Source organism: Cryptomeria japonica, chromosome 2, assembly GCF_030272615.1.
Source record: "Cryptomeria japonica chromosome 2, Sugi_1.0, whole genome shotgun sequence".
Classification (NCBI taxonomy): Eukaryota; Viridiplantae; Streptophyta; class Pinopsida; order Cupressales; family Cupressaceae; genus Cryptomeria; species Cryptomeria japonica.
The window spans coordinates 414763080-414835168 of record NC_081406.1 but is presented as its reverse complement, the minus strand read 5'-3'; the positions used below and the strand labels follow the sequence as shown (position 1 = coordinate 414835168).

Here is a 72089-nt window from a genome sequence, read left to right as displayed (position 1 = left end):
ATGGTATTTTCATTGAAGTTTGTCCTATTAAAAAGCTGTTGATCTACCATGTTCTGGAAGCTATTCTGTAACACCTGCAAATCTTCCATCAATTTCACATCTAGGAAAAGAGCAATGAGTTGTCCTTGGAGTTTGGTACACACTTGATCACATGAAAGCATGAGCTTTTCTAACTCTAATGAAACTTGATCTATGATCACTAGTTTCCAGTTAATGCTTTCTATCCATATTTCTAGATAATCTTTTTCATTATTAGGCAGGATTTTCTCAGTTGCAAGGGTGTCCATTCCAATTTCTATCATTTGTTTGAAATCATTCACAATTTCCTTCCAAGCAATTTCCTCTTTCTTGCATTCTTCAAGTCTTTCTCAATAGTATTTTTCTTTATTAAGGCCTCATCATGGATAGATTTTGCTTGGACTAGGAAATCACATGCAAGAGTTTTGACCTTTTCCACCCAACTTTCAATTACGTTTCCATAGGCTTGTTATTTTTGAAGATTATCCATAACATTCCTTTCAATTACTCCTTCTGGTGTCAATATAATTGGCTGGCGATCTACACTTAGTGGCATAGTGGAGGTATCAACTATAGATCTCAAGTAAGAAGACAAAGTGTGCACTTGTTGTTTCAATTGATCCTTGGATTGCTTATCCTTTTCACTTCTCTCCACCATTCTGGCTGCCATCACATTAAAGTTATGAATATCAGAATCATGAGAAGAAGCTCCCATATCAATCTTTGTCACAACAAAGTCTGCAGAGGTGGCCTCATTTGTATCTTTCTCAGATATGGGTTGAGCAATCTCTAAGCACATATTCCTTGAATTTGGATCAGTCTTTATTCTTGAGGATACTTTGAGTTTCTTCAATTTTTCAGCTCTTCCAAAGAGATCAGATATGCTACTAAATTCAAGTACCACCAACTTTTCTACCTTCCTCTTCTTCAATAGACTTTGTTCTAACCATGGGAAAGAAGAATTTTCTGTAGACTCTTGGATGATTTCTTGTCTTGCTACCATTGTTGTTGTCACCTCTCTGATTTCTTCAAATTGATCGCTTGGATTGTTTGGAAATGATGAATCCATGACTAAAGTATTTTGATGTGCTTCTTGTCGTAGGGATTCAATAGGAACTGAGGGAGATATGGAATGCATTCCATCATCAAATCTTGTGTCATCCAGAATTTCCACTGGAACTTGATCCTTTACTTGACTTGCAATAGAATTTTCTTCTATGTCTTTTGCTCTGGATTTCTTCCTCTTTTGTCGAGGTTCATCACCACATGTGTTTCTGAAGATTGTTCCCCCTTGGAGGGCCTTCATCTCCATCACTTCCTTGAGTATTCTGGTAAGAAGGAGTATCCCTAGCTGGAGTATGGGAAGAATGCAGTGACGTAGAGCTCTCAAGCTGACTTCCTTTCCTTCTTGGAGTTTCCTTTGTTAGTCTGGTAGCAGTCATTTGAGTAATCTTCTTCTTAATCCAGGCTTCAGAATTCTTGATTACAAAACTCATTCTTTCTCTGACATCTCTCACTTTTGGATCTGCCCAATTCAAATTGGGAAGTGGCTGGGACTGGACTTGCTCAAAATAGATAGGATGAATCAAATTAGATCCATCATCTTCAATGCCTTCTATGGTCCGATCCATCTTGAAATCATTCATTTGTTTCATAGTCAACCTTGTCCAATCTCTTTTTCTAACCTCGAACTCATCTTCACAATCCTCCCAAAAGTCTTCAAGATTAGGAAAATGAAAATAGCCAGGACCTAACTTTAAGCTATTCTTGACATAATCCTTACTATCAAAAGGAAACCTCATCTGATATGGATACAAGTTGACCTTGGATAAAGCTTTTTCTGTCTCATCTACTCTTGAACTTGACTCACATCTATAGTGCCAGAGACAAATGGGAAAGGCTACCCCTTTATTCTTCATCAATGCCATACATGTCTCCATACATATTAATTTATCTTTTCCATTCATTGCAACTGGAGTTGTAAAAACACATAAGCTAATGGCATGCATGGTCTATCGACATTCTTAAAAAGAAAACATATTACTTTGAATGGTCGTTAAGAGGTAGTTATAAAAACTAACTTTGTGTCACAATACTCCTATCATGGAGCGCATGCCGAGTAGCCTTTTCCAACTACGAGCTATCTTCACAACTTACGTGTGTCGGCTTGTTTATTCATTTCACCAACATGCTGATACATTTAACCAAGCGATGAGATGATTATATTTGCTTGAAAGTTTCTAAAGCCTTTTCAACAAATCCATTATCTATATATGCTGTGATGAGATCGTATTTTTTTCTAATACATCACGCTGAATATTTCACATGTCTCAGCTATGCTTCCACATTTTTCATGCATGTCAACTAGCACATTTCCAACTATAATATCTGACATAAATATTCCTCCCATCGATATGGTTTGGTGGATGTTTACAACCTACTCCAAAGCTCCCATATTCGGTGCAAACACAAAAGAATCGCAGAGCCTGGCACTATTCGTGCAATTCCATTCACTTGAAAATGAATACCTCTACACCCGCCAAGTGCATTTTCTTGAAACTGAATAATGCCTTCACACCGAATCTATTTTCTGCATTTACTTAGTGTAACTGTGGAAAACAATTCCAAAGGTGGTGGTATCTGGCATCAACCTGTCACTTTGATTTGTTTCCAAGTTTCTAAAGCCTTTTTAACAAATCGAATTTTCCTATATCCTGCAATCACTGATCCCATATTGGCAATGGCGTGCTGAATGCTGGAGGAATCTGTGTGGAATTAAGCACTATACACTCCAATAGCATTTGCTTGCTAGCTTTAAGTTTCTTTTCAACAAATCCTTTTTGTGCATATCTATACTTGTTTATTTCATTCCTAGAGATGGCATCTTCTTGAGGCGTTGGATCATGCAATTCGGGTGCACTCCTAATGATTCTATATTTTGCATGCATGTCTTCCATAACCGCAGAGATTTGGTGGGATTCGGTTTTGCAACTAACAAACGATGTTAGCATAGAGTTTCTTCGTATTTCTTGCCTTTCCCATTCAAGAACTTCAAATGTATTTTTAATAAGTTAGTTATAATAACTAACTTACATATCGGCTGCTTATTTTCTATCACAAACATGCTGATTTCTAACAACTCCTCCTCACTCGGTGGATGAATGATCACCCGCAAGTCCATCGAAATCTTATTCATTTTTCACAACTTTCCACTATACGAGATTCTTTCATGGATATCCATAACCTTTGCCGAATCACCCATTCCAACACTAGTAGAGAAGATGACAAATAATGGCGCAGTCGACTTTATGCGGGACATATCTGAAGTTAGTAATGATAACTAACTCTTCCAATCGGCTTCTTGACGAACTCTCAAAACAAGTGTAAGTGTGCATCGGTGTTTTTTTTATACTCTGTAAAGTTGGCGAACTTGCCAATATTACATCATCTACCGCTCGCATCTTCACTTCATCGGTAACTTCGGGAAGATGAACAAACAAAAGTGTTTATCTTTTCTTTGCCAAACCATTGTGTATTGTGCCTTCGGTAATTTTAACAAGTTTTCCAACTTGTGAAAGCACACAAACTTGTCGATGATATCAATAAAATATCTATTTACTCATCTTGAGAATGCATTGGAGTCTTTCAAAATTGAAACAATTCATCGACAAGTGAAGAGCTAAGTGAGTGAATCGGTCTTAAATACTTCAGAAACTTTGTGAAATAAGAAAAAAAAAATATATATCATTTTGATATGCCACTTCATAAAAGCTTCATCTTCGGTGATTTATTAAAATGTAACAACTCATCAAAAATGCCTCAATATTGAATACCTTGGCATCTTTGAAAACTTGGCCACATTATGAAAAATCTCACCAGGAAGGAACATTGACAAAAAAATTTAAATTTTGACAAGTTTGAAATTAGGGCTAACAACTGGCTCTGACTGGGGACAAGGATCGCAAGAGATGAAGGATGAATCCAGGATTCCTGGTTCACAGAATAGTACACTATCCATTGGGAAAGAAGCATGAGGCATGAAAGGATAAAGCATGCAAAGGACCAACTAGATGCAAAAACTAGGAGGGAAGAAAACCACACAACAAACCAAAATTGGGACAAAGACAAACGCCTATCTAACTTATGTACATAGACGAAGGCGAATCCGCCCTACTGATTATAAAGTTTCAAATGTTGCCTGCTGTAAGGAAGGGATAAGTATGTTCCATCCATATAGGCCAAGAAGAATGATTTTTCTCCACAAACTTGTCTGATCTGAAAAGGCCCTCTCCAAAGCGAGTCAAATTTACCATGCATTCCTTTCGGCTCTCTTCATTTATCCCATAATAGGACAAGATCACCAACTTGGAAAGACCTTTCCCTTGCTTTTCGGTCAAACAGTTCTTTCACTTGCATTTGATGTTCTCTGATTCTATGCACCACTGTTTCTCTCTATTCTTCCATCTTGGTTAAGTACAATATTCATTTTTCCAATGCATCTTTAAACTCCTGATTTTCAACTACTTCTTGCAACTTAAGAAAAACTAACTCCAATGGAATAGGTAATCTAGCTTCCGCACCAAAAACTAATTCGAATGGAGACATCTTGATAGCCTGCTTCTTCGTAGTAGATCAGCCCACAGTGCTTCATATAGATACTTATGCCACGTTCTCTAATTTTTATCGACTAACTTGCGGAGAATAGTGATGATATTCTTATTGCTCGATTCAGCTTGACCATTTCCCCAAGGATAATAGTCAGATGCATGTGAAAGTATAACTCCATATTTGTAACAAAAAGCCGATATTTCATAAGAGGAGAAATTGGTAGCATTATCGGTGACGATTTTCTGTGGAACTCCATATCTTACAAGAATGTTTTGTTTGATGAAGTCACAAACTACTTCTGATGATGTTTGTCTAACTAGAGCTGCTTCAACCCATTTGGTGAAATAGTCAGTGGCTACCAAGATGTGTGTATGACCCACACTGGAATGAGGATGAATTGGACCAATGAAATCTAGTCCCCACTGCTGAAATGGTTCTTCAATAATCACAGGTTTCAAAGGTAGGGCGGCAAGTTGTACTCTTCCCTTAAATTGTTGACATGAGTCACATCTCTTTACCCACTCATCCACATCTTTGAACATTCCAGGCCAATAATAGCAATTTCTTAATATTTTGAAGGCCGTTATTGAGGAAGAAAAATGTCCTCCACAGGCTTCATTATGAAATAACTGAAGGAGCTTCTTTCTTTGTTCTTTGTCTACACACCTGAGAAATGTGCCATCTATTCCTTTTTTATAAAGAACATCACCCCAAATAATATATTTAGCAGCTTTTAACTTGATAGTCCATTTCTCCCTAGGGGTGAGATGAGCAAGACATTCTCCGTATGTGAGAAAATGTGCTATGTTAGAAAACCACTCATCCGTGGTGCTGACAAATAAAACCAAAGGTAATTCAGACTCTTGAGCAACATTCCCATTAGAATTATTCTCAGCTATTAGCTTACACAACCCATGCCCGCGAACAAGCTTGGTTGGTTTGATATCGATATCATACTCTTGAACCTTTGCAATCCAAGAGGCTCGCTTGCTCATACCAATTTCTTGTTGTGTGAGTATGGTCTTCACTGCAGTATCTGGAACATACACTATAGAATGAGAATTTAGAACATAAAAGCAAAATTGCTTCATAGCCTTGACCACTGCATAAGCTTGCTTTTCAACTAGAGAATACTTCAATTCATGCTTTTTTAGTTGAATACTCATAAAAGGAATTGGTGCTTCAATGTTTTCATTATGATGTTGGGTCAATATTGCGGATAATGTAGTGTCAGAAGCATAACAATATACATTGAAATCTTTGGAGAAATTTGGATAAACCAATGTAGGTGCATCCGCAATGGCTGACTTGATCTGATTGAAAGCCCTTTTTCCTTCATCTGACCACTTAAATGTGGCATCACCTCTCATCATCTCAACAATGGACTTTGTAATGTTTGAGAAATCTGGAATGAACTTTCTTATAAAATTAATCTGGCTAAAGAAAGAGCAAACACTAAGCTTACTAGATGGTAACGGTAACTGCTGAATGGCTTTGACTCACTCTGGATCAATATGAATACCTTCTTTCAAAACAATGTGACCTAATAATTTCCCTTCTGTCACTCCAAAAATGGATTTCTTTGGATTCAATGAAATACCTTGTTGCCTGCAACATTGTAGCACACACTCCAAATGATAAGCATGTTCTTCTCGCTTCTTGGAAAAGATGGTTAAATCATCTAGATATACAACAATAATTTTATTTCTTAAGTCACCAAAAGAAAGATCCATTGCACGTTGAAAGGTGGCACCAGCATTAATCAAACCGAAAGGCATACGGTTATAGGCAAAGGTTCCCCATGGAGTAGTGAAAGCTATCTTATGTTGATCATCTTGTTCTACACCGATTTGATTATATCCAAAAAAACCATCAAGCATCGACATCATCTCAGAACCAGAGACAGTTTGAAGGAGATGGTCCATTACTGGTAAGGGATAGTTTTCTTTAAGAGATGCTTGATTGAGATTGCGAAAATCAACACAAATTCTTATCTCGCCATTCTTCTTTCTGACAGGCACTATATTTGCAACCCATGTGGAATGATGGATTGGGTAAATGATTTTAGCCTTTAACATTTTATCTACTTCTGCAAAGATTGCATCTGCTATCTTTGGATTGAATTGCCTTTGTTTTTGCCTGAATGGGGGTGAATCAGGCTTAAGAGAAATATGATGCTTAAATTCACCATTCATAAACACTTTGAGATCATCATAACACCATGTGAATACATCAATATAGCTATTCAACAAATCAATGATGATTTTTCTTTCCTTGTGGGACAAGCATTTTCCAATTAAAACAATCTTGGGATCATTTTCAAAACCAATATTTACTTTTTCTGTATCTGGAGAACTTGAGGGCTTCTTTTCATCATTCTTTACAAACTGATCATTCTTATCAAAGAGACTCTCAAGAGTGACTAATCCCTTAGGAATAGTATTTCCCTTTAGTTGCAAAATCTCTGATTCTTTATCTTCTTCTTTTATATTTTGTTGGCTTGTCAAAGAATGATTACCATCAAAAGACAAATTTGAGAAAGTTCTGGTGCCCTCCAAAAATGAGATGATATGCTTATCATCATCAAAAACTTGCCAAATTTGATTATTATCTGGCACACTAGGTCGGTAGATCATTTCCACTATATACACTTCTTTTTCAAACTCAGCATGAGGAAGTAACAAGGAGGCTGAAACAGCAAGAGAATCTGCCTTTGTATTTTGTTCTTAGTCTGGTATTGACTCTTGACCTGGTTGACAACTAATTCAGCGTCTCCCATAACTTGTAACTTCTTGATTCCTTTTTCTTTGGCAAATTCCAAACCTAGAAGAAGAGCTTCATATTCTGCCGTATTATTGGTAGTATCAAATGCGAGCTTGTAGGCTTTAGGAAACTTTTCCCCTTGAGGAGATATCAACACAACTCCTGCTCCTCAACCGGAAGAAGATGAGCTTCCATCAAATTGCATTACCCAAAGTTCTACGGATATGTCAGGAGCCAGAATTTCAGGAACATTCTCCTTCTTTGATGACATCATATATGTACTTGGACTAGTCTCAACATATAATATTTCAGCTCTTGGATCATCAGATTTGAGAACTGTGTATTTGGCTTTGGGTTCTGGGTCCAATCTAACTTTCTTGTTGCCAAGAGGTATCAAGGCATGTGACCAATCTAATTGAATTTCTCAACCCAAATCTTTAAAAAAACTACGGCTTAAGAGCATACCATAGCTAGCTGGAATATTGGCAACCAAGATGTTAAGTTTCAACTTCTTTTGAGGGTGAGTAGCTAAAGCAACTTGAGCATCCTTAATTTGTCCGACCAAGGGTACTTGCTTTGATTCCATTAAGAACACTTTACTAGTAGGTTTATTTAAAGATAGGCCTAGTGCATGAGCAACTTTGGAGGGCATTACGTTATCAGATGCACCAGAATCTATAATACAGTTACTCAACTTACAACCTGCAATGTACAAGGAAATATAGAAAGGATCTGGCTTATTAGAAAAGGAAGTGGCAACAAGAGATGATTCCTTTGAAATGAACCCCTCTTGCTCATCCTCATCAAAATTCTCTCCCGATTCTTGATGTACGTCTGAGTGAGGTTGCTTGTTATCCTTTTTGATACAATGCACCAATTTATCCAATTGTTGTGGATTCTTCTTAAGATACTCAAATTGAGAAATTTGCACCTTAGTCTTTTTACAATATTCAATGAAATCAAAAGAATCTTCAAAAGAGGAATCACCATGTTCAACTTCTTTTTCAGCTTTTCTTGATGATCCTAATTCTTCTTTACTTTGTTTCCTGGAAAGAATTTGCTTAGGAACCTCATCCACCTCTTTATCTTTTGTAGCTAACTTAGCTTTCTCCACGAGCTTCTGGCACCAATTCTTTGTAAACACATTACATGAAAGATTAATTATGTCACTATCTTTCTCGTTTTCCTCACCAGACTCATATTCTAAAAAGTTGACTGTAGGTGGACCAAACTATTGATTAGTTTCATCTTTAACATATTCTTCAATCATTTCACTGGTCTGGTTCATCTGCATAAACCTAGTCATCTCGGGACATGAGGCTCCATCATGGTCTGTTGTGAGATGAAAATCACACATTGCAACATTTTGACGATTACTTGTAGATGGATGCTCAATCGCCAACCTTGGTGTTGGAGTTGGTAGCTTTGGTTGCCGGTTTTGTTGATATGGAATATAATTCCTTCTAGGAATATCTTGATACACAGATGGTGGATTCTGTGGTAATTGCTTCTTCAACTGAAGTAAATCATTAGCTATCTTTTGAATCATTGGATCGGTAGGTGGAGGATTGGCTTGTTGAATTTTTCCTTTCTGTAATTCTTTATTCCACTTTCCAGCACTCAGTAGGTCATCTTCAACTTCAATGGCTAACCTTTGTGCTGCAGCGAGATCAGCTACTCGTCCTCTTCTTATTTGGAAACTAATGTTAGGAGGTTGTGCATTAATGAAGAAACATTTTTTATTTTCCTCCGTAGGCCTCTTATCAGCTGCTAATTTATTGACTATTTTGTTGAAACGAGCCACAAATTCTCTCATAGGTTCATGCACTTCTTTCTTCATTTGGGTTAATTGAGCAAGAAGTAAATGACCATCATCTACAGTTTTAAATCTTTCTTCAAATTTTTGTAACAGAGTCGCCCAATTGGTAATGGAACCAGATGGTAACTGATTAAACCATTCAGCTGCGGCATCAATTAAAGTTTCAACAAAAAGTCGTACAGAAACATCCTCATACTGAATCCTGAGGATCGCGCATGCAGTAAAGAAAGCACTAATATGATCTTCTACGGTGACTTTTCCATCTCCTGAGAACTTCGGAAGATGCTTCCTTGAACCTGTTGGCAAATCATGCAATTGATTTCCTAAAGCTAGAGGGCCTATGGCAGCACCCGATGGAACTGGTTGTGGATGAGCCATGATTGGTTGTGTAAAGTTAATAACAAGAGGAGGAAGTAAAGTTAAGGCTTGGAAAAATGAGGAATGAGCACTTGCTTTCTTTGGCGAAGAAGGTCTACTGGTAGACTTAACTTTCTTTTTATAAGTGGTAGAAGGTGTGGAAAAATCAACCTTGTATAGTTCAGCAAAATCAGGGTCAATGATACCCTTGCTTCTATCACCTCTAGTATATCTTTTGCTTGCCAGCGTGCTTTCTAATTACCTTGCTTGTACTGGTCTTGCGTACATCAAATATTTTGTCTTTTTCACCTAGGAAGCACAAAAAATTTCTTAATGACAATAAGTTCTTGTCTAGGATGTACTCTCCTAAGAAAGTAATAATTCAACTTCTTCCACCAACACTTGATGCACTTGTTAGTACTCTGGATCAATTTGTCATACTCTAGGTTGTCTTTGATTTGGTTGCTGATTTAATGCAATCAAAAACACACGGGGAAATCTTTCCACTATTCTTTCACGGACCACCACTGGATTCTGAGCTTGTCTTTCTTCTTCTGTCAATATAGCACTTACTCTTTGATATTCAGCCCTACTTCTTCAATTCCTCCAAGATAAAGTATCCAATTGCGAAAGTATATCTTCTTGCTCTGCATGAATCCAGTCAAGATTCGGTTGTAGCACAGGGAAGAGTTTCTCATGCGGAAGAACCATCTTGTTTCATGACAGGCAAGTAAAAACAATATCAAAGTGACCGTCTTCTTGTTTCGATTTCGAATCCCCAGCAGAGTCGCCAAAAATTTGTTGGTAAACGGATTTGTTGCTTTAAGAAACTTTCTTGAAAAACTCTGTTTTGCCCTCTAATTAGCAACAAAGTGTTCACAACAGTTGAAGAATCACAAAGAAATGGTAATTCTTCTCTGCATTTGAGAGGGGCAGCTCCCTCGTATAATGGGGGTATTTGGATTTTTCAAAAATTTAAAGAACGAACAATAAAGAAAGATTGAACGCCATATAAGGTATGAATCTAGATTAAAATAAATTTCATATAATCAAGTTTGAGATACCACAACTTGAAATAAACATCTTCACATTCAATGTTAAAGGGAAAGCATTAGGTAATCATCAATTAAACATAAGAACATTGATAATAACCCATGAGAATAAGTTGAACACACATCCAAATTCATCTCTATTGCTTAATTGCTTGAATAATACTATCCAAGTCTCTCATACAAAGCTTGTGAAAAAGTGGAATCCCCACATTGAATAATAATGAGGTATATATAGGTGAAGTGGTAACCACCTAAGGTAACTACCCTAACCACCTTTATAACTACTTTATAACTTCCTCAACTACTTGAAATAACTTCCTCAACTTTGGGAAAAATAACTACTTAGAATAACTACCCAAAATGAGAACTTAGGATAACTACCTCATATGAAAAGAGCCAAGATTATCTTTTATTACAATACAGAAATAGAGATGAGACAAAGGAAACTCGATCATGAGAGTTATTTACAAAGAAAGACAAAAACATGATGCGACTAACACAACAAAAATGAAGACTAGATACAAAATGCAACTCTGCACTTATTCTAAGCTAAGTCCTTGCATTGTCGATGAGGCTGTTTCTTCTGTAGGCACATTATGTTGTCCGGGTCCTTTGTCTCTGAAGATTCTAAAAAGTCGGATGGCTGAAGTGACAAATTTTCCTTTGGGAATTAGGATGTTGGCTATCCTCATTTTCCATGTCTTCAAGTTTCTATGAATGCCACTTAGTTCTGTCACCATGCTGAGTATCTAAGACATAGATATTCTCAAGGAAGAGTAAATATCAATCAATTTTTCCATGGTATTTTCATTAAAGTTTGTCCTATTAAAAAGCTGCTGATCTACCATGTCCTGGAAGCTATTCTGTAACACCTACAAATCTTCCATCAATGTCACATCTGGGAAAAGAGCAGTGAGTTGTCCTTGGAGTTTGGTACACACTTGATCACATGAAAGCATGAGCTTTTCTAACTCTGATGAAACTTGATCTATGATCACTAGTTTCTAGTTAATGCTTTCTATCCATATTTCTAGATAATCTTTTTCATTATTAGGCAGGATTTTCTTAGTTGCAAGGGTGTCCATTCCAATTTCTATTATTTGGTTGAAATCATTCACAATTTCCTTCCAAGTTGTTTCCTCTTTCTTGACATTCTTCAAGTCTTTCTCAATAGTATTTTTCTTTATTAAGGCCTCATCATGGATAGATTTTGCTTGGACTAGGAAATCACATGCAAGAGTTTTGACCTTTTCCACCCAACTTTCAATTACCTTTCCATAGGCTTGGTATTTTTGAAGATTATCCATAACATTGCTTTTAGTTACTCCTTCTGGTGTCAATATAATTGGCTGGGGATCTACACTTAGTGGCATAGTGGAGGTATCAACTACAGATCTCAAGTAAGAAGACAAAGTGTGCACTTGTAGTTTCAATTGATCCTTGGATTGCTTATCCTTTTCACTTCTCTCCACCATTCTGGCTGCCATCACATTAAAGTTCTGAATATCAGACTCATGATAAGAAGGTCCCATATCAATCTTTGTCACAACAAAGTCCGCAGAGGTGACCTCATTTGTATCTCTCTCAGATATGGGTTGAGCAATCTCTAAGCACATATTCCTTGAATTTGGATCAGTCTTTATTCTTGAGGATACTTTGAGTTTCTTCAGTTTTTCAGCTCTTCCAAAGAGATCAGATATGCTACTAAATTCAAGTACCACCAACTTTTCTACCTTCCTCTTCTTCAATAGACTTTGTTCTAACCATGGGAAAGAAGAATTTTCTGTAGACTCTTGGATGATTTCTTGTCTTGCTACCATTGTTGTTGTCACCTCTCTGATTTCTTCAAATTGATCACTTGGATTGTTTGGAAATGATGAATCCATGACTAAAGTATTTTGATGTGCTTCTTGTCGTAGGGATTCAATAGGAACTAAGGGAGATATGGAATGCATCACATCATCAAATCTTGTGTCATCCAGAATTTCCACTGGAACTTGATCCTTTACTTGACTTGCAATAGAATTTTCTTCTATGTCTTTTGCTCTAGATTTCTTCCTCTTTTGTCAAGGTTCATCACCACATGTGTTCTGAAGATTGTTCCTCCTTGGAGGGTCTTCATCTCCATCACTTCCTTGAGTATTCTGGTAAGAAGGAGTATCCCTAGCTGGAGTATGGGATGAATGCAGTGACATAGAGCTCTCAAGCTGACTTCCTTTCCTTCTTGGAGTTTCCTTTGTTGGTCTAGTAGCAGTCATTTGAGTAATCTTCTTCTTAATCCAGGCTTCAGAATTCTTGATTACAAAACTCATTCTTTCTCTGACATCTCTCACTTCTGGATCTGCCCAATTCAAATTGGGAAGTGGCTGGGACTAGACTTGCTCAAAATAGATAGGATGAATCAAATTAGATCCATCATCTTCAATGCCTTCTATGGTCCGATCCATCTTGAAATCATTCATTTGCTTCAAAGTCAACCTTTTCCAATCTCTTTTTCTAACCTCAAACTCATCTTCACAATCCTCCCAAAAGTCTTCAAGATTAGGAAAATGAAAATAGCCAGGACCTAACTTTAAGCTATTCTTGACATAATCCTTACTATCAAAAGGAAACCTCATCTGATATGGATACAAGTTGACCTTGGATAAAGCTTTTTCTGTCTCATCTGCTCTTGAACTTGACTCACATCTATAGTGCCCGAGACAAATGGGAAAGGCTACCCCTTTATTCTTCATCGATGCCATACATGTCTCCATACATATTAATTTATCTTTTCCATTCATTGCAACTAGAGTTGTAAAAACATATAAGCTGATGGCATGCATGGTCTATCGACATTCTTAAAAAGAAAACATATTACTTTGAATGATCGTTAAGAGGTAGTTATAAAAACTAACTTTGTGCCACAATACTCCTATCATGGAGCGCATGCCAAGTAGCCTTTTCCAACTACGAGCTATCTTCACAACTTACGTGTGTCGGCTTGTTTATTCATTTCACCAACATGCTGATACATTTAACCAAGCGATGAGATGGTTATATTTGCTTGAAAGTTTCTAAAGCCTTTTCAACAAATCCATTATCTATATATGCTGTGATGAGATCGTATTTTTTTTAATACATCATGCTGAATATTTCACATGTCTCGGCTATGCTTCCACATTTTTCATGCATGTTGACTAGCACATTTCCAACTATAATATCTGACATAAATCTTCCTCCCATCGATATGGTTTGGTGGATGTTTACAACCTACTCCAAAGCTCCCATATTCAGTGCAGACACAAAAGAATCGCAGAGCCTGGCACTATTCGTGCAATTCCATTCACTTGAAAATGAATACCTCTACACCCGCCAAGCGCATTTTCTTGAAACTGAATAATGCCTTCACACCGAATCTATTTTCTGCATTTACTTAGTGTGACTATGGAAAACAATTCCAAAGGTGGTGGTATCTGGCATCAACCTGTCACTTGGATTTGTTTCCAAGTTTCTAAAGCCTTTTTAACAAATCGAATTTTCCTATATCTTGCAATCACTGATCCCATATTGGCAATGGCGTGCTGAATGCTGGAGGAATCTCTGTGGAATTAAGCGCTATACACTCCAATAGCATTTTCTTGCTAGCTTTAAGTCTCTTTTCAACAAATCCTCTTTGTGCATATCTATACTTGTTTTATTTCATTCCTAGAGACGACATCTTCTTGAGGCATTGGATCATGCAATTCGGGTGCACTCCTGATGATTCTATATTTTGCATGCATGTCTTCCATAACCGCAGAGATTTGGTGGGATTCGGTTTTGCAACTAACAAACAATGTTAGCATAGAGTTTCTTCGTATTTCTTTCCTTTCCCATTCAAGAACTTCAAATGCATTTTTAATAAGTTAGTTACAATAACTAACTTACATATCGGCTGCTTATTTTCTATCACAAACATGTTGATTTCTAACAACTCCTCCTCACTCGGTGGATGAATGATCACCCGCAAGTCCATCGAAATCTTATTCAATTTTCACAACTTTCCACTATACGAGATTCTTTCATGGATATCCATAACCTTTGCCGAATCACCCATTCCAACACTAGCAGAGAAGATAACAAATAATGGCGCAATCGACTTTATGCGGGACATATCTAAAGTTAGTAATGATAACTAACTCTTCCAATCGGCTTCTTGAAGAACTCTCAAAACAAGTGTAAGTGTGCATCGGTGTTTTTTTAATACTCTGTAAAGTTGGCGAACTTGCCAATATTACATCATCTACCGCTCGCATCTTCACTTCATCGGTAACTTCGGGAAGATGAACAAACAAAAGTGTTTATCTTGTCTTTGCCAAACCATTGTGTATTGTGCCTTTGGTAATTTTAACAAGTTTTCCAACTTGTGGAAGCACACAAACTTGTCGATGATATCAATAAAATATCTATTTACTCATCTTGAGAATGCATTGGATTCTTTCAAAATTGAAACAATTCATCGACAAGTGAAGAGCTAAGTGAGTGAATCGGTCTTAAATACTTCAGAAACTTTGTGAAATGAGAAAAAAAACAAATATATCATTTTGATATGCCACTTCATAAAAGCTTCATCTTCGGTGATTTATTAAAATGTAACAACTCATCGAAAATGCCTCAATATTGAATACCTTGGCATCTTTGAAAACTTGGCCACATTATGAAAAATCACACCAGGAAGGAACATTGACAAAAAATTTTAAATTTTGACAAGTTTGAAATTAGGGCTAACAACTGGCTCTAACTGGGGACAAGGATCGCAAGAGACGAAGGATGAATCCAGGATCTCTGGTTCGCAGACTAGTACACTATCCATTGGGAAAGAAGCATGAGGAATGAAAGGATAAAGCATGCAAAGGACCAACTAGATGCAAAAACTAGGAGGGAAGAAAACCACACAACAAACCAAAATTGGGACAAAGACAAACGCTTATCTAACTTATGTACATAGACGAAGGTGAATCCACCCTACTGATTGTAAAGTTTCAAATGTTGCCCGCTGTAAGGAAGGGATAAGTATGTTCCATCCATATAGGCCAAGAAGAATGAGTTTTCACCACAAACTTGTTTGATCTGAAAAGGCCCCCTCCAAAGCGAGTCAAATTTACCATGCATTCCTTTCGGCTCTCTTCGTTTATCCCATAATAGGACAAGATCGCCAACTTGGAAAGACCTTTCCCTTGCTTTTTGGTCAAACAGTTCTTTCACTCGCATTTGATGTTCTCTGATTCTATCCACCACTGTTTCTCTCTGTTCTTCCATCTTGGTTAAGTACAATATTCGTTTTTCCAATGCATCTTTAAACTCCTGATTTTCAACTACTTCTGGCAACTTAAGCGAAACTAACTCCAATGGAATAGGTAATCTAGCTTCCGCACCAAAAACGAATTCGAATGGAGACATCTTGATAGCCCGCTTATTCATAGTACGATCAGCCCACAGTGCTTCATATAGATACTTATGCCACGTTCTCTGATTTTTATCGACTAACTTGCGGAGAATAGTGATGATATTCTTATTGCTCGCTTTAGCCTGACCATTTCCCTGAGGATAATAGTTAGATGCATGTGAAAGTATAACTCCATACTTGTAATAGAAAGCCAATATTTCATAAGAGGAGAAATTGGTAGCATTATCGGTGACGATTTTCTATGGAACTCCATATCTTACAAGAATGTTTTGTTTGATGAAGTCACAAACTACTTATGATGTTGTGTGTCTAACTAGAGCTGCTTCAACCCATTTGGTGAAATAGTCAGTGGCTACCAAGATGTGTGTATGACCCGCACTGGAATGAGGATGAATTGGACCAATGAAATCTAGTCCCCACTGCTGAAATGGTTCTTCAATAATCACAGGTTTCAAAGGTAGGGCAGCAAGTTGTACTCTTCCCTTAAATTGTTGACATGAGTCGCATCTCTTTACCCACTTGTCCGCATCTTTGAACATTCCAGGCCAATAATAGCAATTTCTTAATATTTTGAAGGCCGTTATTGAGGAAGAAAAATGTCCTCCACAGGCTTCATTATGAAAGAACTGAAGGAGCTTCTTTCTTTGTTCTTTGTCTACACACCTGAGAAATGTGCCATCTATTCCTTTTTTATAAAGAACATCACCCCAAATAATATATTTAGCAGCTTTTAACTTGATAGTCTGTTTCTCCCTAGGGGTGAGGTGAGCAGGACATTCTCCGTATGTGAGAAAATGTGCTAAGTTAGAAAACCACTCATCCGTGGTGCTGACAAATAAAACCAAAGGTAATTCAGACTCTTGAGCAACATTCCCATTAGAATTATTCTCAGCTATTAGCTTACACAACCCATGCCTGCAAACAAGCTTGGTTGGTTTGATATCGATATCATACTCTTGAACCTTTGCAATCCAAGAGGCTCGCTTGCTCATACCAATTTCTTGTTGTGTGAGTATGGTCTTCACTGCAGTATCTGGAACATACACTATAGAATGAGAATTTAGAACATAAAAGCGAAATTGCTTCATAGCCTTGACCAGTGCATAAGCTTGCTTTTCAACTAGAGAATACTTCAATTTATGCTTTTTCAGTGGAATACTCATAAAATAAATTGGTGCTTTAATGTTTTCATTATGATGTTGGGTCAATATTGCGGATAATGTAGTGTCAGAAGCATAACAATATACATTGAAATCTTTGGAGAAATATGCTCTTAAGCCGTAGTTTTTGTAAAGATTTGGGTGGAGAAATTCAATTAGATTGGTCACATGCCTTGATACCTCTTGGCAACAAGAAAGTTTTGGTCACATACGGAGAATGTAGTGTCAGAAGCATAACAATAACAACTCATCGAAAATGCCTCAATATTGAATACCTTGGCATCTTTGAAAACTTGCCCACATTATGAAAAATCTCACCAGGAAGGAACATTGACACAAAATTTTAAATTTTGACAAGTTTGAAATTAGGGCTAACACAACTAGACCTTCAAATAAAGCTAATTCCTCAAAGGATAAAAATGGAGCATGGGGAAGTTCTTCCATTCCAGCTAATTCACAAAGATCAAACCTGGGGGTGGGTCAACACCAAAATATTTCCAAAGGCGGTGATGATGGAGAAGATCCAGAAAAAGGGAAGGATCTTGCGAAGGCATGTGAAGTTGGTACTGTTATTAAGAAAAAGAGATCGAAAATAAAAGGAAAAATAGTGAATCTTGTCCAGGAGCTTGAAGAGGAGTTGGAAAGTGTTTCACCTCAACACCCTCCCAATATTGAAAGTCAGCAAATTCTTTCCTCCTCACCATCTATCATTATTTCATCTCCTCAACATGGTGATTTTGTTATTCATGAAGAAGCTGAATTGAATGATGCTGAAATCCAATCTCCATATCTCCAAATAATTTAACATCTTTAACCTCTGCATATGTGAGCAATCAAGAATCGTTTCTATCATCTTCATCATTTTGGTTACAACAAAGTTTGCAGAATAAGAAGAGGAATGTTCAGCTGGTAACTCCTAGTTTTGATGCAGTTACAAATGTACTTCATAGGACAGCCAAACCCAAGAAAACTAAAGTTGCATCCAGATTGGGAATTAATCCATCATCGGGAAATTTGTGTGTTGAAGTAGCTCAACCCATTGTTGAAAAAGTTGTAAGTGAAGCTAGTGAGGCAGATTTTAACATGACACGGGTGGATCTAGGTCCTACAACTCACGAAGGAGCTGTTCATAATTTTCAAATTTCAACGGCTATTTTTGTTGACAAAGGAAGTAAGGATAAGGAAACAAAGGATCAACTAAAGCAACAAATTCAGGTTCTTTCATCCTACATCAAATCTATTGTGGATTCTTCAGATACACAATTGGAGTCAGCCTCAACCTCAATATTAGTGCATATCGGAAGAATTATTGAGAAGAAGGTGATGGAAGATATACACAAATGCAAGAAATAGAGTAGGATGTTAGAAGAGTGGATTAATCAAATGAAGTCTGAAACACAATATTTTATTGAGAAGGCCAGGATGTTCACATAAAGTTGCATGCATAGGAACAAGAGATTGCAGCAGAATTGAAGAATGCTAAAGAACAAGAAATGTCTTGGCAAGATACTTTGAAGGAATTCTAGAAGATAGCAAAAGCAGATATGAATGTACTCATTGTTGAGAAGGTCTTCTCTTATAAAGAAGAAAATCAATCGAATACATGGTGCAAAAGTATAAGTTGGAAATTGGAGAATATTAAGCAATGCTTGGATGAGTATCAAAAACTCTTGATAGCTTATGAACAAACAAAGATGAAGATAATAGAAGATACAATGAATATCATTGGTGATGTATCAGTAAAAGATAAATTTCAGCAAATGGACAATCAACTGCTCTTAAGCAATTTTCATGACAAAATTAATATTGGATTAGCAGATGCACACATGTTAGATGCAAATAGAATGAAAAGACTCAGTGTTGTTTCAGTTGCCTTAGATGTTTGTGACATGCCCTCATATTATTAGGATTTGGTTAACATTCAGGATAACCAAGCAACTGCTAAACTAAAAATGGATAATGTGATCATTCCTAGGTACAAGTTCATGGTGGATGCGCTCAAAGCATCCAAGTCATTCAAGGCCAAAACACCAATTCAACAAAAACAAATAATCAGCTAGCATGCTTTCTGGGATATCGAAAAGTAACGCCATGTTCACATCTTTGTATATTTTATTTTGTTATGTGTTGCTTGGTTAGTTTCGAGTTTATGTTTGGTTTCATTGTATAAGTTGTAATTTTCCATCTCATAGAGTCAAGGTTAATAGGTTGACTTTTTCTATGCATAAATATGCTAGTTATTAACTCATTGTAATTCGCATAGAAATGTGTTAGTTTTTAACTCAGGATCAAAGTTGGTTATGAGGTAGTTATTTTGAGAGGCTATAAATATTAGAAAGATAGATGGAAGGAGGACTTTTTGGATTTTATGATTTTGGGGACAACTAAATTTTTTGAATTGTATTGTTTTATCATTTTTTAATACAAGGCAGATTGGGAGTGCTCCTATGATTGTTAAGTGTTTATTTGTTTGGTGTTATGTGATTATCGTGTGATATTGAAATAACAAGCTTGCAAATTACTTTCCCAGTTTCATGAAGACAATGGTCATGTAACCTTGTAGATTTCATTGGTATCTCTGAAATATATAAGAGTTGTGCAAACTTAATGTTCTATTTCACTCTCCTCTCATGCGTAGTCTAGAGTTGATAGTGATATTTCTAAAAGCCAGTGTAATCTAAATGACAATCATATGTTTGTTGCGTAGATTTTCTTAAACTCCATTCATAGTTATTGTTCATTTTCTTTTCAAAGTTGAATATACGTGAAAATACAAATACCCCTATCATACGAGGGAGCTGCCCCTCTCAAACGTAGAGGAAGATCGTGTTTCCACGAATGATCTATCCAACTATTGGGAACTTTTTGTCACTCTTCCATTGGGCACATAGTAGAATATTTTGAAGTGACAAATCTGTTTACTAACAAAATCATATCCTTCAATTGAAAACTAACAAGCTGCCCAACGGTTTGGTAACCCTTGAATCAATCTTTAATATAAATGATCATGTCAAAAAGGAAAAAGGCATCTTGTTTGTGAAGGAGGAACACTGTGAGCCTATTGAAATCTTCAAGGACAAGTTGTTAAAAATTAGCAAGGTATGTACCCCTCAAGAACAACATGCTTTTATATTGCTTTGTCAAGAATTCAGTGATATTTTTGCATGGAAGTATAAAGACTTAAAAGGATTTGATCCTCACTTATCCTAGCAAACTATAGAGCTAGTAGAGAATGCAAAACCAGTGAGGCAGAAGCAAAGGCATCTAAACCCCAAGCTAGAACATCTGATGAAAACATAATTGAATAAGTTGTTTGAAGGAAACATCATATTTCCCATAAAACACACATCCTAGGTCTCCAATCTAGTTCCTGTTAGGAAGAAGAATGGTGAACTCATGCATTGTATCGATTTTAGAGACTTAAACAGAGCCTCCCTAAAAGACCATTACCTGCTGCCCTCAATGGAGCAAATTTTGCAGGTTGTTTTAGGTTCAGAAAGGTTCTCACTGCTTGATGGTTATTCAAGATATAACCAAATTCTGGTTAAAGAGGAAGATCAGTACAAAACAACATTTACCACCAAGTGAGGTACAATGGCTTACAACAAAATGCCCTTTGGATTGTCCAATGCAAGGGCAACATTCCGGAGAGCAATGCAAATGGTATTTCAAGGTCTGGTTAACAATTTTATTTTGGTTTATTTGGATGATGTTACTATATTTTCTAAGAAAGCTAATGACCATCTTGATCATCTCAGATAGGTATTTGAAAGATACAGAGAGTGTGAAATATCATTGAATCCCAAAAAGAGTATTTTGCAGTCCATGAAGGAAACACTAGTAGAAATATGGAAAATAAATGACCAGGTGACTAAAACTTTTAGTCACGACAAGTAAAAATAACTAAATTATAGTCATTTTTTGTAACACAACTATAAATGAGTAAATCAATGACTAATTTGGTCATCAAGTAAGAAAATAAAACTAAATAATTAGTCACACAAATAAAAAATAACTAATTTGATCATCGGATAAAATACACAACTAAAAACCAAATTTATGCTTGAACAACAGTTATATATGTATATATGTATATATATGTATATATGTACATACATATATATGGGCGTGTGCACAAAGATGGTGGTCAGAAAAGTGGACAACACCCAAAAAAAACTTGGAAAAACAGGCAGCGCGTACGCGGTTTTAAAATTTCAAATTTTCACGTACGCGCTTAGGTTTGTTCTTCTTGAGCCTAGAAAAGGTAGCGTGTACGTGCTACTTTTAGGAAACTGAGCGCGTACGCACTACGCCTAGGAAAATTAGCGGGTATGCACTAATAATCCAAATAAAACCGCGTACGCGGTGCCTGGTAAAAAATGTTTTTAAAAAAAACTGAGTCTCATTTACCCGTAAAGTGCATTTTTTTACTTTTTTTTTTTCCCATTTTCTAAACTAAACCATGAACGGGGTGCTAAGTTTGTCCTCCAAGCTATGGATCAAGGTTAGTTTTTGTTTATTTTTGTCTTTCTTTCTGGTTTATGCAATTTGTTTTACATTTTGAATTTAATTTCATTAATTTTGATTAGGTTTTTTCATTTTTTGTTTCAAAAACCAACTTCTTCTAATCCAGAACAAGAACAACCAAATGCACCTCTTGAAAACCCACAAGAGCAACCAAATGCACCTCCTGAAAACACACAAGAACAACCCCCAATTCCTCCTTTTGACCGCACAGCCGAAACACATGAAGAATTAATTAATCAATTAGGACAAAATACATCTAAAATCAATAGACTGATTGTAAAATTGAAAACTTTTGAACTTGACCATCATCAATCCCTCGCCACTAGCCTAGAAATATTAGCTAGTGGTGCCATAGTTGTTTCCACATAAATTACCAAATAGGGAAGCTTTAGGGATAGGTGTCGTCAATTCTATGCCAATGGGCTATCATACGATGGAGTTAAAAACAAAAATATTTCTAAACAACAAATATGTGCCCTTTTTGTTGACCCCAAAACTGGTCAGTCATTACCTCCTAATGCAAAGAGGTTTCCCATACATTGGTGTACCAATGTGCAGATAAAGAATCTTTTTTGGCAGAGGTGGTGGATGGTCTTTGATGATCCACCTTGTAATAATTATGAGGTGCCATTATATTTTTTGAGAAAAATATATTGTGAGTTTGTGCTCAATGTGCACCCAAATTATTGTGACATGAGAGAGTTTCATGGTAGAGGTGGTGGCTCTGCCCAAGATAGACCTATAGCCCATAGGCGATTAGCCACGGAGAGTCATCACCCCCTCGCACCCAAACACAAGGTGCATCAGGTTGTCCCATTAGAGCTGAAAGAGTCGATGAAGCTACATACTCTTCAAGTGGCCACAACATTGACTGGTGCCATCATCCAGCATAGGACATCATTAGCACACCCTATTGTATTGGATGATGAGCCATTAGAGGGTGACAGAGAGCCCATCGAGCATATGTGTGTCAGTTGCTCAGGGATATGCTCTGGGATAGATGGTGCAGCCAGTGCAGATGGATACTCATATCATCTATGCATGATTTGTGGTTGTAGATGTCAGGCTCACACGATTGAGGATGTCGCACTGACAGATGAGTTGATGGACATGGTGTTTGCCCATGAGCCACAAACACAGGTGTGTTAATTTGAATTCATAATATTTTATTTATCAGTCACTTTAATTTTGTAATTACATAAATGAATTTTCATTTATACATCGATTTAAATTGAGACAAATAATATGCATTTTAGGAAGCAACAGCGGTATCTCATACACCTCCCCCAGTTACCACAGCTGCAACTTCGACGCCTGAGGTATAAATTTTGTAACATGTTAAAATAGAATAGTACACTTTGAATTCAAAAAAATACTAGATATACTAACTATCTTTAATGCTTGGTCTAGTTTCTAGTTTGTAGGTGTTGACAGGGGACGAAATGTCCCAAATTGATGACATTACACTCTCAGCAATCGATTTTGGCCTACAAGGCTATACGGTATGATATTTTGTACAACTATTTTTATGTATTGTTTTGATGGAATATGCAAGTTATTTAATTTTAGATTTTTAAAATTATGTTTAATTTATTATCTGTACTAATATCTCATGTTAATTTTGTGTTTTTAGGGTACCACCTCCGCGTCTAGGGCTTTTCCTAAGAAAAAGAATTCCTTGAAGATGCCAAAACATGTGAAGAAGGTAATTGAACACATTTTTAGTTGTACAATTGTTTGAAAATGTTGAAATCAAGTATTAGTTGGGGTTTGTAGATTGATTAGTGTTTTTTTGTCTATTTTACATGTACAGTGACCATTGAACTTTGTGGATATGTTGAATGCACCTGATTCGCCCATGGATAAAGAGAGGGCGGAGGTATGTATCTCTACTTTATTTTCTTGATTTCATGATTATATGCATGCGTACATGTGAACTTGTGATATATTATAATCTTATAATTTTTTCATACAGGAAATATCCATACCTATTTCGTCAATGGCGAACCCTCCTCCTTGCACTGGAGAAGCATCTCAGGATCTGGTACACTTTTGTTTGATATGTAAAATTAATTGTTTTCAACCTTCAATACTTATCATCATATTAATTGTATTTAATCTTTGTACATTTTTTGTGTAGGTAATAGCGTTAGTTTCTACATCGATGGTGAGCCATCCTCAGTCCATTGGAGAAGCATCTCAGGCACAGGTACGTCATTGTTCTCTATATTATAGCTTTTAAGTGTTTTTGATATATTTATGTTAGTACATTGTATTAATTGTACATTTAATCTACAATAGACTCCTTCACGGTACAGCCATAACGTGGATCAATTTAAGTATGTCTTCAAGAAAACTCCTAAGAGTGACAAGGAGAGGAGAGCGAAGACATTAGCTCCTAGATCAGCCGATGAGGTAATCTACATTTCAATTGCAAAGGAATTAAAGTTAAATGCATAGTTATGATGTTAATTGTGAACTATTTTCTATAAAAGAATTCTAACTTGGCTTTTGAATTGTGGTTTTGCAGCCATCTACAAAGCCGCGTACTGCACCGAAGAGGCTTAATTTTGATGATCCACCACAAGTTTAGGATCATATAGTGTTAGTTTTGGTCATAAAATGACCAATACATGTAGATATATTCTACATTTTTATTGTATATCGATTTGGACATGGCATATGCCACATTTTTGTAATACTTGTATTGACTTGGCAGACATGCCTTTTTTTATATATATAAATATCGATATTCGATCCAATAAATGTGTAATGAGTTCATTATTTTGTATTCATTGTATTTTGTGGTTGTCCTTTTATAAATTTAAATGAATATCTGCATATGTAATCAACAATATGAATATAAACAACAAAAATATATGATATAAAGCATTGCAATCATGGAATATGATTTGATAAAATTTCTAAAATGTTGAATTAACCCTACAAAAATCCTTGTATTCTATTCATTATTGTGTATTCGCTGTATTTGGTGGCTGCCCTTTTATAAATTTAAATGAATATTTGCATATGTTATTAACAATATGAATATAAACAACAAAAATTGACAATATGAATTTAAACAACAATGTCTTTGGTGCGAGAGCACCCTCACGCTCGCAATGGTCAAATTTTGTTCCTCGTGTGCACAAACCAATGTCACGAGTGCATCTGGGTGGGCAGGTTTATGCTAGGCATGCCCATGTCGTGTATCCCAAAGCACCAGAACATCAAGAGTCATACCCTACCGGTGCAATCTCTCAAGTGCCTTGAGTCCAAAAAATTGTTAAAATTTGATGAACTATTTCTTCCAATCCATGACACATACGGTCAATCTATATGATCCTATGGGGTCGTGTGAGGCTCCTCTACAATGGCCTATCTTGGTTTTCGACGACTCGGAGCCATTTTCAATTAGTAGCATTTTTTCGCCTGCTCAAAAAATCGTCAGTTACTTGCAAGGAAAAGTTGCAAGATTGGCTAGAATTGATTCTATTCCTCGTGCGCACAAACCAATGTTGCGAGTGCATCTAGGTGGGCAGTTTTATGCTAGGCATGCCCTGTCGTGCATCCCAAAGCACCAGAACATCGAGAGTCATACCCTACCGGTGTGATCTCTCAAGTGCCTTGAGTCCAAAAAATTGTCAAAATTTGACAGACTATTTCTTCCAATCCACAACACATACGGTTGATTTGTTTGATCCTGTGGGGTCACATGAGGCTCCTCTACAATGGCCTATCTCATTTTTTGATGACTTGGAGTCATTTTCAATTAGTAGCATTTTTTCGCCTGCTCAAAAATCCGTCAGTTGCTTGAAAGGAAAAGTTGCAAGATTGGCTAGAATTGATTCTGTTCCTCATGTGCACAAATAGATGTGGTGAGCACATCTAGGTGGGTAGGTTTACGCTAATGCCCCTATCATGCATCCCAAAGCACCAGAACGTCGAGAGTCATACCCTACCGGTGCGATCTCTCAAGTGCCTTGAGTCCAAAAAATTGTCAAAATTTGACGGACTATTTCTTCCAATCCACGACACATATAGTCAATCTATTTGATCTCATGGGGTCATGTGAGGCTCCTCTACAATGGCCTATCTCATTTTTTGATGACTCGGAGCCATTTTCAATTAGTAGCATTTTTTCGCCTGCTCAAAAAACCGTCAGTTGCTTGCAAGGAAAAGTTGCAAGATTGGCTAGAATTGATTTTGTTCCTCGTGTGCATAAACTGACGTCGCGAGCGCATCCGGGTGGGCATGTTTATGCTAGGCATGCCCTTGTCATGCATCCCAAAGCACCAGAACATCGAGAGTCATACCCTATCGGTGCGATCTCTCAAGTGCCCTAAGTCCAAAAAATTGTCAAAATTTGACAGACTGTTTCTTCCAATCCATGACACATATGGTTGATCTGTTTGATCTTGTGGGGTCGCGTGAGGCTCCTCTACAATAGCCTATCTCATTTTTCGATGACTCGGAGCCATTTTCAATTAGTAGCATTTTTTCGCCTACTCAAAAAACCATCAGTTGCTTGCAAGGAAAAGTTGCAAGATTGGATAGAATTGATTATGTTGCTTGTGTGCACAAACCGACATCGTGAGTGCATCTGGGTGGGCAGGTTTACGCTAGGCATGCCCCTGTCGTGCATCACAAAGCACCAGAACATCGAGAGTCATACTCTACTGACGCAATGTAGAAGTTGCTTGACAACTTTTTTGACAATTTTTTTGACAACAATGACAATTTTTGCTCAAATTGTATCTAGTCTCAATCTATGACCCCTATGACCCGATAATGACTCAAATAATTATCCATGATTATACAAAAATCAAGAATGCTCATGATTGACCAGGGACACGTCACATATACTCAAAACATAGTCACAAAACATTGTCACATATTATTCAAAAATTTGCCTCTAAATATGGTCAAATCAGCTCTTGGCTATTTGATTATACAAAAAATTGTCTTACAAATAATCTCATGGGCTTTTATACAAAATTTGGCATTACAATATATGCGATTCAGCTCATCGCCATTTTAATATACAAATCATCTCATAGGCTTTTATACAAAATTGGCATTACAATATGTGTGATTCAGCTCATCGCCATTTTAATATACAAAATTTGGCATGTACATATGTACAAATTAGCTTGTTGCCACTTAAATATACAAAATTATGCCCCTAAACATGTAAAAATCAGCTCATGGGCATTTATATATACAAAAAATGAATATAGAACAATTCGTCGATGATTTATACAAAATTCTCAAAATCATTCTACTCTAAACCATAGAATCAATCAAGTGAGCCTTCAGGATAGGCTCTAACCCGTATTATGTCAAGTATTGCCTTGTGGTCAAATTCATGAACTTTCCATAAAATCTTATTATGAGGTCTACCACGATACTTCATCAAATGAATATTTGTTGCAACAACAAAGTTAGAGAAATGAAGAATATGTCTGTGTGTTTCAAAGTCCTCGAACAACCAAACATCGAAATTCTTGATAGGGTATCTCCGAAGCCATGTTCCTATCATGACAACAGACCCTATTGAGTACTCAATACCCTCTCCATCAATGATTGTGGTTGTCAATTTTCTTTTAGGCTCAACACAACGACACAAATAGTAATCTGTTCCTTCTTCATTGTTCTCTTCTGCAACAACTGCATACACATGACCTACATTTTATAAAGTGTTAATTAATACCAAAAATAAAGTATGATGTACAACAAAATGAACCAAAAAGAATACTTGCAAAAAAATTAACTCAAAAAATCACTTGAATCCACTAGGTCGGATACATGGTCAAAATCCACTGATGTCTCCATCTGGCTCAATTGTAGTGCTTTGGGAATTTGATATGAATCAATGGGAACCAACGGTCTACAAGACCATTTGTCAACCCACTCTTCTGATTCACATTCTTCCCACAAACAATACATGCATGAAGAGAAAAAACATACCATCTGTCTCGTATAAATTACCAGTGAACTTGAATTTGAACTCATTAATGAGTGCATGTCACTTGATCCTGCAATTGTACAACAATCTAGATAGTTTTCAATGTTAGATTCAGTAATTAACCAAAAATATCTACGAACCAATGACGTACCTGGATTACCTGGGCCCATCGTAGACTTACACCATCGCACAATTATTTCTGCATCTACCAACTCAGCACCACCTTCGTACTTCAATTCTTCCCTAGCTAGGGCTCTTTTCACACATGCTCCTACACCATCGTGCTCTCCCTTACCATGTCCAGCCTCAATGAAATTCCAAAAATGTTGTACACCGCTTGTCACATGCATCCTTGTCAGCCAATAAAACATCCTTGCATTCTTAAATTATGCGGTGCAATTATCTGACCATATTAAGTGTCGGTTGTATCATATGTTCCTTTCCCTTAAACTATCATAGAAAACTTTAAAGCATCCTTGTACAAACTCCGATGAATGAGTACGATCATCACTTATGTAGAAGTGATACTCTCTTACAACCTTTCTATCATCCTCTATGCTATCATCTGCATGCATGAATGCTATGTGTACAAAAATAGAAACTTGTGTAGAGTGATAATACATGGATTGCACTTCATTTTGAGGTTGTAGTGTATAATTTTCAGTGAAATCAACGATAGAGACAATGGTGCCAAGAAGAAATGTGTCCTTACACAACTTGAATTGCTCATCTAACCATCGAGCTCTATGTGTATGCATTATGTACTCATAAACTAGTTTCTCTTGAAACATTTTCATAAATTGAGCTACACATATATCATTTTTCACTAGCTCACATCTCTTCAAATCTTTTCCATCTTTAACTCCATATGTGTATGTCTTGTATTTTCCGAAAGAAACTAGTTTTGTACCAATTTCATGTGTGCTCTCCAAATGTATGCATCTTGGTAAATGTTGCAAACCACCACATATAGCACAAGAACCTTCCAAACAAGGCATCTTATAATAAATGCAACCATCATGTCTATTACATAACACACTTGAAATAAATTCTCTTGCCGACTTAGGAGGTGTTTGTCTATTACATTCCTGCAAAACATCGTTAGTGTGCAAAGTAGAACAAATATGACGAAAAATATCATAATGCATGGAAAATTCAATATGCATCCTATAACAACACGTGGTGCGTACATGATTAATCTTAATATAAAAAGGTTTTGCCATTTCAAAAAATCTTTGAGAAATTTTTATTTGAGGAAACTTTTGAAGGAATCTTTCATAAAATTTAGTTTGAATCATATCCAAATAGTGTTTTGCATGTGGCTCACAATTTTTAGACCCAATTCACCTTCTAACAACATCTCTTTGGTTGGGCGATACTCTTGTGTTGTCATGCCAAAAAATTTCAATTAATGTTTTTAGTGCATCTACAACAACCTTGTCTTTGCATGGTAGTCTACCCGAGAATGCCCAAAGAGAATTATTGTTAGGTTCCTCTATTTGTTCTCGCCTCTTTAATGCTTTACTTAATGTTGTTCTACTAACGTTTAATGACTTACTTGTTTTGCTTATCAAACAATCTTTTTTTATTTTCTTGCTCATTATGGTTGATGTAATGACACGTAGAGTAGCATTAGAATATTTACTATGTGATTTTGAACCAATAGATTGATATACATCAAATAGATTTCTGACAATAGTTCTTTCATTGTTACTTTCAGGTGATCTTAGGCCTAGAATTTTCATTGTCTCTCTAAAATTCAAATTTTTAATCATTTGAACAATTAATTGACATCTTGCGGTTTGATTCAAGTTTTTAAAATAGTTTTTCCATATTCTTTTAACCATTCTCCTAAAAGTTCGTTCATTCATTTTATTGGGCATTGACTTCAATATATTCTCATCAATGTCAATTAGATACTTTGGCTTCCTACGAATGATTCTAGGAGGTGTTAACATTGATGCATTATGTACATTCAATTCATCAAGTAGAGAAGGTGTAATATGTTCATCATTTAATTGATTATTCAATGCGGTATCTTCTTCAATTGCATTAGGTTCAAATGGTAAATTATTAAATGTTTCTTCTTCAATTGCATTAGGTTCAAACGGTAAATTATCAAATGTTTCTTCTTCAATTGCATTAGGTGCATTATATTCGTTTGGTAAATCGAATTGAGATGTTGAGGTTGACATACCTTCTTCTTACATTGTTCTTATGTCACACAATTTCTTCATACGTTGCCTTTGTCTTTCCTTTTGAGCCTCTCGTTGTTCCATCGTTCCTCGCTTGTTTTTTCCCATGGTTGAGATCGGTTGACCTAAATAGAATTATATTACATATATATGTAAAGAAAAGTTCAAAAATAAATAAATAACCACAAGTATGCATCTTATCACTATTTTTTGGAATCAAACTATTAAATAATCACAATTTAATCATTTGAAACCATGCAAAAACAAAAAATTCACTTACTTTAATGTATACAACAGTGATAGAAGTGCAGACACAGTTCCAATGGAGCCTTCAACGACCTCAAAAACTTCTTTCGAGGCCATTGAGGCTCTTGGGTAACTAAAACTATGTCTATAAACCACGTACACACTACATTGATAACCGCATATGCGCTGTTAGACCATAAAATGTTGGCAAGCCAAACGGTATTCTTTTCTCCCATTCTGGGCTGATAAGTAGCGCGTACGCACTACTAAGCCTAAAAATGTTATCCCAGGGTATCGAATAATAGGAATAGTACCCTGTACGCGCTTATGAGTAATAAGTACCGCGTACGTGCTACTAAGCCTTAAAAAAGTTATGGAAGGGGTATGGAGGAAGGGAGAGGGAGAGAGGGAGAGAAGAGGGGGGGAAGGGAGAGAGAGGGAGAGGAGAGGGGAGAGGGAGAGGAGAGGGAGAGAGGGAGAGAACATGGGGGGAAGGGAGAGGTAGAGGGAGGGAGAGAAGAGGGGGGAGGGAAGGGAGAGAGAGGGAGAGAACATGGGGGGAAGGGAGAGGTAGAGGGAGGGAGAGAAGAGGGGGGAGGGAAGGGAGAGAGAGGGAGAGGGGAGAGGGAGAGAGGTATGCGTATATATTTAATGTGTGTGCATATAAATATATATGCACGCATATTAAAAAAATTACATTTAAACTATCTCAAATAAATTTAAACTTTAAATAATTTCTCTCCACCAAGTTGTTTTTAAGTTACAACAAGTTATGGGTACCTAGCATCATTTCCCCACCATGATGCTGATCATAATTAATTATTTTAATCCCCATTAAAAAATCTTCTAGCGACACCCCTAATGGGTTGTGTAAAGAATCCCATCCATTAGATTGTTTTAATTTCTATCATTGGATCTTAGGGCTTCAATAGAAAACCCTATCTATTATTGATGGAAAAAAAAAAATTTCTAATCCTATTCTCTCATTTAGACATTTTGTCAAGCTCTCTAACCTTAGCTTCCTCCATGGAAGCCATTGTTGCAAGTTTCTTGAGGGTTCTTTGGCTTCATCAAATAAGCTATGGAGATCAAAGGTTTCACCCAATGAGTTCTTGTATTTTTTTACTAAAATTGGTATTATTTTCTTTTGAGATTTTCTTTCATTTCCTTCTTATTTTCTCAGGTAAAACCCTAGATATGATGTAACTTTTCTCTTAGATTGTTTGTAGATTTTCAAGTGTAGGCTGGGAAGGAGTGGCAGCCATATGCATTTTGTCAGGGTTCAAAATCTCCATTTTATCTATTTGTTGCTTTGGGTTTGCAGAATTTTTTTCTTTCAAATATATATTATGATTTATTTTTTATAGATGTTTAGCCCAATGTAGCCAAATTGATATGATCATCAAGGCATCAATTCATGCCTTTATCAGTTCTGCATATTCAATAATTGGTGTTTAGAAATTTTTTAAATTTTTTAGAGTTGTCTTTATTAGTGCTGCATCAATTTGTTTTTGGTACAATTCAAATTTGTGGAGCTTGGTTTGATACTGATCGGGCATCTATTTTGTGAGACTATGACCTCTATTGTATATTACACTCCATTTTTAGATCTACATTGTTTTGGAGCCGATATATATTTTGGTGATTGTGTCCTTTATTTGGCAGCGATAGCTGATGCACTATGAAGTTTCGGTGTCCATTGATCTTCTCCCATTTTTTGGATGGCTCGTGTAGGCCTTATCTCTATTTTGGCAACTGTGTTTGAAGATTGGCCATAATTTTTTATGGGCTATATTGTCTTTGACAAATTTTTCTTCCCGTGGCCAGATCTCATTTTTTCTGTAGTGATTGATTCTCGAGTTTGTGGGTTAATTATTGGTTCTCATAGATCAGGATTCTCACGATCATCTTCTTTTATAATCAACATCATCATTGGAAATAATTTCTATTAGTAGTTGGTTTCCTTATGAGCAGGGCTCGTATTCTTCAATCCATTACTTTGTTCATAACGGTGCAGATATTCACTGTTTGAGTCCTCTCTCAATGCGATTCTCCATCATGTTTGGCATAATCTCTGTCGTGTTTTTCACTGTCTATGATTAGAATTTTTTCTTTGGTTTTTTGTGATCTCTTTCCACATTGGCTTTGGTTCGTAGTGTTGGCATTGTGCTTAGCATTTGATTGGTTCTCAACAATTGGAGGCATTGTGAGAGTTGCGGTTTCATTCTACTCTTGCCCTTATTTGTGAAGCATCAAGCCATTTTTATGGGTTGTTTCTTGTCTCCTTATTAGTTGGGCACTACTTTATTTGTCATTATTCACATATGCTTGGTCAGGTTTCTTAGTTTTATTAATCTCTTTGGATCATCGGTGGTCTTCATTTCTATAAGGTTTCATTCAGCCTATTCGCATGAAGAAAAGTTTTAATGCATCAAATTGGTGGTATTTATTGGTAAGATTTATTGCTAGTTTGGTCAGTGCACGATACATCCACCACTTGGGCGATCACTTCATCTATCTGATTTGTTCAAACTTTCCTGCACTTGTTCTCCAAATCAGTCAGCTTTAGCACTATCTTATTAATGGTAGATTGATGATATTTTGGCTTGGTCGGGACCTCTTCTTACCTGCTAATACATGGAGGCTATCGATTTTTTCTCTCTACTATATTGTTCCTTTTTACGACCTGAAAGGAAGTAATTTGGTGTTTGCACATAGGTTAATAGTTTGGTCCAATTGTTAGCACATATTTTTACAAAATATTTTGTGTTGTATATGGATGCCTTTTTCCTATCATATGAGCATTTACTACTGGTTTGCATGTCCAAGAACCTTATTAGTACGGGAAACGTTCCCTAAGGATTAGCTGTTTCAGGAGTGTCAAGTGTGTATCAGACCCTGTGGATAGCTGGGATCACTATTATTCATGGTGGATGGCTCATTTGTTCAAAACTCCAAAATTTCAATTATCGGCATAAGTAGTTTCGATGAAACAACATTGGCAAGAAAAAGAAGGATTATCGACATGACATTTACTGATAAATCAGAGGGCAGACTCATTGAAGCACTTAAATGATATTCAACACAATGCGCACTCTTAGGAAAGTCATACCATCAGGATAGCTTGTTTCAATGAGGTAGAAGGAGGGTGTTTTTTATCGGCATGCATCAACTTATCGGGAAAGTGTAAAAACTATTATACCAATAACCGATGACTGAAGGGAACTGAAGACGGGTCCATTAAAGAAAAAGACCGTATCGGGACAATGCAGAAACAGTTAGGCCGATCCCCGATGACATGGAGAATCGGAAGGCGGAACCATCGGTGTTTCCTATACCGATAAAGCAGACTTGGAGGTATAAAGCATAAAAGTGCATCGAAGTAACATTGGGACTTCAGGAGGAATAGAAAAAGGCTATTCCAGCCCCTGATGAAGATAAAAGCACCTACGGGGATATCGGTATCAATTATACCGACAAAGTAACAAAGATTGAGGACTCATTGGGATATCGGGAGGAGGAGTTTTATGCTATGCTGAATTCCGATAAGATTGTTACGGTGGATGGTGAATTGCAAGGAGGACAACTCGAGGAGCATAACTGAAGAACATAGAAGTGCGTCAGAAGAGGGAAAGTCTTTATCCCACATTGTTTGTGGGATGGGCTCTTTTAACGTTTAATTCCAAAGCGACCCGTATGATAACTGTCAAAAGACACAAGGCTTTTGGTGTGAAGAAGGCTGAAGCAAGTGGACCCCACGTGTGCACGTATCTCGAGGAAACCAAAGTTTTACAATAGACTGGTGAGGATGGAGGCTAAAGATCGAGTTAGTTTGACTAATTGGATGGTGATCGTAGAGGATCTGATGACCATCACTATACCACAAGATAGAGATGCATGCTGGTTTAAACCCACAACTTGGCGACTAAGCACGTGCGGAAAAGGGGAGGTTAACGAGCACGCAAGTTTGAGGTGGATCAACAGCCATTGCTATACCGCAAGATGAAGTTGCACAACCTATATCCCCCATGACATAGCGACTGCCAAGGTGGCAGATGAGGTGTTGTCCCGGTAGATCTGCAAGCGAATCAAGATGTGCCACGTGGTGGAGCACAAAAGAAGAACCCAGGTCCAGTGGTGGATGAAATGGCAAGATAGATGGTGTCCAGTAGCAGTTGAGGTGGATCTGTGGGTGAACCAAAGAGTGACACGCGACATAGATGGATAAAGAAAAGAGAGAGTCACTCTGGCAAGGTTAAGGGGCGAGCAGGTTGAAAGAGATCCAACGTTAGTCGCTATACCGCAACGGGAAAATTCTCGTCAGTTACGCATCACGACTTGGTGACTAACCACTAGCGGCAGGCGGTAGAATGAGGCGGTTAAGGCAAACGGTTGAAGTGAAATAGCCCGATGGTGCTGAGCTTATCGAACAAACTTAGGCTGTGATGGATCTCAAAAGAGACTCACTGAAAGCAGCGGTTTCATTGACATGAAGTTCATCGAAGAAATTAGCAACGGTCCTATCGAAAATAAAAGGTGTCGGTGAAACTGCAGAATCGATAAGACCCGCAAGCAGTTCGCCAAAGGAGGAAGTTTGGCCGAAAGATAAAGGGTGATGCACCAGCGAACTAGAAGAAGATACATGGCACGAATGGATGCGCAACAAAGGAAAAAATTAAAGTTAAATGTATAGTCTAGACTATAGGGTGAAATACGGCCGGAATACCGATTCCTAAATTTCATAAAAGGGAAGTATATTACTTGCTTTACGTTATTATTTGAACACGCATTAAAACTAAAATTTATTTATATTTGAATGAATGCCTTGAATATATATTTTAGGGTAAGGTATTATTTTATATGAACGGATGCTATGTTTGCGAAATATTGTTAAAGGGAAATGTTTTGGTTTTAATGAATTATTTTAAACAAGTATTTTCAAACTAAAATCTAAAGTGGAATACGTTTTTCAAGGAATCTGATTGGCTTATCTTTGTGTATAGAAAATAATGAGAAGATAATGAATACTTGCTGAGGAATTTTATCGAGGTGGAGAATAGAAGACACATTATTAAAGCATCATTTAGTAGTTTTAGGGTTTTCATTTGTAGTTATTTATTAAACCAAAGGGTGTGTCCTTTGGAAGAAAATTGTATGTAACTCCCTTCTGTGTATGAAAGGGTGTGTCCTTTCGTATATGTCTTTTGATTCACATACTTATAGGGAGTCGTTTTTTACATAAAAAGGGGGAGGGTCATAAGAACAACATAATGCTATAGGGATTGAATATAATTTTGTATCAGAGAAGTCTATAGGAAGAAGATGTATCATTTTGTGCAAGCAATCTGTAATGAAGTATTTACAAGTGCAGCTTATGTATGCAATTATTCCCTGAAGATTAATATACAAGGTTCACTATCTCTTTTTCCAAATATTGTGTACACTTTTGTGTTGATGAGTTATCTTTGTCCTCTTGATAAATCTATTTATAGATTGTCTATGATGTGAATCACATGTCGTTGTATTAATTGAAAGATTGAGTTCTTATTGTTTGTGTAACACATACTAAACCTTCATAGTTGATAAGAAATTGTCTCTTGAGTTGATAAGATATTCTGTCCACAAAGTGTCATATATATCCTTGGATAGAGGCATTGGTCTGTTATTGATCTTTTAAGGTTTTGATTTGTATGCATTCAAGGTCCTTGACAGAGAAACGTTCTTCCCAAATCCTATATGAACTGATCTATGTAGATTTTATTTAAGTCCTAAAATAAATTTTATTTTTAAAATACATTCACAATCATAATCATTTTCATGTCTTTTCAAAAGCATTCACTTAAAGCACATAATAAAGCATAGTTGCAGAACAATAATTTGCCAGTTGTGTAAACTTGCTAAAAGGTTTAAATCCACTATAAATAACCTCTTTTGTGCTTAAGAGGAAGAGGCACAGCCACCTAGGTTCAGTGGAGCCTAAAGTGCAGAGGGATTTGGTTTTTGACCATCCATGTTCGTTGGCCAAGGCTAATTGGACTACTTGAGGATTTGGCAAGTCTTTTGGTTTTCCAATCTGTGGGTTTGGGCACCAACACCAATCATCATTATTCTTGCAGAAGTCCAATGGTATTGGCAGATGCGATATCAATTATGGCACCTTGAGGTCGGTTGACTGATGGTAGAACATATGATGGTGTGGTGCATTCATCATTGATCGAATAACTCTATTCGTAAGTTTTTTCAACTTGCACATCCTTTGGTAATTTGGCACCTTTATTTTTCCAATCAATCTACATAAAAGAGATTTATCTGTAAAAAATAAAAAATAAAAATATATATATATATATATTATTATATATATATAAATATACATATCAATTGACATCAATTAAATCTTCAAAAAATAAAATTAAAATTAAAAATTAAAAATATATATTATTATATATATATAAATATACATATCAATTCATAGTAATTAATGATTGCAATGGCTAAATAAATGACTACCATGACTAAATAAATGACCAGTTAACAAAAATCAATGACTAAATCAATGACCAAATTGATCAATCAAAACAACCAATAAATGACTAAAATAGTTTATTCATAAATTTGTTTGCGTTATAAATGACTGACAATAAACTAATAATGGTAACGTGACCAAGATTAGTCTTTTATATGCAATTTTTTGTAGTTTTTATAGTCATATATTGTTGTTTTTCTACTAGTGAAAGTTGTTACGATGTATTGTTTGAAGACATGGAATTGCAATTGATCCTGAAAGAATTACAATGATACTTGCACTACCATTACCTGCACACAAGAAGGGACTTCAAAGTTTTATAGGTAGCATTAACTTAATCAGAAGGTTTATTCCTAATATTGCAACATTAATGCAACCACTCACATCAATGCTCAAGAAGAACATACCGTTTCAGGGGACTACAGAAGGTAATAAAAGCTTTGAAGAGATAAAAGAGGAAGTTTCAGCAGCCCTTACTCTCATTAACCCAAATTTTGAGAAAGATTTTATTCTATATTCTTTTGGGAGTGAGAACACCATTTCAACAATGTTGTGCCATGATGAAGGCTTAAAACAACCTATTGCTTTCTTTACTCAGATTTTTCTTGATTATGAGACTAGGTACTCTTTTGTACAGAAGCATGTTTTAGCTATGATAAGAAGCCTTAAGAAATTTAGGCATATACTTTCTAACAATAAAATTCAATTGATGGTTGCTCATCCAACAGTTAAGGAGTTTCTTCTTAGCAAGGACATACAATGACAAAATAGCAATTTGGATTACTAAAGCAATGGAATATGACATTTCCATCAAGGTTACAAAGCTAGTTAGGGGCAAAGGTTTGTGTGAACAACTTGGTGGAAGTGCAGAAAATAGCAAGGAAGAGGAACAACAAGCTGAAACATTGCTTAGAAATGATGAACAAACTACTGTCCCAGTTGTAGCATCAACTTGGAATCAATAGATTGCTTATTATTTACAAACAAGTGACTGTCTGAAAGGATTGGATAGGTCAAAAAGAAGGTATTTCAGGCTACAAGCCATTCCATATGCATTAATTGTTGGTGTTTTATTCAAAAAAATTTACAATAATGTTTTATTAAGATGCATAGAACCAGAACATATTGATAGAGTTCTACAAGAATTTCATGAAGGACCTTCAGAAGGTTACTTTGTAGCTAGAACAACAACCCTAAAAATTATGAGAGCTAGTTATTATTGGCCAGATTTGTTTAAGGATGCTAACTCTTGGGTGAGAAAGTGTGAAAAATGTTCATTGTTTGCAGGCAAATAAAGGCTTGCAACCTTGCCTTTACAACCATTTCATGTTGAACAACCCTTTGCAAAATAGGGGCTTCATTTTATAAGACCTATTAATCCACCTTTTAGTGAAGGTCACAAGTTGATTCTTAAGCAATTGATTATTTCACAAAGTGGACAGAAGCAGTAGCATTGAGAGAAGAAAATGAAACTATTGTCCTAAACTTCTATCAAGACTTGGTATCCAGGTTTGGTAGCATAGACTCAATTATTTCTGATAATGCTTTATATTTTGTTGGTCTAAGAGTTTCAAATTGGTCAGTTAAGCACAACATTTATTTGAATACTTCGTCCAATTATTACCCTCGGGGTATTGGACAAGATGAATCAACTAATAAGAATTTTATTAATATCATCAATAAGACCATTGTTGAGAACCAGAGAACTTGGCATGAAAAGCTAAAGTTAGCCCTTTGGGCTGACAAAATTATACCAAAAAGATCAACATGTAACTCACCATATGTTTTAACTTATGGAAAATAAGTTAAGTTACCTATTTCAATTGAATTGACAACTCTAAGTTACATTAAAGAGCTTGAGTTACTTGAGGAGAAACCAATGCAAATTAGGCTTGCTCAGCTCATGGAGTTAGAAGAAAATTAAAAAGAAGCATATGAGAAGTTGCAAATCCATCAGGATCAGATGAAAAGAACCTTTGATAGAAAGGCAGTACCACGTTTATTCAATGAGGGAGATCTTATTTTTAAGTGGGATGAACTAAAAAATAGGCCTGGTAGACATACCAAGTTTGATCCCATGTGGGATGGCCCATATATTATCACAAAATGCAAGCAGAATAATGCATTCCAACTTGCAAAGTTAGATGGAGAGGTGTTGCCAATCCCTATTAATGGGATTCACCATAAACAATGCTATTGAGTATCATGAATCTTGCATATGTACATAGTAGATTAGTGTTTTTCAATAGTTTTCCAGCTTTGAATAAGTTCTTTCAGCACAATGCATCTTTAGATTTCAATTTTTTTTTGTTTTTAGATGTTTAATTTTTAGAATTCAACAAGTTTCATTTCAATAAGTGCTCCTGGCACATCGTTGTTTTCTAGTTTTCAAGTTTCAGTTTTGTTGTTCAATAAGTGTGGATGCAGAGTTTTTAGGCCTAGCCATAAGCATAGCCAAATTAGTATGCTTTCATTTTTTGTTTTATTTGTGTTTCAATGCTAAACTACAATTTTCAAAAATAATGAAGAGGGCAGATTTGACTCAATGCCTAATGGATATGTTAGGATACTGGTTTCTATTTGTTAAGCATGCAAACACCCCTAAGATGTCACCAAAAATATTACCAAATTTTTCCTACAGCTAAATTTGGTGGCCTATTAAGGCCTTACAGATTGCAAATGAAGAAATATACACAAAAAAATTTCATTGAAATCTTCATTTTGCACATTATGATTTCAGAATGAAAGTTTATTTCATTATGCAAGTATTTTTCAAAAAATAACAATAAAAGATTGCCTAAAATAGCTTTTGTATTACAAACAATGTGTAAGGTTACCTGCACAAGTCATGGGTGTGACTGATAAATGAAACAGGTAGAATGATAAAAATATGTATAAATAGAATGAGAGAGAGATAAAGATTTGTCATTGCTTTTGGATGACGAACCGTTGGTTAGTTGAAGTTGCATCTTCATTTCATCATACTCCTAGTGCTCCTATGATACCTATAAAGGGTGAAGAATAGATGTGTTAGAGCTCGAGATCTCTATTTCTCTAACAATCTACTCATAAACATATATCAGACTACAAATGTGAAGAAAATCATATCAGATCAAGCTAGAGAATTAGAGAGATCAAAGTGACAAATCATCATAAGCTTCATGAGCTCCTTATTTTTCCTAACTTGTTTGTTCACTGTGAAGGTATTGGACAAATTTCTATTTCATGAATATCAAGTATGTGGGGAGAAATGGGCTCCCACAAGGGTTGAGCTCAACATACAAGTCATCACTCACAGGGTGACACTAATTAGTTGTTAAACATGGAATACAACAATCTCCATAGTCCCATATTGTCACTCAATGACAATATAAATTGCCATCCAATGGCAGTATATACAACAATGAACATGATTACATTCAATGAAAAACAACTAACTAGAGCCATCACATGAATGAGATAGGAAAAGAGAAGCATTATCTTTTAAATTTTTATGATTAGTGGATAGTTAAACAATCACACCATTGCTTGAGAGTAAGAATTAAATGCTCACCAAAAAAGCTTAAGAAAGAAGCCACCATAATAAGAATCGATCCAAGTAAGAAGATACAGTGGCAGACTAGAAGATAGGCATTCATCATGATGAAAGTATGCACTAGACTGTCATAGCATAGTTACAATTATGGTGCATACACAAAGAAGGAATAGCTAGCCTATGATTGATAATGTATATACTATCATAATTCATCAATGAAGACCAGACTTTAGCATAGCAATAAACATCCATTATTGCAATCAAAATGGTCACAAATCATATTGAAGAACATAACATTTTTTGATGAAGAAGACAATACATTCAAGAGAGCACTTACAATCAGAGCAGTGATAGCAAAGGATATAGTTTGAACAAGATAATTTGCAGCATCATAGAGAAAAAAGAATCAAACAAAGGACCTTTCTATAGACCATGAAACCTCTAGAGAAGCCACAACAAGGTATTCAGGAAGCCAAAAGCTAGTCATAGATAACAGAGATCACTGTGAAGGTCATCACTATAATGATCAATCATATAATAATGGTCGTGGATTCAATAGGGTGCCTTGATGTATTCAAAGAGAGTCTTCAAGACATGCCTTGTCATGATACAAGGACAACATAAAGTGTTGGAACCAGGGATCACTGAGAGGGGGGTTGAACTAGTGATCTACTGGTAACAAACTTTCAAACTTAACTTTAAACCACCGGAAAGCAATACTTGAAATTGAAATGTAGAAACATAATACAAACAAACACAAGATCATAACACTGGTATTTTTACGTGGAAACCCAAATGGGAAAAACCATGGTGGGATTTGAACCCACAATATTATTCCACCATGGCCAGTAGCAAAACAATATTACAAAATGGGAATGCACAGGCATTCAGGCACACTGCCTAGAGCTCACTACTCAATTACAATAACCCAGAAGGCTACAAACCTCTAGGAAATCTTACTAACTTATAAGATAATTATAGTGATGAATTACAATGTATGAACTCTGACATAGCATCTACTATGCCTGGATGAATTCCGGTTAAGTGCTAAATACACTAACTGGAGCACCTTCTTTGTTCTTCTGTATTTTGCCCTATTCTCTTTCTTAGTAAGCTACTGGATCAAGAATTCACACGTGAAACTGCTCCAAAATGGATTCTCGATCACCTCTCACTTACATACATTCACACCATCTACTAAAAATATCACAAACATCAAACTTATATACCGTCAACCACAAAATAGATCATTTACCATGTCAGCCTAAAGGTGTAATGTGTAGTCACATGTCAGCTTGACTGGATCCAAAAAGATAAGTGCAGATCACCAAAACAATAATATAATGATGTGTCTAAGTTGGCTCAATCATCCCAAACATGCTTCAACATACCACAATCACTAGAAAGCTTCCAGACCCAAAAATACTTTGTTCTTCCTGAAATATCGGTTAATCAGCTACCGGTTAACACCTGCTTCCGAATAAGGAGAATTATGACCAATGGATCAGATCTCTATTAAGAGTTGCCATCAATGACAACCCTAAACCAATAATTAGCCATCGCAAACCATCAGAGACCACCGGATGAGTGTCAATTTCCAACAATCTCCCCCTTTGGCATTGATGGCAACACTCGTGAAAAATGGCTAAGTGTTGAGCATTGTACACCAATTCAAAAGAATCAAAAGAATTTCTAAGGCTTCCCCTTAAACAAAGAATTCCACTCTCCAATACTGTACATTTTTCATCATTCCTCTCCCCCTTTGATAGAACTGTCAAAGATGGGGTGTTGTCCAAAACTTATATATAGAGATATTCACCAAAGATTTACAAGTACTTGAAGAGGTCAGTATAAACAGTCTTTAAAAATAATAGGTGAGTATCCCACCCACTCTTCAAGTTATCCAAAATTGTGATAAATGCACTAAATATAGTAGCATGAATTTCTAATTCCCTTAGGTTAGATGGCATAGGTCGGGCCATTTCCTTCATACAATCTGCCTTGTTACTCAACATGATGTCCAACTGGGGGGTAATTAGGTTCCGGATTTCACTTTTTTTCTCAAAATTCTGTCCTTATTCACATGGAGACTTGAGATCTGATCATTTAAAGCTATAATATGCCCTTCAATACTTTTGGTTAAAGTTATATTCAGATCAAAGTAATGAGAAGTACCAACAAGCTTGCCCTGGCAAACACCTATCTGTTTATCTATATCTATAGTGAATTTAGAAAAAATTAGGCAAGATTGTACAATTTACCACCTTCTGACCATGTGTCAGAAATAATCCACAATCTCTTATTTACTCTCTATTTGTCATCCTCAATCATCTTCCAAAATTTTTGAATTCTAACATCCTTAAATTTATTCAAAACTTTTTGTGTAGCGGTCTTTTCCAAAGAATCAAAATTGGTATTTAAACTATTAATTAATTACAATATTTTACCAGAGAGGCTATTATTGGAATCTATCTGTACATTTGTAGCCACCTTCTGCAATACATCAATTGACATCAAAATTATCATTTTATCTTCAAAATTTGACTTCACCAAATCTTGATGGCCTAGGATTGCACAACAGCTGCGAGCATAAGCTTCTCTGCAAGAGTCATCTTTCCAAGATTAACAGAACCATCAAGATTAATAGGGATCTGAGGCAGGATCCCTATAACCAGAGGAGTGAAAATTGTTAGATTGGCTATACCTTTACCTTTATCAACCTCAGCAACCTTGACCTCTGCATTCTCAACATCCTTCTCCTTTTCACCATCCCATTTATCTTTTGCACTGGTGTTGCCATTTGGTGTAGTATTAACCCGTTGGATCTTAGGGGCTGCAGAGTTGTCCATTGACAGAGGAGCATCACCTATCTCAACATCAAGTAAAGTTTTTCCTTGATCTTCTGGATGATCCTCATACTGAGTTTCAACCTTCATACTTCCAGAAACACCTTGCTTATCTTCCAGTTGAGAGGGTTTGAATGCATCCTTGTACAGAGGATCATTCTAAATTATCTTTCTTCATATCTCCTCTATTTCTTTCCTCACCTCTTCTACATTTCCAATCATCAATTTGTCAATCTTGTTCTTGCTTCAGAATTCATTCTTATTAGCCTCTTCAATCAGCCTCTTTTCTTCACTTTGAGAGACACGGGTACAAACATTTATTAACTCTCTCCTTCATCTCCATGTCATTGTTGCTTGCAATCATTCTCCTTGCATCTATAAGGTTGTACAAATATTTTGGAATGGTTTTCTCTAATTTAATTAATGTTTTGCTAAAATTGTGTAAATATAGTACAACTGCTTCTTCTACCTTTATTTGATCAACTTCATCTAAATTCTCATAGTAAGCTCCAATATTCTTTAAATGTTCATCAACTATTATTTCATCTATCAACTGATCTGTTGATAGTGGAGGAAAAATAGTGTACTTACCTTGTAAGTCACCAGACACAAGGTCTTTATCAATTTGACTTATGTCCTGTCTACCTCTTTTGGGTATTCCAATAAGAGTAGGATCAGATTTTGCCTTCTTGCTTTGTTGGTCTCCACCAGATTGAGGTTTCCTCGCCACTCTGATAAATTCACCTTTCTTCTTCATCTTTCCTGCTTCCTCCTCAAACTCTATTTTTGAAGCCACCAAAGCTACTACAACATAGGTCCTTTTGGGCTTCTCCTTTTTCTTCAACACACCTTTCCCGGATGGGCTAGGTTTTGCAGATTGTGCCATCGGAGTAGGAGTGAGCTTAGTTTATTTTGGTTTAACCTTGGAGGGAACCAGATCAACCTTGGGCTTCTTGGTTTCTTCTTTGGCCTCCTTTTGTGCATGACTTTCCTTTTCTTTCTTCACCTCCTCTTGGGTGAAACTCATCTGAACTGCCACCTCCTCAGCCATCTTTGTAGCTTTCTTTTTTCTGGCAAGTGAAGTGAATTGATTGTGTAGTTCAAGGTCTTTCTCCTTGAATGTTCCGAATCTCCCTTCCTTGGGATTCACCGATTGACTCAAATGATGTTGGGAATATGCCTCAAGTGTGATAGAGTCAACTTCATACCCCATGGCCATGATCAACACTATTCTGGGTTCCACAACTTCCATCAGACATCCATCCTTGTCAACCATGAAGCATATGGTTTGTTCATATTTTTCAACAATCTATTTAGGGATCCTTTCCCTGCTTTTCATTGCTTCTTGGAAAGATTTAAAGTATCCCCAGAGAGTAGATAATATCATTGTTGCATCTCCAACTCCCCATAGTCCTTCTCTGATCTGCATGTCCACTGATCTATCATAGGCTCATTGGACCTTTCCTTTCACACCGGGTATCTCATTCAAGAAGTATAAAGCCAAGCAAATAAGAAGTGTCCCATATTTGAAAGTATGCTTCTTATCTTGTTTGATCTTCTTCAAATATCTCAGCAACTCATTCAGAAGGGCTGAATATAGGTCATACATTTTTTCATCCTTCAGCATCTAGTATGCAGAGTAAATAGCAATACAGGAGATGGAGTTGTACTTGCTTGATTGGTAAACCTTGTAACCGACTACCATCGATGCAAATTTTACATCATCCTCCAGAATGTCATTTATGGTCATTAATCTGCTATCAAATTTTGAGCCAGTGGTGGCTATCACCATGTCATTTGATTCTTTCCTCAAGATGGGCACATCACCAGTTTCAGCCAGGCCTGTCATGGCTCGGATTGCTTGTTTGGTAATCTTGTGTGGCCTATCAAGCCATATGAACTCATCATGAAAATAGATAAGAATATACTTGATCCACTCTACTTCATCAAACAACATAAAGTGAACAAACTGCGAGAAACCCTTGTCCTGAAGCACCTTGTACTCGGGTTTGAGATTTCCCAAGCTGTTAGCCAAATATTTGTTGTAAAAATTCTAGCATGTCTGCATTTCCAAGCTCCTCGAGATCACAGTGGATATAAGCCCTAATATCTTGATTATGAAGAACATCATAGGGTACTGATGAAAATGCACCCTTCAGATCATCCTCAACTGAATTGAAAGGGTGTTTCTTGAAAACAGGTCAACCCCTGTCCTTGATCTCGACCACCAAAGGGTTAGCAACACTAGAAGATGAAGCCATTTCAAATGCTAGGGTTTGTGAAAATAGAAAGCCTGAACAGATAAATACCTTGCTTTGCAATCAAGCGCTGAAATTCTCTTTGGAGTCACTGAAATTGTTGTTGAAATCACCAAATCGCTTTCCTCTCTTCTCTTCTCTATTTGCTTGATCACATTATGACAAATGAAACTTCTAAATGTACTTTTATCCTTCGAAAACCTAATTTTCCACTGTAATAAATGCAGCAACTGGTTATCATTATTTTCACAGAGTTGCATACTAAAGCATAAAAACTTTTGGATAACATCTCCACATATGTTTTAAGCCTTCTACAACCTTCCAGAATTGACTGTAGACCACCAAAGAGGGGGTTCTTAGAATATGCATGAAAAGCTCCCCCTAAGGCATAAAGTCCTAGTTGCCGGATGAAGATCCTGCACTGGATTCGTGTGCAGACCCATTTTCTACTTTAGATTCATCTTTTCTAACCCACATCTTCCCATGCTTTTCCTTGATCTCCTCTACTTTCACTTTTCCCTTCTCATCTGATTTGTTCTTGTCTATCAGAGCATTGTTCTTGTTTCTGTAGTACTTTGCAATATAACTAGTTTTGTTGCATGTATGACAAACAACATTATTCTGCATAGGTCTGAAGTTCGTCTAATTTGGTCTTGTCCCACACTAATTCAAGATATGTCCAAACATCCCACAAGCATAGCATATTTTGTTTTGGAAATTATTTATTACTGCTTTACACATATTTGACTTGTGTCCAAAAGTATTACATATGAAACACTGACCAATAAAGGTAGGAATATTATTCATGTTATTCATTCTATTATTCATCCTACTTTTGCATTGATTCTCCATATGACCATACTTATTACAATTAAAACATCTACCATTGAACTTATGAGCATTAGGTTGTATTACCAGAAGATTCTTTCTCTTCTTTTGATCAAGTTTTGTATTGCCTTGTCTAGATCTAGAGGATTCACCTTTCTCAAATCCTAGTCCTTGCATGTCCTTTCCATGCCTCTAACTCTTTAGCATCTCATCAAGCCTTGCTAAGCTATCTTTGAATTTTTCTTTGTATTCATTAGCAGTAGCAAGTTCATCCCTTAAGGTAGCAATCTGTATTTCAAGTTCTTGACCATTATTCCTTGACTGTGTTAACTCAAGATTCAACTGATCATTCTCATAGGTAAGCCTAAAGAATTCATCAACTCTTTCCTTCAATGATTGTGCTAGATTCTCTTCATTTTTCTTCTGGTCCTCAATCTCCTAAGTCAGCCTCATCACAATGGATTGCATCTCATTTTTCAAAGCAACATTCTCTCTTTCAATCTTTCTAACTTCATCAACTTTATCTTGGTATTCCATGATTTGATCTTCTTTCTCCTTCAGCTTGTCCATCAATTCCTTCCTCTTTTCTCTAGAGATTTTCATTTGATACTTCAAATCAATAATGAATTCATCAGTAGCATTCAAGTTCTTCTTCAAGGTACAAATTTCATTTCTAGGTACATCAAGATCCTCAAGTGCCACATTGAGTTGTCTCTGAAAACCAGAGTCCATTCAATCAATCTCCTAGACCTTCCTCAAGAAGTTAAGCTTCCTCAAAGGAACTAGGCTCTGATACCAATTGATGGAATTAGGGATCACCAAGAGGGGGTGAATCAGTAATCTACCAGTGAACAGACTTTCAAACTTAACTTTAAACCACCGAAAATTAATACTTGAAACTAAAATGCAAAAACATAAAAAAAACAACTACAAGATCATAACACTAGTATTTTTACGTGGAAACCCAAATGGGAAAAACCATGGTGGGATTTGAACCCACAAAATTATTCCACTATGGACAGTAGCAAAACAATATTATAAAATGGGAATGCACAGGCATTCAGGCACACTACCTAGAGTTGTCTGCTCAATTACAATAACCCGGAAGGCTACAACCCTCAGGGAAGTCTCACTAACTTACAAGATAATTATAGTGATGAATTACAATGTATAAACTCTAAAATAGAATCTACTATGCTTGGATGAGTTTCGGTTAAGTGCTAAATACATTGACTGGAGCACCTTCTCTGTTCTGCTCTGTTTTGCCCTGTTCTTTGTCTCAGTCAGCTACTAGATCAAGAATGCACATGTGAAGCTATGCCAAAATGGATTATTGATCACCTCTCACTCGCATATATTTGCACCATCTACTAAAAAGATCACCCACATCAAACTTATATATCGGAAACCACAAAATAGATCATTTACCATGTCGACGTGAAGGTGTAACATGTACTCACATGTCAGCTTGACCGGATCCAAAAAGATAAGTGCAAATTACTAAAACAATAATATAATGATATGTCTAAGTCAGCTCAATCATCCCAAACATGCTTCAATGCACCACAATCACTGGAAATCTTTCAAACCCAAAAAAGCTTTGTTCTTCCTGAAATACTGGTTAATCAACTACCGGTTAACACCTGCTTCCAAATAACGATAATACGACTACCGAATTAGATCTCTATGAAGAGTTTCCATCAATGAAAACCCTAAACCAATAATCAACCATCAAAAACTAACAGAGACCATCAAATGAGTGTCAATTGCCAACATAAAGATCTACATCAGTTATCATAGTCAAAAGGATAAAGAAGCCCTGGGGACAATGCATGCATAGTTAGAAAATATCATTACCTAAGATAAGATATTTTGTAGACAATGCCACCACCATCAAGGTAAAGGTCTTAGAAGCTATCTACCAAATAGATACAGTGTCCATAGAGAAAGATACAATGATAATATAAACAATAGTGAATGCATATATCTTGAAGCAACATCTAATCAAATAAACAACAACCTTTGAAAGCTCAAAGAAAAATATAAGATCCCAATTTATGGCATAAAGACAATTCATATGTTCCAAGAGCTTATTCCTATGTGAATATAGTAGTGTACTGTGCATGACAAGAGTATTTATTTGATAAATACCAAACATATTGATAATGAACTTACAAAGAATGATTCAAGTGCTGGAAAGTGAAATACAGTTACACTACTGTTCAAATGAAAAGAATGCAACCATCATCATTAATATAAAAGGTGCAATAACTGTAAAAGGAGAGTAGTCACAATAACCAAGTAGCTATATAGAGTCCCAAAGATGCACTCATAACATGTCACTATTGTCAAATAGCCTAAATAACAAAGAAGCAAAGTATGCTATAATGACAAACCTCCAAGCACAAATTCAATGTATCAAACAACAGTAACGTTATTTGCTAGCTTTGAATGACTCATAGTCCTATACAATCATGAAAAAATTCTATATAGTAACTCCATCTATGCCAAGATATTCATAACAGCTAGTCCTAATGTAATTGCACCTAGTTAAATAACAATGTAATGACATAAGGCTTTTGGAATGGCTATGAAAGTCATCAAGGATACCCTGCTACAGTGCTACAATGATCAAGAGAAAACACATAAGGCATTAATAACTTGTTAAATACATCACAAAGATTGAACAGTGGGTTAATTTTTTCAAAGAAGCAATGTATGTGGGATAGCAAGCTCAAAATACCATAAACAGATAACAAGGACAGTCTCACATACAGTAATGTTGTTCACAGTCATCGAGAAAGGAAAAGGACATCATACGGTTCCTTGAAGACAATCTTTGTTCAAGATGATAGTAATGGCTTGTTAAGTATGGTAACATGTAAAAGATAGTGAGTAGTCATCACTCATAAATACACTCAAAAGAGGAAAATGCAAAACACACTAATTCTTTCTTTCATTGACATTGGCAACATGAAGCCCTTATCACAAAGATGTTGGCTTACAACCTGCAAAGTGTCAAGAGGATAAAGTGTTGTATGATATAAAAGAGTTAAAGAAGTCATGGTTGACCATGAAAAGATAATTGATACAATCTATAGGAATAGAGAGGTCTAGCAACAAAGAATATAGTCCATAAAGACTAAGAGCAGCAGATGCTTAAATGCATATAATACAAGCCAAAGCACTCAAAGAATTAAGCTTCAGGGGCTCTGTCATTTAATAGCCACTACCAATAGTTATAAAATGTATAGTAATATATGCTCAGAAAGATCAGTCATAGGGGTATACCAAGTCATGACAACACTTGACCTCCAAGGAGCAGTAATCATGAAGAAGGAATATTATGTGTATGATGAGTTTCAAGATAGAGGGCTGACTCATGTGACACGTGACACAGTAATAACAAGTAGAGTTCAGTCATCATAATCACCATTTTTGCAGACTAGGACTTGATGGAGAACAAGGGAAACAATACCAATAAAGATTTGTCACAGTCAACAAATCAGTCTCTAATAACAGTAAATGACTTGACAAAATTTGTCATAGCCTCACAAGGAATAATAAGTTTAAAAGACTAGATACTCAGTGATAGGCATTGATCAATCAAGGATTATTAGAGAAATGATTATATAAAGTTTCAGAGCATATAACAGTATATAAATTTTAATAGCTTTAACATATCAAGAACAATATCTTCCGATTTCTAACAAAACGCCCAAAGACTTCATGATTACTTGATTTTCAATCCAAAGAGAAAAGACAATGTTTAATAATTTTTGAGACTCAGAAAGACACAAGATCACAATGATGGTCAATAATGCATAGTGAATAAAGTCATGGCTAATCCCATTCTCAACACCATAGAGAGCTAAATAAATAAGAAAATAAGTATGGTTTTAATCCATAACAAAATCTATAGTAGTGACGGAGATTTGCAGTCATATGGATGCCTTAATATTACAGTGACTTCAAGTCAAAAACCCAAAATTTAATGAATCGCTCTAGTCACGAACAAATAGTATCTCTATACAAAAACCCTTAAGGCATGTATAATATTATTATCAGTGCTCCTTTAGGAAGGAAAAATATGATAGTGATCTTAAGAAATATCACGCAAAAATCATGCAAAGAAAGAAATAATAAAGGTTTTGACAAGAAACCCTAATACGTGCATGAATGAAAACAAATATTCTGCAAATTTTCCTTCCAAAAAGGTAAAAGACAAAAATAAGTGAAGAATCGAGCACATACCCATGCTGAAAGAGACCTAAATGCATGCTTAATTCAAGCTACAACACCTATTGGAACCCTAGGTCAAGCACAAAAAGTATGCATATGCTACCAAATCTTCTAGAAGATTGCAAAAGAAATAATGCAATAAAACTTTTAGGGTTCAGATATTTTGTTCTCTACATGCCCTAATTACTTTGAATTGGGCCTTGTATTTTATTTGTTTTTCATAAAAGGTGAATCATGCATGTCACTATTTGCCCCGTGGTCAAGACTTTATGTCATCCAACCTAGGCTAATATAAAATCCCTTATGAAAATGATATTCTAAAAGAAGCCTTGTCATCTTAGAGTTCTTTTTTATTATATAATATAATTTAATTAAGGAGTTATTTTATTATTTAAAAGTCTTAATTAAATTATACTATATATTTAAAAAGAGTTATTGAATTAAAATTAATATTTTTACTTTATTATTTATTGAAATTGGAATAAATAAATATTTCAATAAATACTAAAATAAAAATATTATAAAGGAATAAATAATTTTACCTTAGCACTAAAAAAACCAAATTGTTTTATTTTAGAGTGTTAGAGTAAAATTATTTCAGAAATAAAAGAAATATTAGATACATGCATATTTTCAAAAAAGAGGGAGTTTCTTTTTTCGTTATATTTGGCATGAACAACATGCGTCTAAGAGAGAGTGATACTTTTAACAGTTTTATATCAGGCGGAGGGTTTCTTTTTCATGCAACTTGGGTTGGAGAGCTATTTTTAGCAGCAGGAGCTATTTTTGGCAGAGTTTCACATGTGTTTTGCACACTATTTTGGGCAAATTCGCCCAAGGGTTTTTCTCATGCAACTTTCAGATTAGGGCTTATTAAGGCAGATTTCTTCATGCTATTTTTAGCTCACTATCTTTAGCAGTTCTCTTTTCTATATATTCTCTCTCCTTCTTCATTATTCTTTTTGGTTCTTTCTTTTTGCTTACACATACAACAAAAAGCATTGTAGCTCAGTGCTTTTTCAGTTTTTCAGCATTTTTATAGAGTTATTTTTCTAGTATTTAAGAGAGAGTTTCAGTTTCCTTGTCAATTTTTCTTCTTTTCTTCATTGTCAGATGAATGATTTGATAGTTATTGTGATTTTTTTTGAATCCTTTGCTAAGACTTGTTTATGCTTTGCAGAAATAGGAAGATTTCATTGCAAATTCAAGTTGTGGGTTGTGTTAATTTGGTTCCCAATTAGTTGCATGTTGTGAAAAACACTTTTCCTTCATACAACGTTGGTGAATTTTGAACCTTCACATGAAATATTTATGAGTTTCATGATGTTATTTGATTTGTGAGATAAATTAGTTATTTATTATAGTTGGTTATAGTTTCAGTACAACAAGTAGAGCTGCATCATTTTGGTGTATCACCTCCATTAGGATAGGTTTTCATTACATGCAAGCTTTGTATCTCTTTTCCCACCAAAAAAAAGCAACTTTTAGGAGATTCATCATAAAGAAGCCGACCTATAATTCAAAGATTCACCTTCACTTTGAGCAACCCACAAGCTCGAAGGTGTTTCCATTTTTCATAGGATTGTTGGGTTTCATACTTAGCATCATAGGCGCAATCCTTCATGACAATAGTTTTTGGCACACCCAGTGGGACATGTTTGAGTTGTTACAGCTCAAAAAAGCTCCATTTTTGTTGTTGTTTTGGTATTGACAATAATATTACAACCTTTTGAGGTTTATTTCTAAGTACTTGACAACTCTATTTTTTTGGTTTTTTTAGCATATCATGTTTTGACAGCATATGAGAAAGTGTCAAACTAGGAAAAGTGAAGATCCAATTGAGCATATTGAATTGCCACTGTCATAGAGAACGTCAAGAACAACAAGCATGGCAACAAATTCATCAGTTTGAATTCTACCTAGCCTTCCAAATTCCCATCCTCTATCTAATCTTCCTAATTCTCAGCCTAATTTTACAATCTATACAAACCTTTTATTCACAATATCTGCACCTCAAATACCCATTATCCACAATCCATCAGTAAATCCTCCATTGAATCCAACATTTAACCCACTAGTAAATCCTATGGCCATACCAAGAGGACATGCTTTTGTACCGTTTGATGAGGGAAACCCATTAAATTTGACTCAACATGATCCTATACTAGTAGCAGCTCTGAAGAACTTGCTTATCTTTACAGGTGAAGATCACACCACATCAATTGAACACATAGGGATGTGGATTCCCTACATGGTGCTCACTATATAACTCAAGAGAATGTGGCTATCAGTCTATTAGTTGCATCATTCAAAGGAAAATCATTCCAATGGTTCAAAGGTTTGCATGTTAATTCAATTGGATCATGAGATGATCTTGGTGATAAGTTGACCAAGCAATTTTTAGATAAGTCAAATCACCTATCTTTGGTTGAGCAAATGACAACTATCAAGAGGGCTCCACAAGAACAAATGAATGATTTCAATTACCTTTTTTCAAGAACTTGGGACAAAATTCCATCTACAGTAAGACCTTCTGCTGATCATGCATTTTTTATTATTTAAGGGATTTGAACAGTCATATTGTTGTTATGATTCAGTCTATGGGGGGAGTAACTTTACTTGTAGCATATGATATGGCCATTTCAGCAGAAAACAACCTTATACAAGTTGGTAAAATTGTTCCTAGGCCTCCTATGCCCATTTTTTTTAATATTCAGCCATTAATGTCTTTGTAAGCACCTCCTATGGTCACATTACCTGTTGTTCCAACATTACACTTTCAAAATTTTGCCCAGAATAATGTTGTTACAACAAATTCAGAATTTCAAGATCTCAATGGTACCCAATAAAGGATGAAAAAATTACTACAAACTATAAGTAATGAATTGGTAAAACTTAAGAAGAATCAATGTCAAAACTAGAGATACCAAGCCCCTTATCAAGCCCCATATCAGCCCAACAGGCCTAATTACCAAGATGACCCTCAGAATTAGAGGAACTATAGTAATAGGTCTAACCAACAATACAATTAGAATACTACTAGCAATTCTAAGGAGATTGTTCCTATGCAAAACAATTTATCACAAGATTGACCTACTTTTCGTGCCAACAAGCCCATAATCAAGCATCTTATTTGAATGCAATGCATGCTCAGTCACATGCTTTGATGGTACAAAATAATCCCATATATTCTCAAGATGTAGTTGTTAAAAAGGAACCAAAAGGACTTGAAGTTGCTTTAATGAATTGGTAGGGTGAGGAATATTATGGAGTTAATTAGCCTCGAGTGCAAAATCAACCTCATACACCTAGTGCTGCCAATACAAGGTCAGAAAAGTGTGCTATTGACATTAGACAACAATATGGAAATCATCAACAACATGTTGGAAATAATCAACAACAAGTTGGAAATGATAAACAACAAGGAGATAAAGGAAAAAAACAAGCCCCCACAAGCCAGCTAGCTGCCAGGGTACCTCCACTTGTTCAAAATATGCAAATTTTGCCAAGAGGATAGCCTGCAGCAGCAAACGAACAAAAAAAAAAACTTTCAGCCTAAACCAGCACAAGTAGAGCCTGTTGTTCTAAAATTACAACAAAAGGTTAGTGGTCCAACTTCTAATATTATTGAATCTATGAAAAATACCACTGTTTCTATGACTATGATTAATGCATTGAACATTCTTGGAAAAAAGGACTTGTTGCAAGAAGCCTTAGCTAATCTATCCTTAACCAATGAACTTCAAAAAGATCAGCCCAAAGTTGTGTTAGCTAATGATACCCAAGATAAGAGTAATTAGCCAGCTCAAACAACAAAACCTTATCCATTTTATGTGACCTTGATAGTTGGCTAGCACCTAGTACACAATTGCATAATAGATTCAGAAGCCAACAGTTTGGTAGTACCCAAACAACTAGCAGATAAGCTTGATTTTGTATATGAGCTTATTTCTAGAGGGGTTGTCCATCTTGATAGAACATCCATAAGTTAGTTGGAGTTTTCAAAGACATTGGTTTGACCTTACATGCATGTCCCAACTTTGCAATCCCATAGGATATCTACATAGTTGATTTACCACCACATTTTGCTATATGCCTATCTAGGGATTTCATAGCCAAGTTGGGAGGATATCTTTCCTCTGACTAGTCACACTTGTTTTTTAGAACCAGATATGGCACTAAGGTGACCATTAAATCAGAACCTTTGGCTAATGTGCATTTGGAACCATACACATCAAGACCCATAAATGTTGATCTTACTATCAGTGATCATTCTGAGTTACCCACTGTCCAAGATCCAAGGACACCTATTGAAGGCATTCTTGATGTTATTTTAGATGAGTGGACAACTTAGAATAATGTAGAAGATCCTTTCAGCAACATGGATGAAAGACTTGGTATTTATATGATTCATGAAGAGGGTGTTTCTATTCCTAAGCTTGAAAAAGATGACAACCAACGGAACTAGTAGTCAAAAGAGTAGAAAAATAAGGTTTCGTAGCTCTACTTTGATGGTTCAAGAGGTAAAATAGGTTCTGGAGGTGGTGCTATGCTTATTTCCCTTGAAGGTATGAAATACTACTCTGCTTTCAGATTTTCTTTCAGTTGTACAAATAATACAATAGAATATGAGTCACTTGCACATGGTTTAGAGTGAGATAGAAAGAGAAGTATTAAGTGTTTACAAGTTTTGGGTGAGAGTGAGTAAGTGGTGAACCAAGTTATAAATATTCATGTCACCAAAAATGATGTTTTAAAAATGTATAAGCATAGAATGGGATTTGATTGAAGATTTTGAGGCTTTTAACTTCTTGTACGTACCAAGAAATCAGAACAAAGAAGCAGATAGACTAGCTTCCTTAGGTGCTCAGTTTGACATTCCAAAAGATCTAGAGAATGTTGATAGACAACACTATGTTAAAATTTTTGTAAGGCCATCAATTCTTGATAACACTTTAAATTGACAGGTTTTTGATTTAGATGAATAGATTGCTAACTTTCTAATTGAAGAAGCTAAATTTTCTATCAGAAACTAGGGTAAGTTCAATGAACAATATGAAAATCATATCTTTCAATTGAAAACTAACAAGTTTCCCAAGGGTTTGGTAATCCTTGAATTAATCTTTAAAATAGATGATTAGGTTAGAAAGGACAAAGGCAACCTATTTGTGAAGGAGGAACACTATGAGCCTATTGAAATCTTCAAGGACAAGCTGCTGAAAATTGGCAAGGTATGTACCCCCCAAGAACAACATGCTTTTGTATTGCTTTGTCAATAATCCAATGATATTTTTGTATGGAAGTATGAAGACTTAAAAGGATTTGATTCTCACTTAGCTCAACACACTATAGAGCTGGTAGAGAATGCAAAACTAGTGAGGCAGAAGCAAAGGCATCTAAACCCCACGCTAGAACATTTGATGAAAACAAAATTGAAAAAGTTGATTGAAGGAAACATCATATTTCCCATAAAACATAAATCCTAGGTCTCCAATCTAGTTCCTGTTAGGAAGAAGAATGGTGAACTTAGGCTTTGTGTTGATTTTAGATACTTAAATGGAAGGCTCCCTGAAAGACCATTACCCATTGCCCTCAATGGAGAAAATTTTGCAGGTTGTTTCCAGTTTAGAAAGGTCCTCCCTGCTTCATGGTTATTCAGGATATAACCAATTTCTTGTTAAAGAGGAAGATCAGTATAAAATAGCATTTACCACAAAGTGGGGTGCAATGGCTTATAACAAAATACCCTTTGGATTGTCTAATGTAGGGGCAACATTCTAGAAAGCAATGGACATGGCATTTCAAGGCCTGATTAACAAGTTTGTTTTGGTTTATTTGGATGAAGTTACTATATTTTCTAAGAAAGATAATGAACATCTTGATTATTTCAGACTGGTATTTGAGAGATTTCAAAACATGGAACTGCAATTGATCCTGAAAGAATTACAACCATACTTGCACTACCATTACCTACACACAAGAAGGGACTTCAAAGTTTCATAAGTAGGATTAACTTCATAAGAAGGTTTATTCCTAATCTTGTAGCATTAATGCAATCACTCACAATAGTGCTCAAGAAAAACATACCATTTTAGTGGACTAAAGAAGGTAAGAACATATTTGAATAGATAAAAGAGGCACTTTCAGTAGTGCCTACTCTCATTAACCCAAATTTTGAGAATATTTTATTCTATATTCTTTTGGGAGTGAGCACACCATTTTGGTAATATTGTGCCAGCAAAATGATAAAGGCTTAGAACAACCTATTGTTTTCTTTAGGTAGATGTTGCATGATTATGAGACTAGGTACTCTTATGTAGAGAAGCATGTTTTAGTTGTGATAAGAAGCCTTAAGAAATTTAGGCATATGATTTCTAACAATAAAATTCAGTTGATGGTTGCTCATCTAACAGTTAAGGACTTTCTTCTTGGCAAGGACATAAATGACAAAAGAGTAGGTTGGGTTACTAAACTGATGGAATGTGACATCTCCATCAAGGTTACAAAGCTGGTTAGGGGCAAAGGTTTGTGTGAATAGCTTGTTGGAAGCGCATAAAACAACAAGGAAGAGTGACTATCCGGAAGGATTGGATAGGTCAAAAATAAGGTATTTTAGGCTACAAGCCATTCCTTATGCATTAATTAATGGTGTTTTATTCAAAAAAAATTACAATAATGTTTTATTAAGATGCATAGAACCAGAACATATTGATAGAGTTCTACAAGAATTTCATGAAGGACCTCCAAGAGGTCACTTTGTAGCTAGAACAACAACCCTAAAAATTATGAGAGCTAGTTATTATTGGCCAGATTTGTTTAAGGATGCTCACTCTTGGATGAGAAAGTGTGAAAAATGTTCATTGTTTGCGGGCAAGAAAAGGCTTGCAACCTTGCCTTTGCAACCAATTCATGTTGAACAACCCTTTGCAAATTAGGGGCTTGATTTTATAGGACCTATTAATCCACCTTCTAGTGAAGGTCACTAGTGGATTCTTACAACAATTGATTATTTCACAAAGTGGACAGAAGCAGTAGCATTGAGAGAAGAAAATGAAACTTTTGTCCGAAAATTCTATCAAGACTTGGTATCCAAGTTTTGTACCATAGACTCAATTATTTCTGATAATGCTTTAGATTTTATTGGTCTAAGAGTTTTAGATTGATTAGTTAAGTACAACATTTATTTGAATACTTCATCCAATTATTACCCTTAGGGTATTGGACAAGATGAATCAACTAGTAAGAATTTTATTAATATCATCAAGAAGACCATTGTTGAGAACCAAAGAACTTCGTATGAAAAGCTAAATTTAGCCCTTTGGGTTGACATAATTACACCAAAAAGATCAACATGTAACTCACCATATTTTTTAACTTATGGAAAATAAGTTAACTTACCTATTTCAATTGAATTGACAACTGTAAGTTACATTAAAGAGATTGAGTTACTTGAGGAGAAACCAATGCAAATTAGGCTTGCTCAGCTCATGGAGATAGAAGAAAATCGAAAAGAAGCATATGAGAGTTGCAAATCCATCAGGATCAGATGAAAAGAACCTTTGATAGAAAGGCAGTACCACATATATTTAATGAGGGAGATCTTGTTTTTAAGTGGGATGAACTAAAAAATAGACCTGGTATACATACCAAGTTTGACGCCATGTGGGATAGCCCATATATTATCATAGAATGCAAGCAGAATAATGCATTCCAGCTTTCAAAGTTGGATGGAGAGGTGTTGGCAATCCCTATTAATGGGATTCACCTCAAATAGTACTATTGAGTATCATGAATCTTGCATATGTATATAGTAGATTAGTGTTATTCAGTAGGTTTCCATCTTTTAATAAGTGCTTTCAGCACAATGTAGCTTTAGATTTTAGTTTTTTTCTGTTTTCAAATATTTGATTTTCAAAATTCAACAAGTTTCAATTGAATAAGTGCCCTTGGCACATTGCTGTTTTCTAGTCTTCAAGATTTAGTTTTGTTGTTCAATAAGTGTTGATGCACACTTTTAAGGCCCAACCATAAGTAGATCCAAAGTAGTAAGCTTTCAGTTTTTGTTTTATTTGTGTTTCAATGCTGAACTACAATTTTCAAAAATAATGAAGAGGTCATATTTGACTCAATGCCTAATGGATATGCTAAGATACTGATTTCTATTTTTTTAGTAGGAAAACACTCCTGAGAGGTCGCAAAAAATGTTACCAAATTTTTCCTAGAGCTAATTTGATGGCCTAATAAGGCCTTACACATTGTAGATGAAGAAAGATACACAAAAACTTTTCATAGAAATCTTCATTTTGCACATTATGATTTCAAAATGAAAGTTTATTTCATTATGCAAGTATTTTTCAAAAACCAATAGTAAAGGATTGTATAAAATTGCTTTTGTATTACAAATAATGTGTAAGGTTTCCTGCACAAGTCATGGGTATGACTGATATATGCAACAACTAGAATGATAAACATATTTATAAATAGAATGAGAGAGAAAGAAAGATTTGTCATTGCCTTTGAATGACGAATTGTTTGTTAGTTGAAGTTGCATCTTCATTTCTTTGTACTCCTAGTGTTGCTATGATAATTGCAAAGGGTGAATAACAAATGTGTTAGAGCTCGCCATCTCTATTTCTCTAACTATATACTCATACACATATATCAGACTACAAATGGGAAGAAAATCAGATCAAGCTAGAGAATCAAAGTGACAAATCATCATAAGCTTCATGAGCTCCTTATTTTTCCTAACTTGTTTGATCATTGTGCAGGTATAGGACAAATTTCTATTTCATGAATATCAAGTATGTGGGAAAAAATGGGCTCCCACAAGGGTTGATCTCAAAATACAAGTCATCACTCATTGGGTGACACTAATAAGTTGTTAAACATGCAATACAACAATCTCCATGGTCCCATATATTGTCACTTAATGGCAGTATAACCTCCCATCCAATGGCAGTATATACAAAAATGAACATGATTACATTCAATAAAATACAACTAACTAGAGCCATCACATGAATGAGATAGGAAAAGAGAAACATTATCTTATAAGGTTTCATGATTAGTGGTTAGTTAAAGAATCACACCATTGCTTGATAGTAAGAATGAAAATCTCATAGAAAGATTAAGAAAGAAATCACCATAATAAGAATCGATCCAAGTAAGAAGATGTAGTGACAATCTAGAAGATATAAATTCATCATGACACAGGTATGCACTAGACTATCATAGCATAGTTACAATTATGGCGTATACACAAAGAAGGAACAACTAGCCTATGATTGATAATGTATATAGTGTCATAATTCATCAATAAATATCGAACCTTAGCATAGAAAGAAACATCCATTATTGCAGTCAAAATGGTCACAAATCATATTGAATAACATTCTGGATTGAAGAAGACATTACATTCAAGAGAGAACTTACAGTCAGAGAAGTGATAGCAAAGGATATAGTTTGAAAAAGATAATTTGCAACATCATAAAGAAAAAAGAATCAAGCAAAGGACCTTTCAAAAGATCATGAAACCTCTAGAGCAGCCACAAAAAGGAATTTAGGAAGCCAAGAGCCAATTATAGATCATAGAGATCACTATCAAGGTCATCTTTGTAATTAACAGTCATATAATAATGGTCATGGCCTCAATAGGGTGACATGATGTATTCAAATCTAGTGTTCAAGAGAGGCCCTATCATGATATAGGGACAACATAAAGATCTACCTTAGTTATCACAATCAAAGGAATAAAGAAGCCCTAGAGACAATGAATGCACAGTTAGAAAAGATCATTACCTTACATAACAAATTTTGTAGAAAATGCTATCGCCATCAAGGTAAAGGTCTTGGCAGCCATCTACCAAATAGATACAATGTCATTGGAGAAAGATACAATGATAATATAAACTACAATGAATCCATATATCTTGAAGCAACATCTGATTAGATAAACAACAACCTTTGAAATCTTAGAGAAAAATATAAGATCCCATTTTATGGCATAAAGATAATGAATATATTCCAAGAGCTTATTCCTATGTGAATATAATAGTATATTGTGCATGACAAGAGTATTTATCTGATAAATACCAAACATATTGATAATGAAGCTACAAAGAATGATTCAAGTGTTGGGAAGTGAAATAAAGTTACATTGGTGTTCAAATGAAGAATGCAACCATGATCATTAATACAAAAGGTGCAATAACTATAAAAGGAGAACAGTCATAAGAACCAAGTAGCTATATATAGTCCCAAAGATGCAATCATAACATGTCACTGTTGTCAAATAGCCTAAAAAACAAAGAAGCAGAGTATTATATTGTTTGTTTGTCCTCACTAATGGAATGACAACTAGGTAATAAAACACAATTCAGATATTGAATATCCTTGAATATCTAACTTTTCCTGTGGTAAAGGCTCATTTAGTTATCAATTAGGGACGTAAACTTGAAATGGGCCAGCACTGTATGTGCACCAAGTTCATATTGCAACCATTCTATATTACTGCAGGAAAGGAAATTCTTCTTAAACTAAACACACAGAATCTCAAATGAACTAATACTTAATCTTAAAACTGGAAATTACTTTAAACAACTACTATTAAATGATAAAGTTCTTGCGGGCAGTAGGAACTACTCTACTATTGTGGCTACAGGAACAGACACAGGAACTATTTCATATGGCTGTAGGAATAGACAACTACAGAAACAACTACTACAGAAGTATTAAACTAACTAGAACATACAAAAGATTACTCACCAAGTGGGCCCCCTTGAGTGAGTCTCTCCAGAACTTCAGATTACAATTATCTAATCATTCAAAATCACATTGATCTCTTTATTTCAACTTGAATGGAAAATACATAAATAATACCAGAAGAATGTGTATTAAAAAATATTATGATCATTCTTTGCTATCCCCAAGAGGAGAGAAATCCCTTTATTTATAGGAAAACTTATAACAAACTTCTAACTGATCAACCACATTCTTATAGAATAGGTGAACAAGATTTATTAACAAGAGAAGAAGAAGAAGTCAGCGCAGGACAACATAACAACATCTGTCCTACAACTGAGAAAATATAGCATGACTCACCTCCTAGATCCAAGATCCACTATGAACAGTTATAAATGTTTCCATAAATCAATCTGCAGAAGAACCGGTTAAGTGTTTTCGATCATTACTGTATTTCTTTGACTGGGTCTGCATTGCGGTTATATACTTGATGCTCCTTTAAACCTCCATTTGTCTTTACTTCACCTTTGCTGACCTTGCATCATGATATTAATATGCACAACAAACATGTGTATATACTAATGCTAACATGATATAATGTAAACTATATCTATAATTGATTTTAGATATTTGCATAGATAGATCATTTAAAACCATTATATGACATCCTTAGGTATAAGTTAAACCAGTTTCAAAAACACTTAAAAGGTATCAACTTAGGAGAGTATTATAATCCAATTTTATCTAATCATAAGACCTAGGCATGAGTATTATATAAAAAATCTATCAAAATAGAGCCATTATTTAGGCTCATCATCTCCCCCTAACCTAACTTCTTGCTGATCCTCTAGCAATAGGAAAATTTTGGATTCTGGCATTGATTCAGAAATTGCCTGGAGTAACCTACCTAGAACCACCTATAGATAAGCTCTAGTGGAATTCTTTCATTTTCTCCAATCTCTTCCACCTGGTACATTCTGTTGCTTCACTATTTGGTGGGTCACTATCCCTGCATCCCATTAGTGGCCATAGGAGGATTGGAGGCTGAAAACTGAGAGGTAGCCAATGTCAACCCTTTGTTCTTCCTGAGTGCATATACTTGGGTGCTCAGTTTAATGCTGCATGGAAATTTTGCACGAAGTGTGGCTTGGATTGCTTTAACTCATCTATTGGGCTATTCTAGTGCTGGACTATATATCCTTTTGCTACTTGTCCTTCCCTTGGAGCCATTTGTTCATATTCTTTATACACTTCTTCCCTTAAGGGTAGGATTTCCTTTGCATAATCTAACTCATATACAATCTTTTGCCAATCAAAGTAAAGTCGCCTAGGTTCCCTTGATTCAACCCTTAAGGGCAATGAAAGCTCAAGTTCTTCCTTGTGATGCACCTAAAAATACTCTCCCCTTGATATTGCATTATGCATCCATGACATAAGATCTCTCAATTGGATATCTCCAATGTAAAGGTGAGGGTTCCAATCAACATCATTGGGAACAACATAGTTATGTACATAAAGTTCACAGAGTAGATTTTTGGCTATTGTAGGAGATGTCTGATAAGCACTGTAGAATTATTCTGGTGTTTGCAATGAGGGACTTAAATCCTTGACAATCCTCATCATTTGGAAAGTGATGTGTTGTTCTCTTAAATATAGAGAGTAAACATGAGGAGGAGCTCAGCATTGCATTAGTTGTGGTACCATGGTGGCTACTTTTCCACCTTAGCTTTAAACTGGGCTATTCCTCATGCTTTTGTTCAATAACTTTCTTCTACCAGTCGATTATCATTTGCATTTTTACCTTTTCCAGTTCCCAATCCTCATAAAGAGAAAGTCCCACCGCATGACTAGTAAGGGAAGTAGGTGGCCTATGAACAAGTTCCCTAGGTTTCTTCTTTTCTACTTTACTCCCTGCTTCAATAACCTACTCTATAGTAGATGTTAAGTTGTCCAGTCTTTCAAAACTTACATCTTTTTGAGGTTGCTCAATATTCTGGAGTTCTTCTTCTTCCTGAAGCTACAATTCCTGTTCTTCCTCCATATTTTGTAGTTCTTCCTCTTCTTCATGTTCCCTTTGAGGTTCATTAGGTGGAGAAGGAGGGATATCATTGTGAAGTGGATTGCATTGTTCTTGTTCTGGGGAGTCAATCAGGATGATAATATTTGGCTCTATTGATTGGTCTTGGCTTTTAAGCTTTTTATGGATCCTACTACCACTTCTTCAAGATTTTCCTTTTTCGGCTGCAGGACTACTTCCTGTAGCCAATTCTTCAACCACTTCAATAGTTACTGGAGGAACTAGTTTTACAACTTTTCTTTTCTTGGCCGTAGGAGGGGGTAAATTCTCACTTTGACTTTTCTCTTCCTTATATTCTATGTCAACCTATTTTTCTTTTCCCTTTTCCTTTCATGTGGCAACTCTTGTTTTTCTTAGACTTTGAGAAGGAACCCCTGCTGTAGCTTCTTCTTGTAAGGGTTCCTCTGCTGCAAGAATATTTTATTCTGATGATATCATAGAGGATGAGGGTTCAAGAGGGGAATCAGGTTTTTCAAGGTTTTATTGTTCCTGGGATGGAAGTGGCTCCTTTATAACCATGTTATCTACCCTAAACATTTTAGTTTCAACAAATTCATTCCAAATAATTGGAGAGACGTCTCTCAAATATTTTTCAACTAATAGCTTAATTAGGTAATGATGAGAAACATAGTGAGGCCTACCATTTTGGGTCTTTGTTGTACTTATGGAAAGAAGGTTGTACAATAGGCTTGGAACATTCATCCTTCTTCTATGGCGTAGATGACTTAGGAGCTTGAAGTGATGAGAATGCAGACATGAGAACCTTCCTTCACAGGTTAAATACTTTAAAACATACAATGCTACTACTTTCCATTTAGGAAGAAGGGATTCTCGCCTAGTTCCTTGTCTATATACTACTAATGGGGGGTCTCTTGGATGTGTAAATTCTTCTCTTGCATTGCATGCATCATTAGATCCTAAGTACTTCTCCTTATCTGTTGGTAACCCAGTTACCTCTACTATTTATTCCTCTGTAACCACCACTCTCAAACCTTTTACCTAAGCTTCTCCATTTGAAAGTTTGTGGGTAAATTCCCTCGCAATTTTTTCATTAAACTTTGTCATCTTCAAAAAATAATAAAGCCATCCACTGTTACGGAATATTGGTTCACTATCCTGGTCCTGAACAAGAACTTCATGGACTGTCGGCTCATGTTGAACAGGTGGACCACCCATTGCAGTGGTAACACTTTCAACTCTATAATGGTGTAAATCTACTCAGTTTCTACACTAAGTTCTACACTATAATATACTCAATGTGCCTTTACTTGGTCGGAACCTAGCTGCAATCTAAAAATAACTCTAAGCAGACAGACAAGTAGAATACAAGATATCACCTCAAACTAGAAATTTAAAAAATAAAATGCAATCCGAGAGGACATCAAAATTATCTGCTAGAGTAATTATCAATGTACTTCCCTCCCCAACCTAAGGTTTGAAAGGTGTCCACACATGTGGAGGAGGACCGAAAAAGGACAGTATGCAAAACATCATAATTAGAGTTAATATGGTTTAATTATATACATGAAACAAAAATAAATACACATGAGCATACCTGACATCACGTAAGAATGACTACAGCTTGAAGATATTGAGTTGTCATGCATGGAAAATGATGCGGAAATGGATGGAGTGAAAGGAAAGAAATGAGTGAATACAGAATGGAATATTTATTATGGAGAAAAGTACTCCCGTCAAATGTGGAAGTATTTATTATGATCATGTGGCAAACATATTAAGATGGAGTGGTGACGGCAAAGCCGTCAGCAGTTGCTACAAGAATCTTAGCATGCTTGGCAGTGGAAAACTACTGTAGAAAGTCATCTTTGCTTAGAGGTTTATGGTCTAGGCATAGCTGATGACCGTTGACTAACAATTTAAACTTAACTAGATCTTTTGTAGACAATCGGACAACACCATTAGAAAATGTTTCAACTATCTCATAAGGTCCTAACCATCGTGTCTTTAATTTTCCCAAATTATCTTTATACCTGGAATCATAGAGAAGATCCCAATCACCTGGCTTGAATGATTTATCTTTGATAAAGCGATCATGCCACTTCATGCAGTGGTTTTGAATAGATTTGGTATGCTGTAGGGCGGACTTCCTTATCTCATCTAAAGCATTAAGCTGTAGGAGCCTTTCTTCTTGTGCTGCAGAAAGAGTCATATCTAAGGAAATAGTTGTTCTCAAATTTTTATGCTCAAACTCTACAGAAATCATTTCTTTTGTCCCATATACCATTTCAAATGGTGCAAACCTTGTTGTAGTTTTCCAGGTGGTTCTATAAGCCCATACAACTTCAAATAATCTGCTAGACCAATCTTTTTAGTTGAGTGCTACTGTTTTGGTCAATATTTATTCAAGCTCCCTTTTAGTAATCTCTACTTGTCCATTAGCCTATCGATGTGTTGTCACTCAAATTGCACCCATAATGCACAAGCTAAAAGCTCAAGCAACTTGGTGACACATGGGATAATTTGCAGGCCTGTGGGTTGCCTATAGTGAGAATTAACCTCCAGATGAAGGGCTGGTTCCTTGCGAATAACTCTAAATCTTTACTAAGAAAAGGGATAGGAAAACTAAAAATGAAAATAGAATGACTTTGTGAATGCTAAACTAAGGTGAAACATCAATAAGCTATCTCAAAATGACAGAAATACAATCCTAAAAACACCAATATACACAAATAGACTTCTGGTTCATAGCACATAAATATTTCATGTAAAGGATTTAAACTTCAAGAAATTGAAAGGAAAGAAAACTTTCACAATCAACCAAATGAACCAATTTATCACAATGCACAACCTGTGACTTACAAATGAGACAGAAAATTTAAAGGTTATCTAGACAATAACACAATAAACTAGCTCTCAATCATGAATAAGAAAATGAACTCCAAAGATATAAGGCATAAGCTGATAAGTTTTTTCAGTATTCTGCCATACAACTGCACGTGAGCTACAAGAATGTATTCTCTGCTAAAACCAGCAAGAGAATGATCAAGAACTTCTGAAGAAAGATAAAACTTTTTTCACTTTATACAAAAACCTTCCAAAAGGTAGAGGAAAGATGACTTTAGAATGATTGAAGATGAACTCCCACTGAAAATATCTTTTCTGAAAACTGATCCTCGAGTGGAAATTAAAAGCCACCAAAAAAGGCTTCAAAACATGCAAAAAAGTGGGCAATTCAATTCAAACTCTTAGTCAATTAAAGGTTGACCCATGTGGTGCTCAAAATCAAGCCTTATCACCTTAATATCATGATAAAAACTCATGCAAACTTGCTCTTATTCTCAAAGTGGACCCCAAACTACTTGATGACTTCTCCTCATTTCGCGCTGAGTTCACCGGGACGCTATCGATTACTTGACCATTTGACTTAACTACTTGCATTAACCGTTAGCACATGACAGATTAACATTCAACCATTGGGTTTACTGACAACATGTCTCTATGTCATGAGGATTAACATTCAGGCACCCTTTCATTGCGGTATAGCGACAACCACTAAATCTTCAGTAACCTATACACCATTTATCTCTTATGAGTTCCTCTCTCCATCTATGTCGTGTGTCAGCCTCTGGTTCTCTTGTTGGTTCACCTTGTCTACCATCTTGACTGCCATCTCAACCTACCACTGGACCTAGATCCACCTTGTCATTAAGTCACAGTGATAGCTAGGCGTGAAACTTTTACTTGTGCCTTACCAACAACCGTCAGATCATCTCATACTTGCACGACCCTTATCTGAATTGGGCACTCACCCTTTTCTACATGTGCTTTGTTGCCAAGTTGTGGGGAGTATTCGACGGTCATCTTCCCATCATGGTATAGCGACAGTCGTCGATCTTTCTTGATCACCGTTGATATTCCTTCACATGCTTGACCTTTAGCCTCTCTGAGCAGCTCTCTCTTATACCATGGTGTCACCATGTGTCAACCACTGGTTCGCTCATGAGATCTGTCTATCTCACCACTTGGACCTGCCACTGGACTTGGACCGCCTTGGTTCGTTCAATATTATTCTTTCAGCCAAACTTCCTCCCTCAGGGAACTTCTCACATGTCTTATTGATACCTTAGTTTCATCGATACCTTTTATCTTATCGGCAAGACTGGTTCTAATTTCTTCGATGTACTTTATGTCGATCGAACCAATGCTTTCGGTGAATCCTTTTAGAGATCCATTGATGCTAAGGTCTGTTCGATAGGTCACTCCCTGGTTTGTCTACGCATCCAGCTGGCCACCATCTGGGCGCCACCTGTCTGCCACCTCGCTAGTCGTAAGGGTATTCATTCTGGGAACTTCACAACTGCGGTACAGTGGAAGTCATGGATAGCCCCAAAATCTCACTCCACCGTCCAATCTTTCTTGATCTGCATGCCCTTTAACCACCTCTTTTTGACACATGCTTTGTCGCCAAGTTGCGGGGAGTATTCAGTGAGGATATTTCTATTGCGGTATAGCGACCACCATCGGATCTTTCTTGATCATCATTGATCTCCCTAACTTGCTCATTGGTTAATTTGCCTTTCTGCTGCAAAATTTAGGCGTTTTGAGATGCACGCGCACACGAGGGACCCACCAATGTTGAGCTAGCTTTGTCAAAAGCCTTTAAGCTTTGACACTTGATATGCTTGGGGCTTTGTATTTAAATATTAAAACTCTCCTCCCCACCACAAATGTGGGATAATGTTTTTACACATCCCCTGCTATTGCATGTGTTCTACGCTTGAGCCTTTGTTTGAAAACTTCTGAGCCTTGTCAAAATGCCATTTCATCACGCAGTAGGGAGGATTTGGCAAGAGTTGTGTTGGTTTTATGCCTGACAATAATGCATTTACCTGAAGGTTTGATAAGCCATGCCATTCTTGAAAGTGCAATGGAACATGAAAATCTTTGTGATCTATTTATCTTTATAACACCCATCTCCATCAACATGCTGGGCTCAACCCTCGTGGGAGCCACATTTTAACCCACATGTTGTATTTTAATTTTCCTGTATCTACACATGAAGCAAACAAATTAAAAAATATAGTGCATATATGATTTCTTGCTAATGATTTGACCTGATATTTGATGATTTGCTTGGCACTTTTCAATATGAATGAAAGCAAGGCCTCATTAGGCCACCAGATTTAGTATGTGCAAAATTTTGGTAACATTTTTGGCAACCTCTACGGAGTGTTTTCCTGCTAAACACTATAGACCAATCATGGCTTATCCATTAGGCTTATGGATTTATCTCAGCCCTCTCTCCAAATGAAACTTCTTAAAATTCAGCTACTCTGCAGCATGACAAAAAAACAAAAACAAGTGGTGCTACCTAAAACAGAAACCACAAAACTGTGCATGAGCACTTATTGAAACTTAGAACAGAAAAAATAGAAAACAAAATGTGCATCGACACTTATTAACTAAAAATAAAAATCAAAGGGAAGCTTTGAGATGAATCCCATTAATTGGGATTGGAAGGGTTTCACCATTCAACTTTGAAAGTTGAAAAGCATTATGTTGCTTTTTCTCAGTAATGATGTATGGGCCATCTCATATGGCATCAAATTTAGTATACTTTCTAGGATTACTCTTTAATTCGTCCCACTTGAAAACCAAATCTCCCTCATTGAAAACTCTCAGAGCTGTCTTCCTATCAAAAGTCCTCTTCATCTGAGCTTGATGATTTTTAATAGTCAACAATTCTTGCTTTCTTACCTCCTCCAACTCCATTAGTTCTGCCAACCTAACCTGCATGGGTTCTTCTTGCAACATTTCTAGCTCTCTAATCAGAGTTAGTGTAGGCATTTCAACTGAAATTGGGAGTCTTGCCTCTTTACCATAAATGAGGACATAGGGAGATATACCTGTAGCTCTCTTAGGGGTGATTCTATCAGCCCACAATGCATGTTTCAACTAAGTGTGCCAAGCTCTCTGATTATCTTCTATTGTCCTCTTGATTATCCTAATCAAGTTCTTATTAGTAGACTCAGCTTGTCCATTACCCTGAGGGTAATAATTGGACGAAGTACTCAAAAATCTATTTTTTTTGAACAGCCAATCAGTAATCTTAAATCCTACAAAAGCTAATGCATTGTCTGAAATAATAGAATCGGGAATACCAAACCTTGCTACTAAGTCTTGATAAAAGTTTAGGATTGCACTTTCATTTGTCTCCTTCAAGGGTACAACTTCAGTCCACTTGGTAAAGTAATCAGTGGCTGTCAAGATCCCTTTATGCCTAGAACTTGAAGGTAGTTTTATGACTCTGATAAAATCAAGCCCCCACTTCATGAATGGTTGTTCAGTTTGAACAGGTTGCAGGGGTAAAGCTACCATCTTCTGTTTGCCTGCAAATACTGCACAATTCTTACATTTCCTTACCCAAGCATATGCATATTTATGCAAATCAGGCCAAAAATATCCTTCCCTCATGATCTTTAATGCTATAGTTCGTGGTGCAAAGTGACCACCAGCTGGTCCATTATGGAATTCCTCTAATATTCTATCTATTTGATCTGAATCTATGCATCTTAAGAATACACCATTTAAATATTTTCTAAATAAAATTCCATCCAAAATGATATAAGGTATAGCTTGAAGGCTATAGTATCTTCGTTTAGCATTATTCAGGCCTTTAGGACACTCACCAGTTTGAAGAAAATGCATCATTTCATGCACCCAACTTGTAGGAGGTGTTGCTACAACAATTGGCTCATTATCTTCATGAACTAGGACAACTTCTTCATTCTCTTGTTCATTGTTTTCTGTGCGATCAGCAAGTTATTCACATATTCCCTTGCCTCTAATCAGCTTCATTACCTTGATATTGACATCATACTCCATCACTTTCATGATCCAACTAGCTCTTTTGTCATTAAGATCTCTATTCAACAAAAAATCTTTTATACTAGGATGAGCAACCATTAGGTGAATTTTGTTATTTGAAAGCATGTGTCTAAATTTCTTTTAGACTTCTAATGACTGCTAATGCATGTTTCTCAACAAAAGAATAATTTTGTTGGTACCCTTCTAGGCCTTGGTTGAAGAATGCAATTGGTTGCTCCAATCCCTCATCATTGTGTTGAATTAACATAGTTGAAATAGTATCAAAAGTACCAAAAGCATATAATTTAAAATCCTTTACAAAGTCTGGATTAATCAAAGTAGGCGTTGATTCTATGGGAGTCTTAATTTCTTCAAAATTATTCTTAGCCTCTTTGGACCAGCTGAAAGTAACATTTTTCTTAAGCATGCTAGTTAATGGCTTCAAAAGAAATGCTATATTGGGGATGACTCTCCTTACAAAATTGATTTTGCCTATAAAGCTTTGAAGGCCTTTCTTATGTGTAGGTAAAGGCAAAGCTAAAATAACACTTACCCTCTCTGGATCTCCGATTATTCTATGTTTGGAGACAATATAGCCCAATAACTTACCCTTGTGTATAGAAAAAATGCACTTTTTCAGATTTAAAAATACTCCATATTCTCTACACCTTTCAAAAATCTGCCTTAAGTGAGAAAAGTGCTCTTCCGCATGCTTTGAAAAAATGGTTATGTCATCAAGATAAACCAAAACAAATTTATTTATAAGACCTTGGAAGTCCATATCCATTTCCCTCTGAAAGGTTGATCCTGCATTAGACAAACCAAAAGGCATTTTCCTATATGCCATTGTTCCCCATTTTGTAGTAAAGGCAGTTTTAAATTGGTCATCCTCTTTTACCAGAATTTGATTATAACCAGAATAACCATCAAGTAGTAAAAATCTATCTGAACCTGAAACTACTTGTAAGATCTACTCCATTGAGGGCAGCGGGTAATGATCTTTTAGAGAAGCTTTGTTAAGATCTCTAAAGTCTACACAAAGTCTAAGCTCACCATTCTTCTTCTTTATGGGAACCAAATTTGAAACCCAAGATGTATGCTTTATAGGAAAGATGATATTACCTTGGATCAGCTTGTTTAGTTATGTCTTCATGAGATGCTCGAGTTTTGGATTAAGGGGCCTTTGCTTCTATCTCACAGGCTTGGCATCAACTTCCAACTCTATGGTGTGTTGGGCTAATGCGGGGTTAAATCCCTTCAAATCTTCATACTGCCATGCAAACATGTCATTGAACTCTTGACAAAGAAAAACAAATGCTCATTTCTATTCAGTTGTACATACCTTTCCAAGCTTTAATAACTTATCTCTGAAGATCTCAATAGGTTCATAGTGCTCCTCTTTAACTAACATGCTGCCCTTTTCCTTTCTAACTTGATCATTAGTGTTAAATATTGACTCAAGGGTTACCAATCCCCTTGGAAGCTTATTAATTTTCAATTGAAGAATCTGATTTTCATATTGCTTTACAAATTTATGCTGATTACCAGCTACAAATTCAGCCTCTTCAATAAGAAAATTAATAATCTATTCATTTGAATCATAGACTTGCCAATTGACACTATTATCTGGAATTGAAGGCCTAACAACCACTTTGACATATTGTTGTCTTTCAATATTGCTTACCTCATCTGGTATGTCAAATTGAGCACCCAAGGTAGCCAACTTATCTGCTTCCTTATTCTGATTTCTAGGCACGGACAACAGATTGAAAGCATCAAATTCTTCAATTAAGTTCCATATCCTATGCTTATACATTTTAAGGACATCATTTTTAGTCACATTGACACCTCTTACTTGATTTACCACTAGCTCACTATCCCCAAATACTTGCAAAAACTTTACATTTCTTTTTCTAGCCCATTCCAATCCATGTGCAAGTGACTCATATTTCTGTTGTATTATTAGTACAACTAAAAAAATATATAAAGGCTGAAAAGTATTTCTTACCTTCAGGAGAGATTAACATAACACCACCTCTGGAACCAACCTTGCTCCTCAAGCCATCAA

General features: G+C 35.9%; 1 long non-coding RNA gene across 1 annotated transcript; it reads right to left on the bottom strand.

The window, feature by feature from the left end:
- Positions 1-47049: 47049 nt before the first annotated feature.
- On the bottom strand, positions 47050-50470 carry LOC131062003 (uncharacterized). The gene is made up of 2 exons (XR_009110640.2): positions 50386-50470; positions 47050-47774 (listed from the first exon to the last, which is right to left on the bottom strand). It is a non-coding gene; the product is annotated as an uncharacterized LOC131062003 (long non-coding RNA).
- Between the last annotated feature and the right edge of the window lie 21619 nt (positions 50471-72089).